At 34.7% G+C, this 72,089-nt stretch overlaps 2 protein-coding genes and 1 long non-coding RNA gene across 3 annotated transcripts; 1 reads left to right on the plus strand and 2 right to left on the minus strand.

Moving 5' to 3' along the window:
* Positions 1-13,244: 13,244 nt before the first annotated feature.
* Positions 13,245-13,801, plus strand: LOC123666855 (KRAB-A domain-containing protein 2-like). The gene is made up of 2 exons (XM_045600882.1): positions 13,245-13,543; positions 13,615-13,801. Exons 1-2 carry the CDS (start codon positions 13,245-13,247, stop codon positions 13,799-13,801), a joined length of 486 nt encoding a protein of 161 aa, XP_045456838.1.
* An 827-nt stretch (positions 13,802-14,628) lies between these two features.
* LOC123662803 (peroxiredoxin 1) lies at positions 14,629-43,897 on the minus strand. Its single transcript, XM_045597602.1, has 5 exons — positions 43,815-43,897; positions 30,388-30,528; positions 19,073-19,212; positions 17,512-17,680; positions 14,629-15,466 (listed from the first exon to the last, which is right to left on the minus strand). Exons 2-5 carry the CDS (start codon positions 30,516-30,518, stop codon positions 15,319-15,321), a joined length of 588 nt encoding a protein of 195 aa, XP_045453558.1. The 5' UTR covers positions 30,519-30,528; positions 43,815-43,897; the 3' UTR covers positions 14,629-15,318.
* A 10,333-nt stretch (positions 43,898-54,230) lies between these two features.
* On the minus strand, positions 54,231-54,363 carry LOC123659598. Its single transcript, XR_006744039.1, has 2 exons — positions 54,322-54,363; positions 54,231-54,290 (listed from the first exon to the last, which is right to left on the minus strand). It is a non-coding gene; the product is annotated as an uncharacterized LOC123659598 (long non-coding RNA).
* Between the last annotated feature and the right edge of the window lie 17,726 nt (positions 54,364-72,089).

Here is a 72,089-nt window from a genome sequence, read left to right on the forward strand (position 1 = left end):
TACCGGCGGCGGAGGCCAGCGGGCAGTACTTGAGCGTGTGCGCGCGGTCGCCGGCAGCGGTAGTACGACTGTGTGTTACCGGCGGCGGAGGCCAGCGGGCAGTACTTGAGCGTGTGCGCGCGGTCGCCGGCAGCGGTAGTACGACTGTGTGTTACCGGCGGCGGAGGCCAGCGGGCAGTACTTGAGCGTGTGCGCGCGGTCGCCGGCAGCGGTAGTACGACTGTGTGTTACCGGCGGCGGAGGCCAGCGGGCAGTACTTGAGCGTGTGCGCGCGGTCGCCGGCAGCGGTAGTACGACTGTGTGTTACCGGCGGCGGAGGCCAGCGGGCAGTACTTGAGCGTGTGCGCGCGGTCGCCGGCAGCGGTAGTACGACTGTGTGTTACCGGCGGCGGAGGCCAGCGGGCAGTACTTGAGCGTGTGCGCGCGGTCGCCGGCAGCGGTAGTACGACTGTGTGTTACCGGCGGCGGAGGCCAGCGGGCAGTACTTGAGCGTGTGCGCGCGGTCGCCGGCAGCGGTAGTACGACTGTGTGTTACCGGCGGCGGAGGCCAGCGGGCAGTACTTGAGCGTGTGCGCGCGGTCGCCGGCAGCGGTAGTACGACTGTGTGTTACCGGCGGCGGAGGCCAGCGGGCAGTACTTGAGCGTGTGCGCGCGGTCGCCGGCAGCGGTAGTACGACTGTGTGTTACCGGCGGCGGAGGCCAGCGGGCAGTACTTGAGCGTGTGCGCGCGGTCGCCGGCAGCGGTAGTACGACTGTGTGTTACCGGCGGCGGAGGCCAGCGGGCAGTACTTGAGCGTGTGCGCGCGGTCGCCGGCAGCGGTAGTACGACTGTGTGTTACCGGCGGCGGAGGCCAGCGGGCAGTACTTGAGCGTGTGCGCGCGGTCGCCGGCAGCGGTAGTACGACTGTGTGTTACCGGCGGCGGAGGCCAGCGGGCAGTACTTGAGCGTGTGCGCGCGGTCGCCGGCAGCGGTAGTACGACTGTGTGTTACCGGCGGCGGAGGCCAGCGGGCAGTACTTGAGCGTGTGCGCGCGGTCGCCGGCAGCGGTAGTACGACTGTGTGTTACCGGCGGCGGAGGCCAGCGGGCAGTACTTGAGCGTGTGCGCGCGGTCGCCGGCAGCGGTAGTACGACTGTGTGTTACCGGCGGCGGAGGCCAGCGGGCAGTACTTGAGCGTGTGCGCGCGGTCGCCGGCAGCGGTAGTACGACTGTGTGTTACCGGCGGCGGAGGCCAGCGGGCAGTACTTGAGCGTGTGCGCGCGGTCGCCGGCAGCGGTAGTACGACTGTGTGTTACCGGCGGCGGAGGCCAGCGGGCAGTACTTGAGCGTGTGCGCGCGGTCGCCGGCAGCGGTAGTACGACTGTGTGTTACCGGCGGCGGAGGCCAGCGGGCAGTACTTGAGCGTGTGCGCGCGGTCGCCGGCAGCGGTAGTACGACTGTGTGTTACCGGCGGCGGAGGCCAGCGGGCAGTACTTGAGCGTGTGCGCGCGGTCGCCGGCAGCGGTAGTACGACTGTGTGTTACCGGCGGCGGAGGCCAGCGGGCAGTACTTGAGCGTGTGCGCGCGGTCGCCGGCAGCGGTAGTACGACTGTGTGTTACCGGCGGCGGAGGCCAGCGGGCAGTACTTGAGCGTGTGCGCGCGGTCGCCGGCAGCGGTAGTACGACTGTGTGTTACCGGCGGCGGAGGCCAGCGGGCAGTACTTGAGCGTGTGCGCGCGGTCGCCGGCAGCGGTAGTACGACTGTGTGTTACCGGCGGCGGAGGCCAGCGGGCAGTACTTGAGCGTGTGCGCGCGGTCGCCGGCAGCGGTAGTACGACTGTGTGTTACCGGCGGCGGAGGCCAGCGGGCAGTACTTGAGCGTGTGCGCGCGGTCGCCGGCAGCGGTAGTACGACTGTGTGTTACCGGCGGCGGAGGCCAGCGGGCAGTACTTGAGCGTGTGCGCGCGGTCGCCGGCAGCGGTAGTACGACTGTGTGTTACCGGCGGCGGAGGCCAGCGGGCAGTACTTGAGCGTGTGCGCGCGGTCGCCGGCAGCGGTAGTACGACTGTGTGTTACCGGCGGCGGAGGCCAGCGGGCAGTACTTGAGCGTGTGCGCGCGGTCGCCGGCAGCGGTAGTACGACTGTGTGTTACCGGCGGCGGAGGCCAGCGGGCAGTACTTGAGCGTGTGCGCGCGGTCGCCGGCAGCGGTAGTACGACTGTGTGTTACCGGCGGCGGAGGCCAGCGGGCAGTACTTGAGCGTGTGCGCGCGGTCGCCGGCAGCGGTAGTACGACTGTGTGTTACCGGCGGCGGAGGCCAGCGGGCAGTACTTGAGCGTGTGCGCGCGGTCGCCGGCAGCGGTAGTACGACTGTGTGTTACCGGCGGCGGAGGCCAGCGGGCAGTACTTGAGCGTGTGCGCGCGGTCGCCGGCAGCGGTAGTACGACTGTGTGTTACCGGCGGCGGAGGCCAGCGGGCAGTACTTGAGCGTGTGCGCGCGGTCGCCGGCCGCGCCGCAGCGCCGGCAGCGGTAGTACGACTGTGTGTTACCGGCGGCGGAGGCCAGCGGGCAGTACTTGAGCGTGTGCGCGCGGTCGCCGGCAGCGGTAGTACGACTGTGTGTTACCGGCGGCGGAGGCCAGCGGGCAGTACTTGAGCGTGTGCGCGCGGTCGCCGGCAGCGGTAGTACGACTGTGTGTTACCGGCGGCGGAGGCCAGCGGGCAGTACTTGAGCGTGTGCGCGCGGTCGCCGGCAGCGGTAGTACGACTGTGTGTTACCGGCGGCGGAGGCCAGCGGGCAGTACTTGAGCGTGTGCGCGCGGTCGCCGGCAGCGGTAGTACGACTGTGTGTTACCGGCGGCGGAGGCCAGCGGGCAGTACTTGAGCGTGTGCGCGCGGTCGCCGGCAGCGGTAGTACGACTGTGTGTTACCGGCGGCGGAGGCCAGCGGGCAGTACTTGAGCGTGTGCGCGCGGTCGCCGGCAGCGGTAGTACGACTGTGTGTTACCGGCGGCGGAGGCCAGCGGGCAGTACTTGAGCGTGTGCGCGCGGTCGCCGGCCGCGCCGCAGCGCCGGCAGCGGTAGGCGCGCAGCACGGGGCACGCCACGCGCCCGTGCGCGCGCAGCCGGTGCGAGCGGTAGTACGACTCGCGCTCGCCGTTGTTCTTGCAGAAGCGACACTCCATCACCTGACGACCGCAAGCTGTTGGTGTTAAGCTTCCTTACCCACGCTCGACTCGGGGATTGAGCTATTCAATGCGTGACGAGAGCGTTACGAAAAATGTTATATGTTAGTGAAGATAGATCAAAATAAAGTACTACAGTACTGTACACCTTAAAAAGGTCTACAAAAAAGTTCTGGATGTCTATCTCTTAGGGATAACCCACTTTTTTATTCTTTACTTTATAAATGATTAAAAAAATGTTATTGTAAGCAATACAAAAACATTCTATAGTATATTTAGCGTAAGCATTGAACCCGTGTGAAGCCGGGGCGAATAGCTAGTTGAGAATAATTGAGATAATTTCTAATTGGGGATTATAAAAAATAATGTACATACCTCAGCCTTTTTTTTGCCATTAATTTCTTGAGCACGACTCTGCTCTAGCTCTTTCAACAGCGAGTAGAGGACGTTATTAGGTAGGGAGTTGAGAACTCGGAGCTGTTGCTCTGTAATCACATCCCCCATAACCACAGGTGCTGGAGCTGACGAAACTAGAAGAATGAGTAAATATGACTAAAAATATCAATAGTTTTCGACACCTCGACAAACCTAACTTATACTATGCTCGTTATTAATACAACGTATGCCCAACTTTGGTCACCTTACTGTTTGTGACCTTCTGCCAGAAAGAGGGACTTCCCCAATTGGGTAGCTTCATAGTTCGAGTTAAATATTTCCAATTGTATCCTCAAAATATACGTACCCTCAGCAGGTCTCACTGCTAGCATGATGTCCGCAGCACTAGGCGCGGACCGGACGGCTCTAGGTAGGCGTGTGCTTGGTGTTACGTCAGGGGCTGGCCAAGATTTCTGACGGAGATACATGCTCGATGGACCCATACCCGCAAGCGATGCTAACGCAAAATAAGTAATATAACGCTAAGATATTAATCAAGATATTTTTTTGTCGATTGAGAACTACATTATTCCCAATTTCTTTCACCAGTACAGGGCTAGAGACTACCTTACTTCTGAGTACCACAGCCTTGTTACATTTATTTTCGCAAAGTTTGAGACCTGGAATGTCTGTTTATCTCTGTTTGTGTATTCCTACCATGAACCTAAAAGAAAAAAAAACTTGACCACAATAGTTTCCATCAGTAGGAAAAAACTACTCTTTGTAAAATTTCCTTCTTTCCAAAAAGATAGGATTAGACAATTACAGATTCTACAAACAATCACTTTACTCACCTCTGTTGTTGACATTACACAAATTATTCGACGTATCCTCTTCAGGATCATACGGCGAATCTAAGCCGTTTAGCCTGAATTCTTCCATTGCAGCATCAATGGAGCAGTGTACTGAAACATAATTTTTTTGATGTTTCACTTTCAATTTTTTGATATGTTTTATACAAAAAGAAGGTGGCAAAGCGTACAATTCGCCTGATGGTTAGCGGATACCGTAGCCTGTAAACGCTTGCAATGCCAGAAACATTGCAAGCGTGTTGCCATCTCTAGCCCTGACCAGCTCTGACTACCCAACTCACCGCAGAATCATAACACTACTTGGGAACAGCATTAAGTTATATCCTCAATCGAGCTGTCTCAAATGTTGAGCAGGATATTTCATGCTGTGCCCGACCTCACTATAAGTATGGTATGTGTTCAGTTCTAAAATGAAATTTTAATATTGGTTGGACAGGTCCCCTAAGAAAACCTTGCTAAATTTTGGGATGATTTTAAGTTTTTTCAGTTCCATGTGTTAGCTTATAGTAGTGGAATCAAATTAAGCCAGGTTTTACGTATAATGTATATCTCCGTTCATCCATTCCGCCGTTTCACTAGAAATATCGGCGTGATGGCAAAATACTGAGTAACAGAAAAAAAAAAAGATTTCATTTCATTATCGATACTAAAACTTCCGGTTTATTTTTCAAAACATTGCCAACCATATGAAAAAATCTCATAAACCTCAAATAAGAATGGACAAAAGCAGTCTGCAGACCAAATTGTCATACAGAAATATGAAAGACTATGAAATCTATGAGAATGTTTTTGAAATGTTATGAGAACGTTGTATTAAGATGTTTTTAGGAAGTTGATGAAATTTCGGTTCGCTTAAACCGAATATAAAAATCATCATATCAAAAATTTCGATCTAGCGGGTACATCGTTCCATAGCTTAATTGGCTAGAGCGCCGACACGGTCAGTCGGAGAAGCGGGTTAGATCCCCGCTGGAACGGTCAATTTTTGATATGATATTCAAAAATGTTGATGAAATTTTTCCAAAGGAAATGTAGAGAATTGGTCCTATTTGTTTTATTATAAGCATAGATTGATAAAAAAAGTGCATGTGTCAGCTCCGACATACGATTGGAGTTTACTCCTTCAGATCGACTGTCTAAATAGGCACAAAAAAGGCTTACTAGTCTAAGAAAAAGATTATTATCATATAAATGGTAAATAAACGAATCAAATAACGCCATCTATCGATGATACGTTACGACGAAATGACGTTATTAGAAAACGTCGTTACGCCTTTACGCGATAGATGGCGTTACAAGAAACGTAACAAGATCATTCGATCAGTAGATTTTATTCCTCAAATTTTTTTCATACCAAAAATAACAAAAGTATTCATGTAGGTATTTATACCTACTCTTTTTTTTACTTACTCTCTGAAAAACTCGATAATCTTTGCCTTCTGGTGGTCTCCGATTCGCGTAATGGAGACTGATATTGTGTCCACGTATCTTGGTTGCCCCAGGGCGTATTCTATGGGAAATTAACCATATCTTAAGTTAAGATCTTCACTGACGATTTAACGACGCATTAGCGCAGCGGTCACAGTACTGGCGTATGTCAGTTGTCTTGGCGGTTGCTAATTTGCCATTCCCGTACATGGTATATATTGTATTGGCAGATGTTTGCCGAATTGAACCCTAGTGTGGGCCGTTGATTGTGAGATTTTTATTTATGTCTTCACTAATCTCAAATCTGCAGATAACCCTAGTCTACTTTTATCATGTGCGGATATCGAACCCGCCTCGCCTATATAGTACAATGCATCAGATGAGATCATATTTTACTCTAATTCCCCGACAATACAGGGTCGCACAAGGTATATGTATTTTTTACTTAAAGTTCTATTAAAATGGTGCAATATCTTATGATTTATTAACACAACTTGAATTTATAAAATTAAAAACGATTTATTATAAAAATTACGCAAAATAAACGTGACTGAACGACTATTGACCATCGCTGTCCACTTTTAAAAACAATCATCTGCTTTCCAAAATCAGTACAGATGTATGAGATGTATATATCTATACTAATATTATAAAGCTGAAGAGTTTGTTGGTTTGTTTGTTTGTTTGAACGCGCTAATCTCAGAAACTACTGGTCCGATTTGTAAAATTCTTTTACTGTTAGATAGCCCATTTATCGAGAAAGGTTATAGGCTATATACTAATATTATAAAGCTGAAGTTTGTTTTTTTGTTTGTTTGAACGCGCTAATCTCAGAAACTACTGGTCCGATTTAGAAAATTATTTTAGAGTTAGATAGCCCATTTATCGAGGAAGGTTATAGGCTATATATAATCACGCTAAGACCAATAGGAGCGGAGCACCAATGAAGAATGTTTCAAAATCGGGCGTTCTTTTTTTCCTTTTGAAAGCTTCCGCTGCGTGCGCTGTGAAATCAAATAAAGTTTCGCAAAAATCATGTATGACAGAATTGATCCTCTTTAAAAGTTCTAAAAAAAAATCCGCGACAGCATATCTTTTAAGGTTAGCTCACTATAACCTTTTTATGCTAACCAAGTTTGTTCTGAAATAATGCATTATTTGCGAAGATGTTTTTATAAACATGATATTAATCCTTATCTAAATAAATACGTTATTCATTACAAGTATTTAATTTAAAACAAAATAGCCTTTCACATAATTCGATTTCAATGAGTATCTCAGGAGATATCGCAGTTTTAAAATAACATCGCAGCAAAATAATGATCAAGTATTGCGCGCGCGCCTCCACGCGGACGAAGTCGCGCGCAGAAGCTAGTGTAGTATATGTTTAATTTTATGTATGTATATAGATGTATGTGTGTGTGTATGTTTATATATTTATGTATGTTTATGTATATATGTATATGTATATATAGTGTATTACTCGTCGATGTAATTTAAGTCGGTTTTTTTTCGTTTGCGATTCACATCCCTTGTAATATACATAGTTGCGCCGCCCCTTATACTCGGCGTCGCTCCTCCCAGAATGCCGCCTCGGGCCATGGCTCTTTTAACCATAGGGTAAATAATAATATAATGTTTACATAGGTATCTTTAAATCGTTATTTCAACCTAATTTAACTAAGTTTATACTGTATAGCGATTTTTTGAAAGTATAAAGTAGGTTCTATAAATTATGTGGTGTCATGGGACACCAGGTAGAAAGGAAGTACCTTCGGATAGTATAGAAGCAACAAAATTTAAAAAAAAATGTTGAATTTTATATACCTACATATATTTTCTAGTTCTTGATTTTTTTATAATTTTGTTGATTGGTTTTTAAATTAAGTACATAAAAGTGTTTAGGAAATTTAGTATTTTAGAAAATAACGAATTCCGTAAAATAAAATAAATCAAACACAATAATAATAATAATTCAAACTATTAAGTGAAATAAAAAAAAACATATAGGTACCTATCTTTATTTATTTTTATCGACAGAATAAAATTACATAAATAATTTAAAAAAAAAGTTTACTAATAATATTTTAGTTTTACAAACGTCATATTATACAGTCGTGTAGCTGATATTACATCACTTCCGTTATATATTTTTGTTACGGTTTCATTTTTTTCAATTCGGTCGCCCACCCAAATGTCAAGCCTGCCTTAAGGAACTTCTTTCCAAAAATCAAAATTTATTAAAATTCCGTATATGTAACATTTTAAGATCTGAGATTTTAAGCATATAATTTCTTATAGAAGTTTTTTTTTTAATGAAGTAGTAACAATAATATTAAAATAGCATTTTTATACTATAATAAAAAGCACAACACAAAACATACAAATTTGTGTCTTGTTAGTTAAAAAATATAAATATTAATCTAAATAGACGACTGTACGTAAAGAACTACTCAAATAAGCAACTATGATCTATATGTGTGCTGCTAAAAATTATTCAATTAATGTTACATACATCTTAATTTTCTAGTTTTGGTATAAATTGAATGTATTAAAATATAATCAGTTTTTCATTTATTTAAAAAAAAAAATTGACTATACTGGCATTTGTATTTTTTATAATTCAGTAACATTTTGAGTAGGTAGGTAGAATAAATTCAATAACAATGTTGATTAAATGTTCAAAATAAATAAAAATGCTTACTGATTCCGACGAAGAACCACTTCCGTAATCACTATAATTATTGAAACCCATATTTCTTAAAATTTATTAAAATATAATTTAATTATTAAAATATACTCGTCAGACGACTGCTTATTACTTTAGCCGATGCTCGACAAAAAACAAACGGCAATCCTGACCTCTTATTGGTCAATTATTTTTTCAAGCAACAATGGCGCCTGGCGGAATTGCTTAGATGAAATATTGTTTATTGTAAACAAAAGTACAAGTGTAGTAGTGTAAGACGTACTAAGTGATGTTTCGGATTGACTCGAAGATTTTATTTTTGAAACATTTGTTAATTATTTTTATAATCATTTTATTACTTGACTATTTATATTTGCTTACGGGTTTCTGCTTACATTATCATTTTATCATTTTATTTAATAGGTTGACAAAAATATCCGTAATATATATAAATATGAATGATAATAAAATACCGCCATAGTTATTACGATTCCATAGTCATTCATTACGATTTGTACTTTTTATTAAGTACCTATTATTATTTATTGATAACCAGGAAACCATCTTGGCTTCACACAAATTCTACTTAAGTATTTAGTATACGGGAGGTATACGGTATACCTATATACCTACTTAATAAAATTTATATATATAACTGCTTATACGCTTAGGAATTTTGTCGATTGTTAATATAAGTTTTTATTTATTTCAATTGACTTAAAAATACGTTACTTACTTATTTTATGTTTTTCCCTATATCAATTTCGAAAAATCATCATTTAGAGGAGTTCATCGTAGTAAAAACGAGGAAAAACAATAATTGGATAAAAGAAAGTAAGATAAGATTTACACAGTTCATTCATATTATACCTATCATTAATTTTTTTTCTAAATTTTAAAGCGTAATAATAATCTATTCTTTATTTTACACCAGAAAAAATAATTAAAATGTATTACAATTACAAAATAAGAAAAAGTACAAAATGCGGTATATCAATTATATTTTTCCACAATACCACTTACGAAGGACAAGTTACAAACTTAGTTTTGCATGTTCATTTTAAATCCTCAGTAAACGCATAATAATTATGCTTCTCTCGCTAGTAATAATAGTTCAATGGCTTCTCTATGAATTTGAAGCATACGAATTTTTTTTTATTTGTAGATGCTTCAGCCTATACTATCCCACTGCTGGACTGACCTCTTTCCCCATGTCTGCTCCAATGCGCCTTAGCGGATAAATTCCCTACTATGGATAACGATCACTATCAGGTGTACATGATAACAACCGGGACCGATGGCTTACCGCGCTCTCAGAGGCACGGTGGGGAGACCCCTTGAGGACTAAACACATAACCAGACCACGACAAACTTCCGTATGGCCAATACAAATGTTTGTCATGTGCGGGGATCGATCCCGCAACCGCCAGCAAAGCACCCACAAACTAGTGTTGTGATCGTTGCGCCAACGCGTTGTCAATTTGGTGATGAACATATCTCACCAAATTGACGACGCGTTGACTCATATAGGTACCTTCTTTCTGCACTTGGTAAAAAATTTCAATTAACATCTAGAAAAGGAGAATTTTCTAGATGTTTTATTACCTATATATTATTTATTTGTATAAGTACCTACCTACTTAAATAAAAAACGAGTGTGCTTTAAACTACACGACTCAAGTAAAAGTTACGAAACGTAACTCTCTTTCTATCTTCACTAACTTCTATCTCCCTCTCAACTTCCGTTCGCCTTGCTCGATCGCAGTTTTCGTAACGATCTCTTCATGCGTTCACCAGCTTACTGCCCAAGTCAAGTGTGCAGAAGTTTTACTTCAAAAATATTTAATCCGAACAAGAAACGAATTTGGAGTTGTCAGCTGTAATATAATGTCACTAACTGCATCGCTACACCAATGTCATGTTTCATTGGTGTAACTATTTATGTTTTGTTTTATTATTAGCTTTAAGCTTACAATCAAAGCAATAAATCTTAAGGTTTGTCAGTATGTTTATTTGAACTCGTGACGATTTACATATACCTAGTACTACAGTCGGTAATCTTAAAGTATTCGGCGTTTGAAAACTGATATTAAACAACGGACTTAGTAACGTTTCGGTTTAAAGATGTTATTGTCATCACCGTTATCACTTACATAAAAACAAAAAAAAAGTAATTGAGGAATGTTATTTTTAATTGGAACGAAGTTCCAGGTAGGCTTGACATTTGGCTGGGCGACCGAACTGAAAAAAATGTGATACTAAAACCATAAGAAAAATATTTAACGGAAGTGACGTTATATCAGTCACACGACTGTATAACATGACGTTTGTAAAACACATAATTTGTAAAAATATTACTAGTAAACTTTTTTTTTAAATTATTTTTGTAATTTTATACTGTCGACAAAAATAAATAAAGACATGTTTTATATTATCATTAGTTTAAATTATTATTTTGTTTATTTTATTTTACGGTATTTGTTATTTTCTAAAATACTAATTTCCTAAATACTTTTATGTACTTAATTAAAAACCAATCAACAAAATAAAAAAATAAAAAAATCAAGAACTAGAAAATATATAAAAAAATTCAACTTTTTTTTTCAAATTGTGTTGCTTCTATACTATCCAAAGGCACTTCGTTCCTACCTGGTGTCCCATGACACCACATAATTTTTTTGTTATTAATTTTCGCAATTTTATATCTGTAACTGTTCACTGTTAGGTTTTTACCACGCTTTTATTAGCTTCGGTTGTATGTATGTATGTAATGGAATCTTTGAGCATAATTTTCACCAATTTTCAGAAGTTTGATTAATTGAAACTATGCACACGTATCAATGACCGATGACAATGCAATAATTCAATAACAGTTTCCCAATATCCTTATTACGACCGCCAGGATTAATAAATTCTTTCGTGGATCCTCTGTAAGGAAGTAAGAGATAAAGCTAGCGCGCGATCTGGGCATGCCTGCAGTTTCTGACTTTTTCGCTCGGGCACTCGGCACAGCACAACGGGGGCAGTTACTTTTTCAAGCTAGTTTCATTTTTACCTTGTTTATTTATTTATTTATTTAACACCAACAAGATAGACACTGACAATAGACACATATAATCATAAACAAAGTTTGATTATTATTCCTTACTAGCCGTTTCCCGCCCGCTTCGCGTAGCGTAAGTTCGTGGCTTCACTCCACACTAACTATTCCTAGTTATTCTATTCGGATTGAAGAACTTGATTACCTACTCTAAGTTAACAAGGAAAAACCCTATGCAACAGTGAAGGTTTAGACGAAATAACTAGATTACGAAATAGTTCGTAAGGCATTTTAATACTATCACATTTCCGCAAATAATTAATTGAAAAATCGAACTAAAATAAATAAATTATAGTTTAAAATAATTGTGTTTGCTCGCAAAGGAAAAAAAAACCCGACTTCAATTACATCGACGAGTGATACAACGTAGATCGACGAAAATAGTCAAGTAACTACGCGTTATCAAAGATTACTCAAAAAGTAGTTATCAGATCTCAATAAAATTTATATGTGACCACATGACAAACATCAGCTTTCGATTAAATTAAAAATTATTAAAATCGGTACACCCAGTAAAAAGTTATTGCGGATTTTCAAGAGTTTCCCTCGATTTCTCTAAGATCCCATCATCAGATCCTGGTTTCCTTATCATGGTACTAAACTAGGGATATCTTCTTTCCAACAAAAAAAGAATTATCAAAATCGGTACACCCAGTAGAAAGTTATGCGGTATAATACAACGTAGGTCGACGAAAAAAGCGTCAAGTAAAAACGCATTATTATATTATGTAGCAGTCAAAACTCTTAACCAGTCAAAAGCACTATTGACTAGCAAAATCAGTCAAAAGTACTTTTGACCGTTTGGTTTAGTCAATAATACTTTTGACTAAAATAACAGTTAACAGTACTATTGCCCAATGGAGCTGGTTAAAAGTATTTTTGACTAAATGATTTCGTCAAAAGTGGTTTTGACTAGTTGTATCAGTCAACTCTTAAAATGTTAAGGTGGTCGATAAAAATAACGACAAACGCACATATATACTTTTATATTACTCATTATTAGTGGAGAACGTTCTGATATTAGAACAAAAATGAGTGACTACGAAAAGAAAAAAGGCTTTTTGCATAGAATTTTAGCGATGGAAGATATGAAAGATAGTAATTTCAATGTGATGACAAAAGAAACATTTGAAAAGTTTGCAATGGTTGTGGAAGACGCGAAATTTAATGAAAAGAAAACACCTTTACAGTACAGTAGACTACAACGCTTTAACATCATTGAAGTTTGTGGTATAAAAAAAAATTAGTTTCAAACAGAACCTGTCATTTATGACACACTGAAATGAACAACCGCGACCAAGTCGATCTGTTTGACATGCAGTCGCAAGAAGATCGCGGGCATAAATTTATTATGGTTTATCAAGATCATTTGACTAAATTTGTAATTTAGCGACCACTGACATCAAAAAGGGCTATTGAAGTTGCACATCAATTAATGGATATTTTATTGACCTTTGGAGCACCATGTATTTTGCACTCAGATAATAGTAGAGAGTTTGTTAACTCAGTTATATAAGAATTAACATCATATTGGCCGGAACTAAAACTAGTAACTGGGAAACCACGTCATAGCCAAAGTCAAGGTTCCGTGGAAAGGGCTAAACAAGATGTTGAAAATATGCTAGCTTCTTGGATGGAAGAGAATAAACCCACTAAGTGGTCGAATGGACTTAAATTTGTTCAATTCATGAAGAACAGACCATTTCAGTCAGCGATAAAGCAGTCTCCGTATCAAGCAATGTTTGGAACGGAACCTAAAGTAGGGCTAAGAACATCTAATCTACCTTTGGAAATTATAAGCGGATTACATAACGAACAAGACTTGAAAGTTGCAATGCCAGAAATGAATCAAAACTTCGATGATAATGAAGAGAACCAAGACAAACAAGAAAAAATTGAAACAAAAAAAAAAAATAGGTAAAGAACAAGAAGAAATCAAAGAACAAGGAGAAAAACAAAGAACAAGAAGAAATATTTGAACACAACAGAAACGAATCAATGATATTGGAAGCAAGAGAAAAATCTCATTTGAATTTAGTAAAACAAGCAAAGATAATAAAACTAGCAAGCGATCAATCTCATCCACCACTGAAAGTTGGAGACAATGTGACCATACCAATCCCAGATGTAGACAAAGGAAAGGCAGACCTTCGTAAGTTAATTGAAGTTGATTGATTTCAAATTTAATAAATATCTTTTTTATTCACATCTAACGAGTTAATAGTGCTTTTGACTGACGCTTTTTTGCAGTTAAAACTACTTTTGACGGAGAGCGTCATTCAAAAGTATTTTTAACCTCAAACTTGCAGTCAAAAGTACTAATAACCAATAATTTTCAGTCAAAACAACTTTTGACCAACCTGTTCAGTCAAAAGTACTTTTGACTGATTTCGCTTGTCAATAGTACTTTTGACTGGTTAAGAGTTGTGACTGCAACAGACATAACTCGAAAAGTAGTTGTTAGATCTCAAATAAATTTAAATGGGACCAATTGACACACACCACCTTTCGAGTAAAACAAAATTTGTCGAAATCGGTCCACACGGTCAAAAGTTCTGATGTAACATACGTAAAAAAAAAAAATACAGTCGAATTGAGAACCTCCTCCTTTTTTGGAAGTCGGTTAAAAACTAAGAAACCACGCTTTTATAGCTAATCGAACTAAAAAGTAGAAAATAATTTTTAATTACAGTTTATATTACAGTAGTAGACGATCGAACAACCAATCATAATTACTTCAAAATATAATTATAATAAAATTTAAATTATAAAGAGAAAATAATTCAATTCAGAGTTAAATGCGTGGAATGCTTGATATATTAAATGTAACATTTATTCTACTTGCAAGAATCTATGTGCGGAGAGTTATAAAAACATAGTAAAAAGTTATGAAAATATAGTAAAATGCACCCCACGTTTTTTACTCCTAATTGAATTATTCCCTTAATAACTTTTTTATTATGAAGTATTATTATTAGATAAAAGAAAAATAAAACCAACAATTTTCGTGACAGTATTTAATTACAGCCTCGATATATAGCTACATCATCACTGTCCAATACTGATAAGTTACTAAAGGCATTCATAACATTTACTATAAGTATGCAGTTCTGAGATTCGCATACATCTGCATATCGTATTAAAATATAATTTCAATCATTACATGTGATATAAATAACGTTCATACAATGTTGAAGTTTAAATTGATACAATTGATGGAGACAATGTTTTACGATGAATAATACTTGTAACAGTTTTTCTAACTGAGAGAGCATATTTTATTTTGTACCAGACATTCTCATTCAAGAAATTATTCTATTTTTTTTTTAAATAATAGGCAAAGGAACATTTCAAGTTTAGAAATGAAAAAAAAAAAAACACGAAATCCAGCGCTTTTATACTCAAAATGTAAATTTTTAACTGAACATTCAATTACGCTCATGTTTGATGGTAGATTAAATGGTATCGACAAGATGAAACATTGATTTTATGCCGTTTCTCTCATAATAGCTCTATTTTTAGGTTCTGTTACATCACTGTAAATTAACAGCAAATTTCTATACAATGGTTATATTAAATTTAACAAGACCAGCTTGTACCAAAGGTCATATAAACACATAGATTTCCTTTCATTTCAAGTAAAATTTTAAGCGCTGGATTCTACGGCTATTGTATAAAAAGCTACTGATAGCTTAGTTAGCATCTACAAAGTATTCCTGGGCTGCTTTGGTGTCAGGCTTGATGGTCTTAGATCCGGGTGTCCAGTTAGCCGGGCAGACTTCACCGTGTTTGTCTGTGTACTGGAACGCTTGGACTAGACGAAGGGTCTCTTCCACTGATCTGTAAATATGTATATTTTAAATTAGTTAATGCTTTGTATGTGTGCTGTGAAAATTATTTTTAATTGACATTTTACAGTAATATATTTCTTACGTATGTGTAAGTGTTCACACATTCGAAACTGGTATTTTTAAGTAAATCACAGTTTGTTTAGTTCATATTAAAGATTTTAATAACAAGCAATCATGTAATTTTCATAGCCTATAAAACTATTCTCATTTTGTGTCTGTTCAAACGAAAAAAAGTGTGTGTCAGCTCCGACGCACGGCTGGAGTTTACTCCTTTACATCGACTGTATAAATAGGCACAAAAAAAAGTCTAAGAAAAAGATAAATACTTATATCAAATGGTAAATAAACTAATCAAATAAAGGTAGATGGCGTTAGGCGATAGATGGCGTTACGAGAAACGTAACGAGGTTATACGTTCAGTAGATTTTACTTCACCTATTTTTTTTTTTTTTATACAGGAGGCCTTATATGAAAACCGATTCTTAAGGAGTAAACATCAAAAACACCCACTTCAATTACATCGACCAGTAACACAATGTAGGTAGACGAAAAATAGTCAATTAAATACGTGCTATTATAGATAAGATTAATAATACGTGGAAGATAATTATTTCGCAAAAATTGATACATTATAAAAAAAAAAACCTTGAAAACGATAAGAAAATTATCGTTACATGCGGATGCGTGATCCACGACAGACGGTCCTTATCTGATATCGCGTCTTTGACGCTTACTACATTATCTACTTATAAAAAAAAACTGTAACCGTCTGTCTGTACAAAAGAAACGTTCTGGAAACTCTTTATAAGGAATTTTATGATCGCACAATATAAGTCAAAACAATTTTTTTTAGAAGATAATATAATGTCAAAACAATAGGAAATATTTTCCGATTTCAAAAAAAGAAGGAAGGTTCTCTATATGACTGTATATTTTTAGCTCCATAAACTTTTAGTGCACCGATTTTAATAATACTTTTTTAACCGACTTCCAAAAAAGGAGGAGGTTCTCAATTCGACTGTATTTTTTTTTTGAGGAAATTGATGACTTGTCTTTAATATTAAAAACCTAGGAAGTAGGAACTAAAAACGAATAAATTTTTTTTATACTTTCGCAATGAACAAAAATGTTTGTGTATCTATAAATTAATTAATATACTAGCGGTCCGCCCCGGCTTCGCACGGGTGCAATGCTGATACTAAATATACTACAGAATGTCTTTATTTATAGTGTGCAGCTGGCTTATAGTAGGGTTATTAACATAATAACAACAACATTCAAATATGCGTCGTTAGATTACACGTTGTTACAGAATGCGTTGAAGAAATAAAAGTTCACTGCTCGTTCCCCGTAGGTGATAGCGTGATAATTTGTAGCCTATATGTTGACCCAACTTTTTAATAATATTCGTGCCACATTTGAAGAAAATCAGTGCAGTTCTTTTTGAGTTTATCCCGGACATACATACAGACAAACAGACAAAAATTCTAAAAACCATATTTTTGGCTTCGGTATCGATTGTAGATCACACCCCAAGTATTCTATACAAAAAAAAAAATTCAATGTACAGTTTTGACTTTGATACTATTTTATTATATGTATAGATAAGACAATATCGTAATTGATAAAAATAAGATTCAAATATATTTACAAAGTCTAAGGTAAAGGCTAATTGTATAATAATATAAGATGAGTAATCTTTGATAACGCGTATTTACTAGACTATTTTTTGTCTAGCGACGTTCTATTACTTAGTAATTGTAATTGAGGTAAGTTTTTTTTTTTTTTCGTTTGTGAGCAAACATAATTACTTTCTTTAAGTTTTCCTCTCATGTCAATCATATTATATCTCTCAATATTAACGAACTGTTAAACGGTTATGTTTTATCTACGCATGTCAGACTATTTACAAAAGAATTAGTATTATTTAGCTGTGATCATCTGTAAGGTCGACGGACTTCCCGAGTCAGGCTGCCAATATTTCCTGCTATCTGCCCTACCTTAGTTAGTAGTAGTTAATAAAATGTCTCTCACCGTCCCACAGGCAGGTCGTTGATGGTTATCTGACGAAGGTTCTGCTTATCATCGATGATGAAAAGCCCACGGAAGGGGATCCCGGTCTCTTCGTTGAGCACTCCATAGTCACGAGAGATGCTGTGAGACTTGTCGCTTATTATCGGGATGTTCATGGGACCAAGACCGCCTGAAATTATTTACAATTATATTAAACAGATGTATGGTTTTAAGTTCAATTTGGTGGAAAACACATTTCTAATAGGTACTTTGCTGAAGGTTCTTATGAATGAATATTTAAGCTTACAAGCATTTGACAATTATCATCATCATCATCATCATTTCAGCCTATTGCAGTCCACTGCTGGACATAGGCCTCCACAAGTTTACGCCAAAAATAACGTGAACTCATGTGTTTTGCCCATAGTCACCACGCTGGGCAGGCGGGTTGGTGACCGCAGGGCTGGCTTTGTCGTACCGAAGACGCTGCTGCCCGTCTTCGGCCTGTGTATTTCAAAGCCAGCAGTTGGATGGTTATCCCGCCATCGGTCGGCTTCTTAAGTTCCAAGGTGGTTGTGGAACTGTGTTATCCCTTAGTCGCCTTTTACGACACCCACGGGAAGAGAGGGGGTGGCTATATTCTTTGGTGCCGTAGCCACACAGCACGTTGACAATTATACATAATAATAAACACACACACAATGACCCGTTAGAATTTCTTCTACAGTGGGTAAAACCAGACATGATAAACAAGCACAAAAGTCAATACCACAACAAACTTCTGTATGGCCAAAATACAAATCTTGTTCGTGAGCGGGTATCGAACCAACTACCGTCAGTTGCAACAACTGTAACCTGTATGCCATTACTCCTACAATAAGGGCCGTCAATTAATTACCTGATGTCTTTAGCACCTTTTTAACCTTCTACCCACCCAAGTGATATGTGGTGAAGTTTTAAGTTCCCCGATACTGGACCATCCCACATTAGCAGCATTCAGCATATAACATCCCACTGTTGGGCATAGGCCCTCTTCTCCGTGTAGGAGAAGGATTGGAGCTTAATCGTCCATGCTGCTCTGTATTGATTGCTATCAGGTATTTATGATAACATCCGGGACCGACAGGTTAATATGCTCTTCGAGGGGCACAGTTGTTAGACCGACGAGAACAGACATCCAAACCGGAAATAAATATTTGTACAAATACAAATATCCATCCCGAGCGGGAATCAAACCCGCAAACCGTCGTTGTTTTAGGCGACTACTCGCAAGACTACACCGGACCGGATGTTATCATCATTACAGCCTATACAGTCCACTGCTGGACATAGGCCTCCACAAGTTTACGCCAAAAATAACGTGAACTCATGTGTTTTGCCCATAGTCACCACGCTGGGCAGGCGGGTTGGTGACCGCAGTACTGGCTTTGTCGCACCGAAGACGCTGCTGCCCGTCTTCGGCCGAAGCCGACGATAATATACGATAATAAGACGACGATAATAAGAAGCCGACCGATGGCGGGATAACCATCCAACTGCTGGCTTTGACCGGATGTTAACAAATTAGTAATTCAATAATGACCTTGTTTACGCGGCGTGTTGATCCATGCGAGATGAGTGAAGTGAGAGTCTGTGGAGGCGGCGATCACTTCGCAACCGATCTTGCGGAAATCGTCCGCCCTCTCGGAGAATGCGATAATCTCAGTCGGGCAGACGAATGTACTGTAATCATAAAATATTTAAATTAATAATAATAATTGTGTTTGCAGACAAACGAAAAAAAGACTTCAATTACATCGACAAGTAATACAACGTAGATCGACGAAAAAATAGTCAAGCAACTACGCGTTATCAAAGATTACTCAAAAAGTAGTTATCAGATCTCGATAAAATTTAAATGTGACCACATGATAAACATCAACTTTTGATTAAATTAAAAATTATCAAAATCGGTACATCCAGTAAAAAGTTATGTGGATTTTCGAGAGTTTCCCTCGATTTCTCTGGGATCCCATCATTAAATCCTGGTTTCCTTATCATGGTACTAAACTAGGGATATCCCCTTTCCAACAAAAAAAGAATTATCAAAATCGGTACATCCAGTAGAAAGTTATGCGGTATAATACAACGTAGGTCGACGAAAAAAGCGTCAAGTAAAAACGCATTATTAGATATAACTCGAAAAGTAGTTGTTAGATCTCAAATAAATTTAAATGGGACCAATTGGCACACACCACCTTTCGATTAAAAAAAAAATTGTCGAAATCGGTCCACCCGGTCAAAAGTTCAGATGTAAAAAAAAAAACAGTCGAATTGAGAACCTCCTCCTTTTTTGGAAGTCGGTTAAAAAAACGGTTATGCAAACGAGATGCGTAAATCACATTTGTATGTATATTCCTAAGCTTACAACATAATTAGTTGGACAAAAGCAGTACATTTAAAACCAAACAGATGTTAATAATAGGTTATATTTGGTAAAATCAAGCTCAATCAATTATGTTTTAAAAGCATTTGTCGAATCCTAAAATAGTATTAGTATACTGTTACTGTACTATACATAATTCTTCTATAATATAAAAATGAGTCGCTGAATGTGTTGCTAAGCGCAAAACTCGAGAACGGTTGGACCAATTTCGCTAATTCTTTTTTTAAAATATTCCTTGAAGTACAAGGATGGTTCTTACGGAGAGAAAAATTCCAAAAAAAAAAAAAAATTTAAATTTCCTGAAAAAGTCTAAAAACAACACTTTTCTATACTCCCATACAAAAGATTTGTGATAATACTTAAAAGTCAATTTGAACTTTAATACCATACGATAAAGTTTGTGTTAGGCGATACGAAGTTCGCCGGGTCAGCTAGTTTTATATAAAAGAAAAATCGCGAATGGAGTAATGTATCGAAGAAGAGATAAAATTGAAAAGTAAATTTTTCTAAAGCCCATTTACGGCCGAACCCAATATTCAATCTAAAGATAGAGATAGGTAGTTATCATCGACCGCTAATAACTAACTATCTATCCTTTGTAGTTGTCCCAATAATTCGCATAGGGGACTACTATCTCCAGTTAGCTGTAGATAGACCGGCTACCTGAGCTCTTCCTTACATTCCAGTATACGCAGCGTCACAGACGGCCTCAGTTATGTTACACAGATGTTTTGTAGTATTTAAATTTGTCATACAAATTTTATTCATATTAAAGTAATCTTGTTTTATAAAAATATGGACAAATTAATTTTTACATAGACTTTTTAATTTATAATAAATGATATTATTTTAATATGGAATCCATGGTAAATCTAGTAACGGAACGTTTTAACACGACACGAAAAGACGCTACGACGCCATTACGCTTTATTGAATCGTCGTTTCGTTTGTATTTTTTTTTTTTACAAATCAAAATTCAAATTATACAAATCATTGCAAATTATACAATCATTCACCAAATTTTTTGTTTTATTCACAAGATGAGTAAAGTAAGTATTATTTCACAAGAAACTTATTATTTTTATTCAATTAATTGTTGCAAAAGAGCAATATCACTTGAACTGCTACTTGAACTTGAGTCTGCCATTATTTTTCACTCGAAATTAATTTTATTTTAAACAAAGAAAACACTTTTTCAATTAATAAATCTTAGTTATCCCCCGAAAACTATAGATCGGATATTGTTGTTACTAAAGATAACCAACGCTACTGACAGATAGAACTCTATTATTATTGGGACGCTTACACTGTCATTTTCATACGAACTGTTATCTCTGGTAAGCTATCCTCCCTCTCGTCGATAGACAGCTTTGAAGGATAGGATTGCCTATCGTCGACAAGTTTATTGGGTCAGTAAAATGAATGATAGATAGATATTTCTGTCTCTAGTAGGACATAACCAGAGATAGATTGAATATTGGGTTCGGCCGTTAGACAAGAATAACCATGACATCGCACTAGTCAAGAACAATTAGCAATTGAATATGAATTGGTTCGGTGTGTAATTGAACATTTCCTTGTCTCGATTTTTATAGCAGTTATCACATAAATTCAATTGTTTGTATTATTGTTTGTGTTAATATAAAAAGTAAACTAAACATGTTAAATGTGATGAAAAATTCTTAATTTCAATTTACAACATTTGTTCTGTCCGGACTTTATAAACACAAACACCTGGACGGAGACAAAAATAGACTGTAGGAAATCTGTTAATAGCGCGACTCAAACCGCTGACCAATAGCGCAGTAACCATACACAACGACTAATCCTTCATCAAAAAAGGCCAAAAAATCAATTTTTAAAATTCAATAATATCAAATGCGTGTCGGTGAAGACACAGGCATTGCTAATATCAAAACATTTCACACATACACGGTACATTCGTAAACGTATTCAGTGAAATTAGAAGCATATGCTCGAGTTAGCGACAGCTTAGACAATTCAGCGTAAATATATGCCAACGATCTCTAAACTTAAACCGGTTTGAACCGGAATGTGGGTAACGAAAAAAAAAAAATCGGCTTCGTCGACAAGTAATACAATATCGATATAGTCGATTAAGTATATAATAAGATACGCATTAATAAGAATAAATTTAAAAGTTCTTATCCTATCTGGATCAAATTTAAATGGGAGCACAGGACTTTATTTAAAAAGTACCAGCTTACGATTTAAAAAAAAAAATCATCAAAATCGGTACTCATTAAAAAGTTATGAGGTAATTACAAATAATTACACAAAATCGAATACTCTTTTTTGTAGTCGGCTGAACACTAGCTTATTTCTCATTGAAACCATCGATGTGATAACAAATCGATAGTGATTTCCTTGACGACTTACGGCCGAACCCAATATTCAATCTAAAGATAGAGATAGGTAGTTATCATCGACTGCTAATAACTAACTATCTATCCTTTGTAGTTGTCCCAATAATTCGCATAGGGGACTACTATCTCCAGTTAGCTGTAGATAGACCGGCTACCTGAGCTCTTCCTTACATTCCAGTATACGCAGCGTCACAGACGGCCTCAGTTATGTTACACAGATGTTTTGTAGTATTTAAATTTGTCATACAAATTTTATTCATATTAAAGTAATCTTGTTTTATAAAAATATGGACAAATTAATTTTTACATAGACTTTTTAATTTATAATAAATGATATTATTTTAATATGGAATCCATGGTAAATCTAGTAACGGAACGTTTTAACACGACACGAAAAGACGCTACGACGCCATTACGCTTTATTGAATCGTCGTTTCGTTTGTATTTTTTTTTTTTACAAATCAAAATTCAAATTATACAAATCATTGCAAATTATACAATCATTCACCAAATTTTTTGTTTTATTCACAAGATGAGTAAAGTAAGTATTATTTCACAAGAAACTTATTATTTTTATTCAATTAATTGTTGCAAAAGAGCAATATCACTTGAACTGCTACTTGAACTTGAGTCTGCCATTACTTTTCACTCGAAATTAATTTTATTTTAAACAAAGAAAATACTTTTTCAATAAATAAATCTTAGTTATCCCCCGAAAACTATAGATCGGATATTGTTGTTACTAAAGATAACCAACGCTACTGACAGATAGAACTCTATTATTATTGGGACGTTTACACTGTCATTTTCATACGAACTGTTATCTCTGGTAAGCTATCCTCCCTCTCGTCGATAGACAGCTTTGAAGGATAGGATTGCCTATCGTCGACAAGTTTATTGGGTCAGTAAAATGAATGATAGATAGATATTTCTGTCTCTAGTAGGACATAACCAGAGATAGATTGAATATTGGGTTCGGCCGTTAACGGCCGAACCCAATATTCAATCTAAAGATAGAGATAGGTAGTTATCATCGACCGCTAATAACTAACTATCTATCCTTTGTAGTTGTCCCAATAATTCGCATAGGGGACTACTATCTCCAGTTAGCTGTAGATAGACCGGCTACCTGAGCTCTTCCTTACATTCCAGTATACGCAGCGTCACAGACGGCCTCAGTTATGTTACACAGATGTTTTGTAGTATTTAAATTTGTCATACAAATTTTATTCATATTAAAGTAATCTTGTTTTATAAAAATATGGACAAATTAATTTTTACATAGACTTTTTAATTTATAATAAATGATATTATTTTAATATGGAATCCATGGTAAATCTAGTAACGGAACGTTTTAACACGACACGAAAAGACGCTACGACGCCATTACGCTTTATTGAATCGTCGTTTCGTTTGTATTTTTTTTTTTTACAAATCAAAATTCAAATTATACAAATCATTGCAAATTATACAATCATTCACCAAATTTTTTGTTTTATTCACAAGATGAGTAAAGTAAGTATTATTTCACAAGAAACTTATTATTTTTATTCAATTAATTGTTGCAAAAGAGCAATATCACTTGAACTGCTACTTGAACTTGAGTCGGCCATTATTTTTCACTCGAAATTAATTTTATTTTAAACAAAGAAAACACTTTTTCAATTAATAAATCTTAGTTATCCCCCGAAAACTATAGATCGGATATTGTTGTTACTAAAGATAACCAACGCTACTGACAGATAGAACTCTATTATTATTGGGACGCTTACACTGTCATTTTCATACGAACTGTTATCTCTGGTAAGCTATCCTCCCTCTCGTCGATAGACAGCTTTGAAGGATAGGATTGCCTATCGTCGACAAGTTTATTGGGTCAGTAAAATGAATGATAGATAGATATTTCTGTCTCTAGTAGGACATAACCAGAGATAGATTGAATATTGGGTTCGGCCGTTAGACAAGAATAACCATGACATCGCACTAGTCAAGAACAATTAGCAATTGAATATGAATTGGTTCGGTGTGTAATTGAACATTTCCTTGTCTCGATTTTTATAGCAGTTATCACATAAATTCAATTGTTTGTATTATTGTTTGTGTTAATATAAAAAGTAAACTAAACATGTTAAATGTGATGAAAAATTCTTAATTTCAATTTACAACATTTGTTCTGTCCGGACTTTATAAACACAAACACCTGGACGGAGACAAAAATAGACTGTAGGAAATCTGTTAATAGCGCGACTCAAACCGCTGACCAATAGCGCAGTAACCATACACAACGACTAATCCTTCATCAAAAAAGGCCAAAAAATCAATTTTTAAAATTCAATAATATCAAATGCGTGTCGGTGAAGACACAGGCATTGCTAATATCAAAACATTTCACACATACACGGTACATTCGTAAACGTATTCAGTGAAATTAGAAGCATATGCTCGAGTTAGCGACAGCTTAGACAATTCAGCGTAAATATATGCCAACGATCTCTAAACTTAAACCGGTTTGAACCGGAATGTGGGTAACGAAAAAAAAAAAATCGGCTTCGTCGACAAGTAATACAATATCGATATAGTCGATTAAGTATATAATAAGATACGCATTAATAAGAATAAATTTAAAAGTTCTTATCCTATCTGGATCAAATTTAAATGGGAGCACAGGACTTTATTTAAAAAGTACCAGCTTACGATTTAAAAAAAAAAATCATCAAAATCGGTACTCATTAAAAAGTTATGAGGTAATTACAAATAATTACACAAAATCGAATACTCTTTTTTGTAGTCGGCTGAACACTAGCTTATTTCTCATTGAAACCATCGATGTGATAACAAATCGATAGTGATTTCCTTGACGACTTACGGCCGAACCCAATATTCAATCTAAAGATAGAGATAGGTAGTTATCATCGACTGCTAATAACTAACTATCTATCCTTTGTAGTTGTCCCAATAATTCGCATAGGGGACTACTATCTCCAGTTAGCTGTAGATAGACCGGCTACCTGAGCTCTTCCTTACATTCCAGTATACGCAGCGTCACAGACGGCCTCAGTTATGTTACACAGATGTTTTGTAGTATTTAAATTTGTCATACAAATTTTATTCATATTAAAGTAATCTTGTTTTATAAAAATATGGACAAATTAATTTTTACATAGACTTTTTAATTTATAATAAATGATATTATTTTAATATGGAATCCATGGTAAATCTAGTAACGGAACGTTTTAACACGACACGAAAAGACGCTACGACGCCATTACGCTTTATTGAATCGTCGTTTCGTTTGTATTTTTTTTTTTTACAAATCAAAATTCAAATTATACAAATCATTGCAAATTATACAATCATTCACCAAATTTTTTGTTTTATTCACAAGATGAGTAAAGTAAGTATTATTTCACAAGAAACTTATTATTTTTATTCAATTAATTGTTGCAAAAGAGCAATATCACTTGAACTGCTACTTGAACTTGAGTCTGCCATTACTTTTCACTCGAAATTAATTTTATTTTAAACAAAGAAAATACTTTTTCAATAAATAAATCTTAGTTATCCCCCGAAAACTATAGATCGGATATTGTTGTTACTAAAGATAACCAACGCTACTGACAGATAGAACTCTATTATTATTGGGACGTTTACACTGTCATTTTCATACGAACTGTTATCTCTGGTAAGCTATCCTCCCTCTCGTCGATAGACAGCTTTGAAGGATAGGATTGCCTATCGTCGACAAGTTTATTGGGTCAGTAAAATGAATGATAGATAGATATTTCTGTCTCTAGTAGGACATAACCAGAGATAGATTGAATATTGGGTTCGGCCGTTAGGGGCGAAGGTCTCGAACCAAAGAAATCAATAATAAAATATGTTTTACGCCATGTATTTTTATCTTATACTATTAAACGAGCAATTCTTGTATATATATATCTATATAATCTGAATCTCGGAAACGGCTCCAACGATTTTCATGAAATTTAGTATGCAGGGGATTACGGGGGAGATAAATAAATCTAGCTAGGATTCATTTTTAGAAAATGTCGTTTTATCCCTGTTTTTAGGCAATGAAAAAATGGCTACAATATCGTTAGAATAAGAAGGTAAATTTCGCATCTGTCAGTAAAGTTGTAATAGCTCAGGGGAAATCGGTCGATCGCGCTCGGCCGAAAAGATCATGGTTCGAATCCTTAAGTTTTCCAGATCGATTATCGTTTTTTTTTTCTTTTTTTTTTCTAAAAAAAATAAAATCGAAAAATATTATTCATATTTTATCAATATGTAATTCAAAAAACACCATTTACTAAAAATACCGAGCTATGCTCGGTCACCCAGGTCCTATACGATTATACGATTAGTACTTTGAAGACGATATATGGAGCAGCCCGACTGGGGCAGTACCTCGACATTACAGAAGACCACAGCTAAATAATACTGTTTTCAAGCAGTATTGTGTTCCTGTTGGTGAGTAAGGTGACCAGAGGTCCTGGGGGGATTAGGGATTGGGTCGGCAACGCGTTTGCGATGCTTCTGGTGTTACAGATATAAGCTACGGTAATCGCTTACCACCAGATGAGCCGTACGCTTTTTTGCCGACCTCAAAACAAAAGCCGTTGAATTTCGTTATGTAAAAAAAAATGTAATTAAGTAAATGTGGACTTAAGGCGCTACCCTGACCAAATAACCTTGAGCATTCGTTCCCTCTTTGCCGCACCCCACCTCTACAATACTTCGTAAAACACTACTAGCGCTATTTGGTAAACAACTTACGAATACGCGTAAAAAATATAGATCATGGAGTCCGTAGACATGGCATTCATTAAAAAAAAAATTTTTTTAAAGAAAGAAAGAAATATTAATTGGTAAGTAAATTAATTTTGGTAATGAATTCAGTGACTACACCTACGTTAATATATATGTACTACAAATATATTTTATTTAATATTAATATAATATATAATATATTTGTTGTGTACAATAAAAAGTAAATTAATTTTATTTAATTGGTGCATAAATAATTTTGGTAATGAATTCAGTCACTACACTTACGTTCATAATGAATACTTACAACTTTTATTCTATTACTAGCGACTCGCCCCGGCGTCGCACGGGTGCAATGCTGATACTAAATATAAAATATATATAGATGAAAAGATACTAATATATAAAAAATATATTGTATTACATTATAATGTATATATTATATATTAGTACATTATTATATTACCGTTGCGTAGGTTTAAAGATCTTAGCATACAGACTGCGGAAAGCGACTTTGTTTTATACTATGTAGTGAAGTGTAAGTATATTCATGATACTCGTTTGGTGTTGACTTTTTGGATTGAAGGCGAGTTATCTATAATAATAATAATAATATACTTTATTGCACATGTAAATAAAGAACAAAATTTACATAATAAGCAATTATAGTAATAAATTGTTCAACCAGGCGATCTTATTGCTAATAATTGTATTTGCTCGCAAACGAAAATTCAATTACATCAACAAGTAATACAACGTAGATCGACCAAAAAAATAGTCAAGTAACTACGCGTTATCAAAGATTACTCAAAAAGTAGTTATCAGATCTCGATAAAATTTAAATATGATGATATTAAATGTCATGATAAACATCAGCTTTCGATTAAATAAAAAATTATCAAAATCGGTACACCCAGAAAAAAGTTATGCGGATTTTCGAGAGTTTCCCTCGATTTATCTGAGATCCCATCATCAAATCCTGGTTTTCTTATCATGGTACAAAACTAGGGATATCTCCTTTCCAACAAAAAAAGAATAATCAAAATCAGTACATCCAGTAGAAAGTTATGCGTTATAATATAACGTAGGTCGACGAAAAAAGCGTCAAGTAAAAACGCATTATTAGATCTAACTCGAAAAGTAGTTGTTATGACACACACCACATTTCGACTAAATTTTTTTTGTCGAAATCGGTCCACCCAGTTAAAAGTTCTGATGTCCACATACATAAAAAATACAGTCGAATTGAGAACCTCCTCCTTTTTTGGAAGTCGGTTAAAACAAAATACAATCGAATTGAGAACCTCCTCCTTTTTTGGAAGTCGGTTAAAAAGCAATCTATCTTTATTATTCAGACAGTGTAAGTAGAAAAATATTTATTTTTAACAAACAACTTTTTTTTTTATTTAAAACAAAGTAAATTTTATTATCATAATCATCAGGGTGTCATAGATAAAAACTAATCAAAATAAACTTCAACAATAAATGCTAACAAGATGCTAATAAATTTATTATTGTTAATTGATATTGTGAATTGAGCGTGCGCTAGCCGACACGGTGACAAACAACACAAGCTTCTCCCTCCAAACCTTGCGGCAGACTGAATTCCGATACCCTGTGCTTGAGTTACAGTAGTGAATACGCCCAGATTTTAGAAAAAAATCTATAAAAATTCAAATTTGGGTCTTTTGAAAAAAAAAATTTTTACGTATTGTTCAGTATTAAATTGTCAATCCATTGGTGTCGGTTGCAAAATAAAATAATGTTTACTTTACGAGGAGATGCATATTATCAATCACTATTTCTCATTTTTGTGGTATCGTTGTAAGGAGATTATTTAACATCTATTCCTTCAAAAAAAAAAAAAAAAAAATCTACCATTATATAATTAAAATTATGCAGAATTTAACTGTGTTTTTATTAGTTTGATTCTTCTTTCCATTAACAAGTAGATAGCTCCAAAAAAGTGCACAAAAAACGGCTAGCGCGGCGTTTTGGTCAGGGAGGCGCCTTCAAATCTACAATCATTTTTATTTATTTTTCACGATTGCATGAAACTATAATTTATCTCAATTTAAATTTAATTTAGCATTTTTATATAATACATTTTAAAAAATTCTTTATAGAATCATTTACTTTAAATATTGTTAGGTATTATATAACTGTTGATACGAGACATGTATTTAGTCTTAATTTCATATACGAATGATTCACTGCGATTTTTTTTTTAATGGAAACATATACTGTATATAATAATTTTTATAAAAAGCATACATTTGGAAAATCATCACCAGAAAGAACAGTTTCCAATGACTAATAATACATAATAAGTACGTGGCGTAGAAACCAAGCAAACTTGAGTCAATGATTTTAGAGTGTGAAATTATTTTAATTTACAGATTACATTAAGAATATAATAAACTAGCTGACCCGGCGAACTTCGTATCGCCTAACACAAACTTTATCGTATGGTATTAAAGTTCAAATTGACTTTTAAGTATTATCACAAATCTTTTGTATGGGAGTATAGAAAAGTGTTGTTTTTAGACTTTTTCAGGAAATTTAAACTTTTTTTTTTAGAATTTTTCTCTCCGTAAGAACCATCCTCGTACTTCAAGGAATATTTAAAAAAAAGAATTAGCGAAATCGGTCCAACCGTTCTTGAGTTTTGCGCTTAGCAACACATTCAGCATCTCATTTTTATATTATAGATAAAACAATTGTATCGATCAATACGAATGTTAACTAAAATTTAAATTTTAAATTAAAAATGTTAAAACAGTGATAGTAATAATTTATATTTCAAGTACGATTACCCTTAGATAAAATATTTTTAATATGAGAATTAAATTTGGTCAATGAAAGATTAAATATATCCCACTGCTGGGCACAGGCTTCTTTCCCCACGTAGAAGGATTGTAGCTTGATTCCACCACGCTGCTCCACTGCGGGTTGACGGATATATTCCTTACTATGAGTAACGATTGCTATCAGGTGTATTTGATAACAACCGGGACCGACGCTTCACGTGCTCTCCGAGGCACGGTGGGTTGCCAACAAGGACATACAATCAAAACCGGTCGTCATCGACTAAATTAGCATAAATTAACATTTTTAAATTTTCGTTTTTCCAACGAACTATAACTTGGGTATCTTTAAATCAAGAGTGAATAGGCATCTTCTAGGCAAGCGCGCACCACCTTAGGCTGCATCTTCACTTGACTTCAGGTGAGATCGCAGTCAAGCGCTAGTCTATATATTAAAAAAAAAAAAAAAAAAAAAAAACAATAAATTACATTATAATAATATAATACTCACAAATCAAGCGGGTAGAAGAAAAGAACAACGTATTTTCCTTTGTAGTCGGAAAGCGCGACGTCCTTGAACTCACCGTTCACGACCGCGGTAGTTTTGAACTGGGGCGCGGGTTTGGTCAGCTGGAGTGGCATCTTGTTGAAACTGTGACAGAAGTTGGATTCATTATGTACTGCTGTTACAAATTGGCAGGTGTTACAGAAACAGGCTGTATTATGTATGGTTGTAATTTTGCTAGTTACGAAAAATTCTCATATAAGCGGGGGACCGTTGTGTGACAACGACACGTTACAATTTAATTTGTATTATAAAGTACACTTTATGATGAGCGTTGACTTGAATAATACTCTCCAAGCTTTTCGTCAGAGTTATTGAAAACTTTAGATAAAAACCTTATTATAACGGAAAACGAACTAAAAATCGGAATTGAAGACGGTACTTTTATATATTTTTTTCTATTAAAATTTCAACGATTTGTTGCCAAGTGAGTTATAGAGTAGTTATGTAAGTCTATGGGCGTTTTTAGTCAGTTTTTCGAATACCGGTTTCACTAGCAACACTTAATTAACCCATTATTTGTGAAAAAAGACGGTCGAGTTAGAGGCCGTAACCCACAAGAGAACGGGGGACAGGTATCTCATTTAGCGTGACAATTTTTTTAAGCAGATAAGTAAAAATGTGTTTAATTAAATGTGACGCAGTAAAGGGATGTAAACTTATACATTTTAAAAAATTGGTTGTCTGTAAAGTTGGTTTACGGACGATAGTTAAACGTGACAACGTCATAACAAAACATCTCCTCGGACGCCAGTCGAGTGAAAGTCTGATAGATGCGGCACAAGCGTACAATGAGCGGAAACGGGACGATGAGTCATCATTTTTCGTGCATGCCAGCCGGCGTTAATCGATTTTTTATACAAATATTAATATTTATCATAGATTAATATATTAATATTTACTATAGAGATCATTGTCACGTCAAAACTATAGATAATCTACTTGGCGTTATATATTCTACTAGCTGACCCCGCAAACGTAGTTCTGCCATGTTATTAACCCCCTTAACTCCCACCCCCTTATAACTTAGGGGTATGAAAAATAGATGTCGGACGATTCTCAGATCTATCCAATACGTACACAAAACTTCATAAAAATCGCTCCAGCCGTTTCGGAGGAGTATGGTAACTAACATTGTGACACGAGAATTTTATATATATAAGATTCTTCCCTGAATTTTTTGTTCAGTCACAATAAAATATTGCCTATGACACTCCCGAATAGTGTAGCTTTCTGTTAGTGAAAGAATTTTCTCTGCAGAATCAACATTTCGAATCGGTGGTAGCGTAAAATGATAATCACTTAAATTGTAATTTATAAAATGACAATTCGGAAATTGCTTTTGAAAACTATTTGAATAAAGTTGATTTTGATTTCCATAAATATAAGAACAATATCTTGACACTACGACAATAATTTATCTCATGACCTTCTATCGTAAATTCTTTTATCTAACTATGTATATACGTCATTTATAACTAGAATATTCCAATCACAGCTAACATTACATAACAATGTGTGTCTCGAGTTATTAATGATACAACATACCATGCTATGTATATGATTAAAAAACTTCATATTAAAAATATAGGCAACTTGGGTTATTTTAAACGTGATTTTTTAAGTGGTTTTGGTCGTTATCATTTCATTATACTTTAATAGGTAGCTAAAGCATATTACTGGGTTTAAAATTATGTTAATAATAAAGAGATGTATGTATATGTTATAATGGTTTTTTTTTTTTATAATTGTTGATAGTTTTTTTTTAGTAGTGAATTTTGTTGAGTTTACTAATCGACTCCAAAAAAGAGGTCCTCAATTCGACAGAATTTTTTCGAAAGAACTTGTTACTGGATGGAACGAAAGATGGCGTTTGTCATGGCGTCTTAGGTAAAAATTATTGAGATTATCTCGAATAACGCGTATTTACTTGACTATTTTTTCGTCTTCCTACTTTGTATTACTTGTTGGTGTCATCGAAGTCGGTTTTTTTTCGTTTGCGAGCAAACACAATTATTATCTTATTTTTATTATAATAACAAGACCAGCGTTAAAATGCGAAAACGACTGCTTGTGTTATCGACACCACCCAGACATAATTGTAAATAATTATCATATTAATTGCATGTTTACATTTGCAAATTAATTTTTAATTGCAGTTTCAAAAATAATAAGCACACGCTGTTTTGGCTTCATTGTCATAATACTTAAGTATAAATTAATTTTAATAAAATGAAAAATTAATATGGTTGGTTACTAAGCTGTAAGAAAATAAGCATGATTTTTTAAGTCGTTTAATTTTTTTTAAGTATTTTTTTTTTAATTAGTCGTTTTTTTAACTGACTTCCAAAAAAGGAAGAGGTTCTCAATTCGACTGTATTTTTTTTAATGTATGTTACATCAGAACTTTTGACCGTGTGGACCGATTTCGACAAATGTTTTTTTAATCGAAAGGTGGTGTGTGTGTGAGCAAACACAATTATTTTTGTTTTACATTTGCAAGCAATCACAATTATTAGAAGTCTGTTGAAACTAAGATAACGATTTTATATGTCCTATCTTCGAGTAGTATCGAGGTTATCAGCAGGATAAGTTAAATTCCATATGTATATTTTTACTTTAATATAAACCACAACAAATTGTGTTAAATTGAGCCGTAATAAAATAAAACAACGTAGCTTCTAGTAATATTATCTCTATTCAGAAGCCTCTAGACTACAGTTACAAATTCTATGGTATAAGATTATTATTTATTTATTTTAGATAATAATCATCTCATCTGTTACCATCGGTCAGTTTCCAGTACTACGAGTTATAATCTTTGTAGTTCTATGAAGTTGACCACACGAATGACGCGTGACGTTACAAACCAAGGTCACTTCATACTGTTTGATCGCGCATGCGTTACAATTTTTAGTGTTGCGTCCATATTTTGTATTAGACAAACGGTTTTTAAAAAAAAATGCGAAAAAAGAATCCGACGTCAAATGACCTTTACCATGACGATAAAAATGTCATACTATTTTTTTTTTCATAACTAATGAGTGAGTTAGGCAGATTAGTGGGTATATCAAAAATTTCCTATTATGGTTGTTTTCAATCGCCAAATCATCTTATTTCAACAATTTACCATCGTATTTAAATATATTTTTTTCTAATAGGTACAATGATTGAAAAAAAAATTAAAGCCGTGGTCTGACTGTGGTAAAACTAGCGTTATGTTGCACAAGATTAAATCAAAGACAAATCATACGTCGACAGTGATTACTCATAATTCGCGCACATGATCAAACACTACAGTATTACGATTATATAGAAATGACAAGAATTTTTACGTCACAAGCCACCTGCGATTCACGTGTAAAGAGAAAAGCACATTAATTGCATACTATACAGACACACACATACATAATACCTGTGTTACGTGCACGCATCAAACATGAATATAGGTACAATTTCCTCTAGAATCAACATACACGTGTGTCTTTACATGCAGGGTATTGTTTTTTATAAAGTGGCCTTTATTATTATTATTTTTTATATTAATTATGGACGTGTGTACTATTTTAACGTATTTACTTAACTATTTTTCCGTCGACCTACATTGTACCTATTATACTAACTTTTTACTAGGTGTACCGATTTAAGATGTTTCTTGTTCAAATCGAAAGATGCTTGTGTTATAGGCTTATTTAAAATTGATCGAAATCTGAGGACCACTTTTTAGAGTATTTTTTGATAACGCCTATTTACTTGACTGTTTTTTCGTCTACCTACGTTTTTTTTTTTCGTATGCGGGCAGTGTTCTTTACCATGATAATTTTAAAATCACGAAATTTTAATTTAACGATAATTAAGAGTCATTCACAAAATATGTTGTAAGCTAACGCGTGACAGAAACGTGACTATCATAAATAGTATCAGCACATCTTTACACCAATATTATAAAAGGAGACTTTTGGGCCAAAATGAAATGAGTAGAGATACTGTTTAAAAAATTGGTTATATTTTTTTATTTTAAAATATAAAATATCAGCTCAATTCTGAATCTAGAAGCGGAGAAAATTGAGAAAGATAGTTTTCATCAAATTATTTGGGTATCGATTCCACTATAATCGATTACAGAATTCAAAAAGAAAATGTTTGCACTAGTTAATTAACTCAAGATATTTAGATACATAATTAAGGCTGTAAATAATAACGTGTATTTAAATAAAGTTACATTAATATCGAAAATATCAATTAATATTTGATAAACCAAAATGATTATCGATTTCGTATCGATTTAAAATAAATCATATTTTTAATGACAGCTTTGACAGCTTACTAACAGTAATACTGTGTCCGTCACTCGTTTCGTGTTTACTGTTTTCCGATGCATTCTGAGTCCATTCCTGATATTTATTTATGGTTTCAAGTGTATATCAATATTTGTAATGAGTTTTCAAACAGTCTTTACTAAATATAACAAACATTAATGCTACAAGAACTTAGTGATCGGGTTTTTTATAGACATTGTAACATAACCTCACTTTTACAAAAAGTCTAATATCTCCACTCTCAGATAGCCAAAATATAGATAATTTTCAGCGAGGGATCAATAAGCCTAAATGCATTAATTTATACCATTTTCATTTCATTACATTTTGGCCCAAGAATGTATGGAATCGTATCCATCTCCTTTGTTCACTGTACTTCTAATTTATTTGACGTTTTTGTCAGTGGCAAATACACCTACCCCCATTGGAGCAGGGTGTTGGATTAATCTACATTCTCCTGCATGGAGAAAGCGGCTTATGCCCAGGAGTGGTATGTTACAGGCTGAATCACCAAGTCGCAGGTGGGGCATAGTTTAAAAAATCAAACTGATAAAAAACAAACACATTACTCATCTAACAAAACGAACGATACGACACGATAAGAAGATTATGAATGATATTCGACAGACAAAATAAACTACAGCGATACGCCTTGTTCAATTACGAAATGTTAACGCTTTCCACGCTGTATCCTAACCTTTTACTCTAAACTTTGAACCGATTCACTTTTTGTGTGTAAGCAATATAAAAACTTTTTTATTGACCTACTTAGTTTTCTACCAATACGTCTATATTAATTAATTTATCCATTTATTGATTTCTAACGTGTTGAGCCAGGACGTGCCCCGTCACGTACAATATAAAGAATTGATCTGTATCCGTATTGACTTGTACCGTATTCGTCGTGTTCCGAACTAGACGTACATACTCCAGATTTTTCGTAACCAAGATTCGTCGTAAAACGTCAAGAAAGTGGTGTCATTGGTTTAAAAATCTCTACTTAATTAGGGTTCCGTACCCAAATGGTGCTCAACGGGACCCTATTAACGTGCCTCCGCTAGCTGACACAGGACTGTAGGTACTATACTGTTTTGAACGGTAAAGAGGTAGATATTTTCTTTTATTTTCATAAAATAGTTGAAATTTGTTCATTAAATTAAGTTAAAATTTGCATTTGGTTTTTTTTAAATTAATATGATGTCGACTATATTTCGACGAATCTCGATTACAAATCTGAAGTAGGTCGAATTCGGAACATGACGAATACGGAAGAAACGATATTAAAAAGTTTAGTTGGGGCTCTAGTTTATATTTTGCCCCAGGCAGGGCCTTTGGTTACCTAGCTACGCCACTGCTTGTAATACAATTAAATATATAACAAATAAATATATTTACATACTTATATACACAACATTACAAGAACTACATTATATAACATCGAATAATTTCTAACAAATCGACGAACCCAACATTACCAAGGTCTTCACAAGATCTCAGCGAGTGAACAATATGTCCGTTCCTTCCCGTATACTTCCAAAGTTCGCGTAGCAACTTTCCATTCCCATTGTAAATGTAATCGGTTAAAATCCCACGGTTAAGCATGTTAGTTAGGATAACCTCGAGGTTACTGACCCTGGGAACATTAAATCTTAATTTCCATAGTGATAGAAGACGTTACTTAATACAATAAGTAATTAAATACGGTATTTATTGAAATGTATGTGACTTTATTTTTGTTATTTTATATTCAAATTAAACTTTTCTATTCAAATAGGTCTTTTCAAGTACTTTCGAATTGTCATTTAACACACGTTTTTGTTTTTTATGGTACGGTACCCAAAAACTGCTAACGGGACCTAATTACAACGTGACCGTTGTCTGGGGTTGGATTTTTTTTTTTTTTGGAATAATGTAATCGCTATCATAACTTAAACACTAATAAAAAAAAACAAACATTATTGTAAAAAAGAAAAACTCAAAAAATAAACATAATTGTGTCATTGACGTTACAAAAAGCTAGACCGTCATCTTCAAAAGTCCGCCATCTTGGATTTAGCGTGACGTCACTTTATTTTTAGTATTACTCTCAACATAAGCCCTTTATTTTGATGCCTTTATTGTAGGAATACAATAAAAATAATTCCGTCATCTTGAGTGTTCCGCCATGCTGGATTAAAAATGACGTCATATAGTATACCACAATTTCAGACCAATCGGTTTAAGACATGCTTCAAAATTGATTTGCAAGATTCCACCCTAACATACATACATTAAAAACAAACATACATTGAAAGTTAAATACAAATAATTCGCATCTAAATCATAACTAATCCGACGCAATCAATGTTACACTACGCTATAATAAATCTTATCATTATTTTACAAGAACTTATAAGATTTCTATAAATCCTCGTGGCGACGATATTATCTAATCTCTAATCTCCTATACAAGTTGAGTATGAAATTAATATTGTATTGCATATGGCTTCCTTGGAACCAACATTTTTGTATTAAGATCAAATTTAATAGAAGTATAGGCACTTCCATCACTATTAAACATCTTTAGGGGGTAATAATAATAAAATAATACTTAATTAATAAAAAAAGTTGAGCCAGATTTCTAAAATGAAATAACATCTTTAACTGACTACAGTGTAATATGAAAGTCTTGTTCGAGGTCTGTCCGTTTTATGTTTATTTAATAAATACTTTTTTGATAAATTAGAAGTAATCAAAAACATAAATAAATATATTCCAGGCCCTACATTTTTTTTAAACATTAATTAGCTGTGGGTAATTGAAGTACAGTAAGTTTTAACTTTTAATTAATACTTGAAACAAAACAAAACAAATATTTAATCAACGAATAAAACCAACAATATTTTATTTCCAGCATAAAAAAATCACCCAACTAAACGAACAAATGATGTAAACAAACCTTACAAGTAAATGGAAGATTCCAAGATCTCTTTACTTCAACATTAAAAACACCTGCATTTATAAAATAATTATTATTATTTAAGTTCTGTCACACATTTATATACTAATATTATAAAGCTGACGAGTTTCTTTGTTTGTTTAAACGCGCCTATGTCAGGATCTACTGGCTCAAATTAAAAAAATTGTTGGATAGTCCATTCACCGGGAAAGGCTATAGGCTATATAATAAAGAGGGTAAAACCGCGGGGCACAACTAGTGTTCATAAAACGAAATAACGTCATCAACGTAATTTGTATGTTAAAACTCTGTAAATAGCGTTTGAAAAAAAAATATTGATGAAAATGGCTTTTAACGTCTTAGTAGAAATTTTGGCCGGGTAAAGGCATCCCTCTTTAAATAAAAGAAGATTGAAGCTTAATACGCCATACTGCTCCTCTCAGCAATTATTGCTATTATATAATGAACGAGCAGGAACAATTATGGTGTACGGAAATTTCAAGTAACTATTAGATTGTTTTCAAAGGTAATACGGATTCCGACATTCTCATAAAAATACTGCACGTTAAATCTTTAATTACTCTTTTATTTTGTCTAAATTCCGTACACGTACTGATACGCAAGAACCCGCACAGATACGCACGCAAACGCAAGGTTGCGTACACACGGGCACGGATATGCCCGCAAACGCTTGTAACGCACTAGGCAGCCACGTCATATCAAGATTTAAATATAGGTTATTGAACTGTACATTTGTGACACATTTAAGAGATAAGATAACGAAAACATTCATAACTTTATAGTTTTTCTTTTTTAATTTTATTCTAAATTCAAACAATTTAATGCAATCGCTAAGTGAATACGCATAAAATAAAAAAAAAAAAAAAAAAAAAACAATGGAATCAATATTACGCAACATTATGCAATCAATAAGGTCAATGTGTTTCTAAGAATTATGTATGTTAAATATCGCTTACATTTACATACTAAATAATGTTTACTTGGCGTCAATAACCCAATTTTTCAACTATTTAAATAAAAGAAATGTATACTTTTTAAATATTTTTTTTTACATTAGGTTGGCAAACGAGCATACGGTCCACCTGACGGTAAGCCGTTACCACAGCGTTGCTGACCTCTACTTGCTCACCTCAGGAACATAACCCTGGTCGAAAGCAGTGTTATTTAGTTGTAATCTTCTGTAAGGTGCTTCCACGATTTTGAGCAGAATATATCCTATTGTATCTCAGTAAAAAATAATATATGAATTGGAATTCATTAGAGGTGAACAAGCGAAACGAAAGCCCTATGACGTATCAAGTAACAGTCATATTGGTGTCAAGTGGGATTAGCATAGATTCCAGCAATGGGTTGTTAGCTTGACGTTATTACACCTATTACGTAACAGTATCGTTTAGAAAAGAGGCCAAGATTTTTATAAATCGAACTTTTTTTAAATCACTAAAAATTAAAAAGAAATAATTGATGAAATAAATAAACTAATAATATAAATAGAAAAACGTGACATATAAATACTCACTCAAACGTGAATTTTTCCATACTACAATTTTTTTTTTTTTTATTTAAAGGTTGCTTTATTATTTATCTTTGCAATTATTTCTAAAACTATTAAGTTGGACAGTATATAAAAATATATCTGTAAAAATTATAATGTGAAGTCAAGGAAGTGTGAAGTGGTGGCCTTGCTTTTTATACGTTATAAGCATAAATGTATTTATATTTATAAAGTTAATATGCGATATAAGAATATATAATAAAAAATTTCTTTGATTAAGAACACAAGTTTAAAGTAAAAAAAAAAATTCATCATCTTAGTCATCGATAAGAATAGTTTGTCGGATATCAAGAATAATATTTTAAGTTTCGAAAAACAGGTAAATTGCAAAATGTTAAGTTTTAAAACTATTGTTTGGAAAACTAGTTTTCATAAAAAAAAAGTCTAAATTCTTTAAATAATAATTGTACATCCTTATTTATGAAATTTTGATTACACTTTTTATACTATACCTTGCTCAAAAAATAGTTATTTTAGAAAGTTATAAGTTGATTATGTCTAAATAAATAACAACTATTAAAGCTATCAATTGTATACTGCTAAATTTTGTAATTATATCAATCTGTCAGCACTAATCCATTACCCAACTAACTACAATTTTATCTATTCATTAGATAAATCTACATTTACTCAACCTTTACATTATTTCTAATTAATATATTACGAGATAAAAACCTCATTGAAAACGGTCTCATCATAGGTAATAGATGCTCGGGCTTATTGAGTTCCAGGCTATCGACTTCATCGCCACGACAGAGACATTTATGGTCCATAGACATGTTTCGAGACTTGACGATTTATCTGGTACATATTAGATATTGGTTATTATATATTACTACCGCTATTTTAGGGAAGATATGATTAATTTTATAATAAATTTCAGCTCCGGGTGTCATTATTTCATTATATTTTAATGACCTTCTATCGTAATACTCTTATCTATGTATATACGTCATTTACAACTAGAATATTCCAGTCACAATTAACAATACATAACATTGTTTATCTCAAGTTATAAAAATAGGTAAAAAAACTTTTTAAGTTAAACGGTTTTATGTTAAACATACATTGCAATGTTTAAGATAAATGTACTAAAAACCAAAAAATAATAAAATAGATACAGTCGTGGGAATTATAAAAATATGCATAGACTAGACTAAAATAAAACCGTGGGGCACGTCAATTGTCTACAATCGTTGATTAAAATGTTTGTTTTGTAATGTTACACTATAATTAGGCAGTTGTTCAACCGACAACGATGGACGTGTGATAAGTAGGGCTAGAATGTGGAAACAAGCTAGCAAGCTCGATTATAAGCGAGTTTTAGGGTTTCATAGTGGTGAGCGAGTAGTACTTTTATCATATGTTTTGTCGATTAAAGACAAACTACGAGCAGTGAAACGATTCCTCGCCAGCCAGCAGTGTGAATGTCCAACGATAAACTAGTTGAAACATCTCTTTTATTTACATGGAGTGTATAACTATTGGAATTTCCATGAGCAAGAAAATAGTAAGTAATTTCCTCACCGTCTGCGGGCCAACTGCCTATTTTAACGACGAATTAAACGATTCTTCTATCGCACATTAAGTCGATAATTTGTAGACAATTGACGTGCCCCACGGTTTTATTTTAGTCTAGTCTATGCATATTTTTATAATTCCCACGACTGTATCTATTTTATTATTTTTTGGTTTTTAGTACATTTATCTTAAACATTGCAATGTATGTTTAACATAAAACCGTTTAACTTAAAAAGTTTTTTTACCTATTTTTATTTTCTAGTTTTTAGTTTTTATTTCGCATTCTGTTTAATTCATTTAGTGCTTCATTATTGCAAGGCCCATCTTAAATATTGAGGTTGTATAGTGCACTGTATTCTTCTTGTCAAGCCCTTTTATTTGATACCCATATTGGTGGGATTGATAAAAAATTGTTATCAGACATTTGGTAGCGGCGGCCAGCTTAGATTTCAATTTTGCATAGTAAATTGTATTCTACTTGTTGAGACCTTTCATTTGATACAAATGTTGATGGGATTGATAAAACCTAAGTTATCCGCCATTTTGTAGAGGCCGCCATCTTGGATTTTAATTTTATATAGTACATTGATTATACTGGTTGAGCACTTTCATTTGATACCCATATTGATGGGATCGATAAAACCTACCTTATCCGCCATTTTGTAGTGGCCGTCATCTTTTATTTCAATTTTTTATAGTATATTGTATTCTGCTTGTTGAGCCCTTTCATTTGATACCCATATTGATGGAATCGATAAAACCTACGTTATCCGCCATTTTGTAGCGGCCGCCATCTTAGATTTCAATTTTTTAAAGTATATTGTATTCTGCTTGTTGAGCCCTTTCATTTGATACCCGTATTGATGGGATTAATAAAACATAAATTATCCGCCATTTTGTAGCGGCGGCCATCTTGAATTTATAATGATAATGAATAAACATAATTGTATTGTCACCAAAATCCAAAGTGTATACAAAATTTCAGATTAATCGGTTGACAGGAAGAGGGTGAAATTTGAATTACTAAATTTGACCCAAGAATAAATAAAGAAAAAATAAAAAAACAAACGGGGTGAGCTAAATAAAACCGTTTAATTAATGATATAACAAATGTGTTAATTTATTTATATATAAAAATCCTTGTACATCTTGGTTAATGTTACACATGCTTTTTAAAGTGATTTTGGGTGTCATAACTTCATTGTACTTTAATAGCTAAAGGATATTTGTATTGAGATGTATATGAAAGATAGATTTATCAAAAGAGTAACTACAAAGTTTCTTGAAGATTCATCTCTGCAGTTTTTTCTCTACGAAGAGTAATATCTTCACTTGAACTATAATTAAGTAAAAACAAAGAAACGCATTTTACTAGATTTTATAACAAATCTAGAATGAATTATTTCTAGTAGACACAAAAAGCTATTGATTATTATATTTTGTTATACACTTTGCATCTAGAATGCTAGCATATAGCTATATAATATATAAAAACTAAAACTTCATTGCAACAGATTAATAAATATTTTATTAATCTGGTAAGCAGTATGATTTACTGTAAATTTAAATTAGGTATAAATAAATGTCTTTACCGAGGATAATGTAACGGTTTTGAAACATTAAGATTGTGAGAAGATATATTGTTAAATATACTCATTTTTTTATCTAAATCTGTTTAAAAATTATCTTTCGAAACGCTGGTAATGCCAGTACCTGGCTAATGGGTATATTTTAAACTTAATTAAGGAAACTTCTAGTCATTGAATCACTCATCGGAATATTCTAGAAGAGCTATGAACGCCTTTTAGTTATGATTTTTGGATATCATACTATAGATCCATACGCAACAGTATTGTATAAATATTGTGTTATGGCAATTTTTTTTGGACAATAATTAAAGATAATCATTACGATACAAGTAGTAGCTTCTTTTTTTAATTTAACTGTACACACTTATAACTTGTTCGACTATAATTATAAGCATAATAAAGATACCTACAATTAAAAGGCAATTCAGACAGGATCATGCCAGTTGGTTCACATGCATGTAAATTATAAAATAACTATTACAAGCCAGCTTATGTGGGTATATTGAAAATTATTGTATTACCCTACATTGATAAAATGCACTATAATATATATATTTTAGCTTCAGTTACATATTATCCTATAAATAAATTCACATACTAGAATATCTAGCAAATAATTACATATCCCTTCACCATAATTATATCATCCTATTTTTTTTTTTTTTGCTAAATTATCAACAGATCTAAGTATATTTATTTAAAATTAACTAGTTAAGGAAAATGGAGAATATGTCATTGTAGATTCATTGTAGATTATATTTATAAATTATTGAATTTTTTTGGTATGTAGATTTAGATCTGTTAATCATTATATCTTATAAAAAAAATTAAAAACATTTAATACTCTGTATTAATGTCGGTATAATAATAATAAAAATTTAATGTATTTTTAAGAGACCTCGTATATTTCATTACAAGCTGTAAACTGTAACCTTGGAAATCCCTCCATGCATTTCCATACAATCACTGACTAACCTCTCTATAAGAACTTTTTTTGCGAGACTCCCTTTCACCTCATTGGACGACTCAGTGCGTTCTCTTTTCCTACTCGACAGCTCTTTCATGGCTAACCTTTGACCCTAAACCAATGTACCAATTTCACCATGGATTAACGGAAAACGTAACTAGTTTTGACTTATTTAGCAAACACAAAAATGTAGGTAGGTAAATTATTCTTTTCCAGTCTACCTCTTGCGCAACGTTTTAAAATGTCATACTTCAACTAACGGTAGTTATTCTTGTAAGATACAAGAACTGTACCAATTGTTCGCCGTTCCCCGAGTACGTCCGTTCAAGAATCTGCTTTGTCTTAGAGGAATATGAAACATTGCGAAAAAAGTATCTAATACGTTGCAGTTTAAAAACTATAATACACTTATATATTACATACAGGAAGTATGACAAATAAATAAATTTATTAATATACTTACATTAAATAAGTGAGGTCGTTTAAAATTTACACAACGCACTTAGACGGCGTGAAAATGACAAATGAATGCCGGCCGGAACAACTCTATAATATAAGTTATTCTAACCACAGATAAGATAAACGTAATATTTAAAAAAACTACAATAACATTTAATCATAAATACAATTTAATTTATTGTTTGTATTTTTATCGTTTTGATTCAAGTTTATCATGCATTAAAATTAGTAAAAAAATGATTAAATATCTTATAAGACGGAAATAAGCGTCTTGAGCATATTTTTTTATCATAGTACATGATATTCTTGGAAGATGGCGCTGTAGGAACATTTACGAAAGTATATAGTGTTACTTGAATTCTTATCGAGATACTTATATACAACTAGCTATGCCTGCGACTTCGTCCACGTGGAATTTAACAAAAAAGTTATTTATTGTTCAATTTTCAGAGTTATCAAATAAATAAATTTCTAAAATAAAATTAGTCTAAGTTACTCCTTATTACATCAGCCGTTTCAGAGATTAGCCGGAACAAACAGACAGACAGACAGATAGACAGACAAAACATTGTAAAAAATGTTATTTTGGTATATGTACCGTGTATACATCCATATACATTTATTAAAAAGTGGTTATTTTAATATTACAAGCAGATACCTACTTCAATTTTATTTATTTGTATATAGACTAGCTGCCCCCGCAAACGTTGTTTTGCCATATATGTTATTAACCCCCTTATAACTTAGACGTATGAAAAATAAATGTTGGCCGATTCTCAGACCTTTCCGATATGAACACAAAATTTCATAAAAATCGGTCAAGCCGTTTCGATGGAGTATTGTACAATTACAATATTAGTACATTGTGACACGATAATTTTATATATAAGTTTGTATTCATTATTATTGTAATCAAATACAACAGAATTATTAATTTGACTATCTAAATATATCTTGTACCTAGTTAGAGTAAAAATGATGAATATTACTTTAAACGTCCAATCCATACTTGATATTTGAAACAGATCTTAATTATGCCCCAGCATACAAAAAAGTTTATTTTTGACCGACTTCCAAAAAGGAGAATTCTCAATACGACTGTATTTTTTTAAATGTATGTTACCTCAGAACTTTTTCTGGGTGGATCGATTTCGATGATTTTTATTTTAATCGAAAGGTGGTGTGTGTCATGTGGTTCCATTTAAATTTGATCGAGATAACTATTTTGTAATTGAAGTCGGTTTTTTTTTCGTTTGCGAACAAAAACAAACAATTATTACCATGAATATTTATTTACTAAACAAAGAATGTTGCTATGTACAAAAAACTAATTAATAAAGCTGTCCACTAGAGATAAATTAGTCGGTCAAGTTCGCAAACACATCAGTCTTCCCTTGTAAACAGAGTAAGTGGCTGCCATGCATCCGTCTTGTTGGAAATTATATTAAAAGTTTGTATAGTTTCCCGACGTAAATATAATAGGACGAGGAGTTTTATGATAAATATAATTTACTAGATGACCCGGTGAACTTCGTACCATATTTTTCACAAATATAATTATGAAGGTTACTTAATTATATTTGTGAAAAATATGGTCAACACTTTTTCTACTGGAGGACAGTGGCAGTTTATTGTTCATAAATAATTTTGATGATTCTTGTTTTATAATATAATAATAATAATAATAATTACATTTAATCAAAAGCTGGTATTTGCCATCCCTCCCATTTAAATTTCATTAAAATCTAAAGTGTACTTTTTGAGTTATTTAATAGTCCATGTTTAATTGAATATTTTTTGACTACTTACTTTGTATTACTTGAAAATTGAAGTTGTTTTTATTTTGTTTGCGAACAAATAAAATGATTATTGATTAGTTTACCTATATTATTTCGAAATTGTTTTATTTACAACAGGGTCGTAGCGAACATAACTTGGCCCAGGGGCACAATACCTTTTTAGCCCATTCAAAAGCCATATAATATGTCCAGCAATTTTTTGTTTTGCGGACTATTTAGCGCCCTTTTGTGAGTAACACAAAAACTATATGTATACGGTCGAATTGAGAAAACTCCTCTTTCTTTGAAGTCGGTTAAAAATTAATAAAATTAGTGAAATGAATAAATTAATGCTATATCCATTTGAATTGCACAAAAATGAAGAAATTTTGATTTAACAAAAGCTTAGGTTACCCACATAAAGAAAATACAATTCAATTGAAATTAATTATTCTATAAAAGTACACAGAAATACAATTTTCGAGTGTTTCCAGGGAATGCAAATCCCGATAAGTGTTAATTGGTTAGCTAACGAGAAAAATAGGAATGAAATAATTATAAAATGAACTGGGAATAAAACCTGTAACTGTAAGCTAGACCGCTTCTATTCATTTGCTAAAAACCGATAACCATAGAACGGTTTTCTCTTTTTAGTAGAAATTAAATTATTATTTTTTACTGTTCCATCTGAAATTACTTTTAATTATTAATTGTTAAAATATGAAGACTTGAAAAAAAAGTTTTTTTAATTTCATTATACATAATTGTGTTTGCTCGCAAACAAAAAAAAAAACCGACTTCAATTACATCGACGAGTAATACAACGTAAATCGATGAAAAAATAGTCAAGTAACTACGCGTTATCAAAGATTACTCAAAAAGTAGTTATCAGATCTCGATAAAATTTATATGTGACCACATGATAAACACCAGCTTTCGATTAAATTAAAAATTATCAAAATCGGTACACCCAGTAAAAAGTTATTGCGGATTTTCGAGAGTTTCCCTCGATTTCTCTGGGATCCCTTCATCAGATCCTGGTTTCCTTATCATGGTACTAAACTAAAGATATCTCTTTTTTAACAAAAAAAGAATTATTAAAATCGGTACATCCAGTAGAAAGTTATGCGGTATAATACAATGTAGGTCGACGATAAAAGCGTCAAGTAAAAACGCATTATTAGATATAACTCGAAAAGTAGTTGTTAGGTCTCAAATAAATTTAAATGGGACCAATTGGCACACACCACCTTTCGATTAAAGAAAAATTTGTCGAAATCGGTCCACACGGTCAAAAGTTCTGATGTAACATACATAAAAAAAAAAAAAAAAAAAAATACAGTCGAATTGAGAACCTCCTCCTTTTTTGGAAGTCGGTTAAAAAGTACTGTAACCGAAAACTCAAATATATCCTATTAAATATCTCCTGATTCCTCTCGCCTGATTACAATTTTCGTAACGCTCTCGTCACACATTCACCAGCTTACTCCCCAAGTCAACCGTGCGTAAAAAAAATTTAATTCAAAAATTAGAATAACATCAAATAGTGTTCCCCAAAATCTTTAGCATGTACCTATTATATTTAAAAAATTTCTTTTTTAGCCCTACAATTTTCTTTTTGCAATTTCCTCAAGAGCTATATTCAAAACTTAACGGTTTCTAGTCTTAGGACGGTATTAGAGTGCCAGAGTCGACGACCTTCAATTGTTTGCTACACTTTCAACACAATTGCTTAGAATTAATTCTTTTGTTTTGATTTAGAACAATTAGTGACTTCAAAAAAGGAGGTGGATCCAATTCGATTGTGTCCTTAAGTGTAGTTCTTTCTTAAGTCTTACAATTTTTTAATGGGTGTACCGATTTTAATCATTCTCAACCGAATCCCAAAATAGGAAGAGGTTCTCGATTCGATTGTATTTTTTTTTATGTATGTTACTTCAGAAATTTTGACTGGTAAGGACGATTTTGATGATTTTTTTTTTAAATTGAAAGGTGTTGCGTGTTGTGTTGTACTTTTTGAGTAATCTTTGATAACGCGTATTTGTAAGACGGTGCGTACTTTGTTGCAACGCCATCTATCTGAATTAGGTAAAACTACTTCAGTGAACATCGATCAAAGTATGTTACGTATATTAGCTAGGGTAGCAGTTTATTCTTTATAAATAATTTTGATGATTCTTGCTTAAATTTCAAGTGGATGCTTATTTTGTGGCGACATTTAAATTTAATCGAGATCTGATGACTACTTATTGAGTAATCTTTGATAGCGCGTATTTACTTGACTATTTTTTTGTCTACTTACGTTGTATTACTTGTCTTGAGTAACTATCCCTAAACTAATCCGTTAAATTTGAAGTCAGCTTTTTTTTCTTTGAGAACAAATTGTTTACAATGAAATTATCAAACCCTTGACAAGGAAATTCACAAGATCTCAAACCAACGAAGCACGCTACCAACCTTTATCAATTATTATTAATCGTTTACGCAGTTGTCACCTTCGAAGCGTTCTTGTGGAAAATTATAGGAGAAAATGGCCGACCTCATATCGACTAGCTCGGGGCTCATTTAATTTGACGCGTTTGCTAAACGATTCTCTCGCCCGATATAACGCCCCGTTTGGCATTTTTATGGCTCTGATAACTTTATCTGGATAAGGATGGATTGAGTATCTCGAGATAAATTTAAGGTGTTTATTGGGAATCGATTTTAATTTAAAGTTATTAAAAAATAGATCTCAAAACACATATCCTGATAGAGAAATACATGTTTATAAGACGCCATCTTGAAAAAAATGTATTGAAAAAACAGTGAAGGCAATACAAGCGCGTCAGAAGTGAATCTTCTGAAAAGTAGCGAGAGTGAGATGGATATGTGTTTGTTTCTTTAAAGTGACGCATTTTCGTTTTATCGAGTTTTAAATCACAACGATTCTAAAGAGGTTTCACTTCAAAAAAAAAAAAAAACCTCAATGTGTTTATAGCCCTATATGTATATTTTTATTGGTTTATTCCTAGATTAAATTGTTTAACTGGAGCAACCCGACTGGGGAAGCTCCTTGACCTTACAGAAGATCACAGCACCTTTCAAACAGTGTTTTGTTCCTGTGGTGAGTAAGGTGTACAGAGCTCGGGGAGGGGGGGGAGTTTGGTAACGCGCTTGCAAAGCTTCTGGTTTTACAGAATTCTATAAGCTAGTCTTAGATGTATAAAAAAAGACTTCATTTATTATTTATTGTACTGTTTTGTTTCCCTAGTAAAAAAAAATATACGCTCTTACGCACTTTTGTTGCCTGTGACGACAGACTTTTACAGTGCTGTCATTCATGTTGTCAGACATTTTACAGTGATTGGAATTCTATATTAATTATAACGAAACAACTTTTCCGGATTTTATGACGCAACCATTGGGAGTCTTACCGTGACCATGGTTGCTGTAAAGTATCCGAAATGTCGCGCATTTAAAAAACTTTATAAACCACGCTAAAAGCCGAAAAAATTGCCGAAGAAATTCGCGTAAGCATAAGAATACAATTTTCTACTTCTTCTTTGCCTGGCTCTTTCCCATTTCATTTGGGGTCGGCCCTCCGTATCATGTGCTTCCAGACAACACGGTCCTGGGTCTTCTCTTTGGTGACTTGGGCTTGTTTGAGGTTCTTATTTACTACAGCGATCCATGTGATTCGGGGTCTTCCTCGTCCTCGGGGCTTAGTTTTAACATCCAGTTTACATTAATTTTAAAATAATATCAGATATAAAAACAGTACAATACAAAATTGTACTTTGTTTAGGATATATCCTCATTATAATACCATATACAAAACAATTATTATTTTAAGGACATTTCTTGCAACAACTATTGTACAACCCGCTAAGCCATAGAACAAAACGATAGCGCAAATTATATGCATACAACGACATCTATTGTCGAGTAGCAATATTACGTTAAACAGTTTCAATATTATTTAATATATATAAAATAACAAAACATGCTACATTTTATTACAGTACTGAACAACTATAACTTAAGCAGTTTTGTTGATACATCACGTTAACGTCAGAAAGTTTAGTAACATCCACAAAAGTGTAACTTCCTCGAGGGAATTTCAAATTTAACTCCGTTTAGACTAAATAGTTAAATATGCGTAGTTTATTTTGACGATGTCACGAAAGTGGTGATAGTTTATAGGAAGTTACCCTTACCATTGTTTTGCTTAAACTTTGAATTTAATCTGGCATTTGTGGAATCGTTACATCATCATCATCATCATTACAGCCTATACAGTCCACTGCTGGACATAGGCCTCCACAAGTTTACGCCAAAAATAGCGTGAGCTCATGTGTTTTGCCCATAGTCACCACGCTGGGCAGGTGGGTTGGTGACCGCAGTACTAGCTTTGTCGCACCGAAGACGCTGCTGCCCGTCTACGGCCTGTGTATTTCAAAGCCAGCAGTTGGATGGTTATCCCGCCACCACTTGTGCAAGTAGAGTTGATTAACTTTTTGGTTTATTTGTATATCATAGATGACTCGGATCGAATTTCATTTTCATTGTCTTTGAGAAGCGACGGGGATATGTTGGAGTCATTTATTGGCAATGTTAACAGCTAACTATCGTCGGGTTCTCGGGCTGTCATGGTTGCGACTTTGTATATACACTTCAACACGTCGATGTAACGGTAGTCGATCTGTCTTTGCTGAACATTGTTTTTCTTGATGTTGTATGTTGCCGGGTGCAGATGTCGTTTGATTCTATGATAGCCGAATCTCTGCCGGAGATTTTTAGCACCCCTGCCCGCCGTAATCATGGCCACTGTCGTAGCCAGGAATAGCGGGGCGGCCGGGTTCTGGAGGCGGGATGTATTTGTGCCTATCCTTAAGGGGGTTTTGCCATAGTCACCGCGCATGGCACTACGAGTTGGTGACCGCAGTAGATGTTATGATATTCAGAAATCCCTGTTGCCCGTCTCCTGGATTCTTTTCTAGATCGCTTCTTACGACTCCCACGAAAAGAATCGGAGTGGTGCTAGATTTTAACGCCGGATACCACACGACGACCCAAATGTCATTAATAGTAGTGGATATGTCAGCTTCATCGGTAGCAGCAGTTAAAACTAATTGCAACTATAAATGATATTGAAAATTTTCACGGATGAATTAATTTATCTATTAATATAAATTATTAAAATAATAATAATAATATTCTGTTTGTGGTTTTATTCGTAGAATTGGACTAAAATCAATACATTATTATTTTTGTTATAGGTTTCATATTGTACGAGATCCCACTGCAAATTAGTTCATACATCGAGGTTTTGCTAAAAACCAAATATTTATGTATATTTATGACTAGCCGACCCGTGCCCACTTCGTTTGGGGGTTAATTATTATTATATTAACCAAATAACATACTTTAAAGAACAAATGTTGCTCCAACGCCATCTATCAAAAATCGAGAAAACGTCGTCGATATACTAAAATAAGACTAAATTAATATTAAAAAAAAAATGTTTTCTAATAACGATAGATGGCGCTAGTTTATTTACCATTTGAAAAATATAGCCTATGTCACTTCTGAATAGTGTAGCTTTCTGTTAGTGAAAGAATTATCATGATCGAATCAGTATTTGCGAAGATTACCCCCTATATACAAACAGAGTTATAAACTTTACCTCTATAGAATATTGGTATAGATGAGGTAAATTTTTTGTTATTTGATTTTTGTTAATAAATTCCGTTCACTGTTTTTTTTTAAATAAAATATCGTCTACATCATGGCAATATATATAAATATTCTGAAAATTACGGTTGCCGTTGTGCACCTGGCCGCACCTCTTCGCAGCCAGGTGTAAACAGGTATAATTTCGATGCGTTATAATAATATATACGTTCATAGCGGACATTTGTGATTTATAAATGACATTAAAGCTGATTTTGTTCTATTTATTATTATATATGCCTGGCTGCCTAATTAAATCTGGCCGCAAATAAGCGTTTCCGGCTGTTGAAAATGGTAAATATTTAAGCGCGTATTTAGTTTATGTAACGGTGCGTACGCGTCGTTATCATAACGAGAGATGGCGTTATTTTCGCTTCGAATTATCGTATAACGTAGTGAGCTACCTATATTATCCACTAGAAGGCAGTGGCAATTTATTGTTCATAAATAATTTTGATGATTATTGTTTTAATCGAAAGCTGATTAAATTTGACCGAGATCTGATAACTACTTTTGTAATTGAAGACGGCTTATTTTCGTTTGCGAGCAATCATAATTGTAAGCAAAAAAATCTATATTATTTATTATATTATATATGTTACGCTTAAAGATCGAAAACGCTCATTGAGCGGAAAAATAGCACACAACGCGATGTGGTCACAGTAAAACATCCACATAGCGAAATTCGTGTTATGGCTCTAATGAAAACGCGCACGACGCACGCGCAGCGAAATTCGTGTCGTGGCTTACATGCTATTCGATCTCAACGCGTTGTGGCAATGAAGAAAAGCCATGACGCGTATGGAATACTATTTGATTACAACGCACACTACTTTCCGATATAGATCCTACTAGGCCTAGGCTGGAAACGTTTTGGTAGATGTCCTTAAGAAATATTTTTCATTTTATAAAATCACGGCATAACGTGTTTCTCATTATCAAATATATAAAGTATATAATTATATAAATTAAAATGAAACGATATTTATTATTTATTGAGATTACTTTATATTTAAAAAAATCAATGTAGGGGAACACCGGGCAAGACGGGGTGGTGGGCAAGACGGGGCATCAGGCTTTTCAGGTGATTTAAATTGATCAATCTCATTCGCTCTGCCATCTCGCTACTAGCCGCCACGACAGCTCTTAGTCACACGAGTACTAACACGGTGGCTATTCATTTGTTTTAGTTATCGTCGAAAAGTAGATTTCGTTTGTTCGTATTAAAATTTCTTATATATACGTTTCGTAGTACATGAAACTTGTATTTAGTGAATTTTAAGTGGCACCTCGGTTAATCCTATTTAAAGTACATTGCAGTAACAGGTAATAACTTGTTTTGTTATGAAACATTATTCAATTTTTTTTGTTTGAATATTAATGTTGAAACGAATCAACGGGCAAGATGGGGTATTTGATGCCCCATCTACCCTGACACGATTTTGATTATTTATATTTTTTTACATATTGTTTTAGGATGGTTTATATTTTAAAAAAGTCATATATGTTTATAAAATAAACTCAGGAAGATGAAAACGGTCAAGGGAAGCACTGAATAAGGCGATAGAAGTTGTTTTGAAGCGAGAAATGAGATATATGTTGGTTGCAAAAATTTTCTTAGTCCCACAAACTACATTGGAATGAAAGATAAAAAAGGCAAAAAAGAATGTAAAGGTACCTTTGGGTACCAGTATTCTCGCAAAAAGAAGAAGAAGAGGATGGGCTCTATGGATTATTTATTAGACATAGAAATCGTTTTTTTTTTACTGTAGATACTGTGGCAGCACCTCTTACAACAACGAGCACTGCAGTTGTTGTTACAGATCCTGCTACTTCAACAGTTGTAACAACTAGTACAACTGAAATTAACACATATTTAAATTTGAGTCCTTCCCCTAGATTTTCTTATTAGCCTAATTTAGTGCATTAGCCAGCCCAAAGCAACTATTGCCTCTTCTAGTGACCAAGAAGACATTAAAAGTGGCGAAAAAACGCGGTAAAACTACTATCATAACCTCTTCACCCTATAAACAGAAGTTGTTAAGTTAGAAGAATGAAAAAAAAAATGTGACAGAAAAGTTAAAAAAGCAAAACAAGGAAATCAGACAGAGAAAAAAGGAGCGAAAACAGAAAAAGGAAGAGTAACAAAACCATTTCAAGGCTAAAGCCACAAAGAAATATAATCCAAAGAAACGTATTAGACAGTCGTCTTCTGAAAAGAGTGATGTTGAAACCGAAAACACTCCATGCCTACATTCTACAGGGTTATATTTCGGCTCCAAGAAAGGTTGGATTGCTTATTCTTCTTGTGGTAAATGGTTACATTATGGCTGCGCAGGAGTGGATGATAATGATGCCGAAGCAACATTCATTTGCGAGTTCTGCACTCCTGAATAGTCGAGAGAATGGCTATACCCCATCTTGCCCATTAGGCCCACCCCATCTTACCCGACCTATCGGGCATGATGGGGTGATATGTCATATTTTACATTTTGTTATATTATTAACAATTCTGTGGTGCTGTGGTCCTGATTTCAATTTAATATGTAAGATTGATAACTACAAGCCTGATTAAGAATAAATATGATTATGAAACCATGAACCCCTACGATTTCTGGAGCTTTAAACCTTAACTACCCCATCTTGCCCGGTGTTCCCCTATTAAGTAATAAATCACTGAACACACAATATTCATATCATTTGTAAATTACTCATAATTCACATAAAATGATAAGTGTTTTAATTTTTTCATGACAATTAAAATTCTTTCAAGAAATAAAAATATTTAACACAAATGTTTATTGATCACCAATAAACAACAACATTGTACCTATATTAGAAATAGCTATAATTGTAAAAAATAAGTATTTGATTGCTATTTATTTTTACATGACTACTGTGGCATTTTGAGTTGCATTTTATATTCCTGGAGCGACACTTGCACTTTTTATCAATACAGTATCTTTTGCAGTGGCACATTATAAACCCTTGCTTACTTCCAGACGATAACATAGATACCGAGCGAAGTGTTAACGATGAAGTTGAGGGCACATCACAAATCGCCCATGACTATTAAAAACGTCGGATGTGAAAAACAGCAACTTTACAGGAGAGCGATTCAAAGTGTAAAAGGCGTGTATCTTTTTACTCATTTTAAGCAGGATCATGAAATTTTAGAGTAATGCTGTACAGGCTATTTATATTTTGGATAATATTATTACTAGCCGGTATTTAATGTGTAAATATGAGAAAAGTCACTTGTTACATTTTTAACGGGTTAAGACTAATACTGATTTGTCAGAAGTAGCGCAACCGACATTGTTGCTTGTACGAAATTGATGATTGCTTGTCGGAAATGCCATTTACTTCATTGTTCATCGTTAGTATTTATAACAAATGTATGTCGTATGTAAATATTACTAAAAAACAAACACCAAAAATTTTAAAAAGTGAATATATTTATTGAGGAATAACAAAGAAAAGTTTGTTGAATAAAGGCAATTGTCAAAATAAATACACATGTTTCTTTTGACTTAAATAACTCAACCACCCTCTCACCCTAGCTCTTTTCCCGGGGGTGTCGTAAGAGGCGACTAAGGGATAACACAGTTCCACTACTACTTTGGAACTAACAAAGCCGAGCGATGGCGGGATAACCATCCAACTGCTGGCTTTGAAATACACAGGCCGAAGACGGGCAGCAGCGTATTCGGTACGACAAAGCCAGCCCTGCGGTCACCAACTCCCTGCCCACCATGGTGACTATGGGCAAAACACACGAGTTCACGCCATTTTTGGCGTGAACTTATGGAAGCCTATGTCCAACAGTGGACTGTGATCGGCTGAGATGATGAAATAACTCAACAAATAATTACAGCTTTTGTTTTTTTTAAACTAATATTCAGATTAACTAAATCAAATCAATCTTCTTATTGACAATCAACAATTGGTGGCATAACTAAAATCTACTAAACAAAACACAAAATCTTCTATAATAATTATCTAGATTTAATAAGACACTTGAGTAGTAATCTAAGATTTGGATAAATCTAAGACTTATATTAATATGTTTTAGATTAATCAATGAAAATCAGTCTTCTTCATCCAAGAAGATTCCTTCCGATACATTATAGAATTCTAATAAAAATTGTGATATCTCTTGGGGATTAGTCACTTAAATGCGTCCTAAAAATTATATTCATATTAAATTTTGTCAAAACTCTGTCATAACTGTTACATATTTCATATGTGTCCAATGTAATTAATATAATTCAAAGCAAGGATTTAAAATCCAATATTTCTGGAGTTGTCATCACTTTAACTTTATAAGGTTCACCTCCAGCTTTGGCCTAGCGAACGAGGCAGCACCATTCCTCTGGTATATAATATAACATCTTGCGTTCACTACGCGCTCGATGATTGAATGCACACTATCCCCTTCATTTTGAATATGACCCTTCTCCATGAAACAGTGAGTAATCGTGACTACAAATTCTTTTACTGCAAGCAAGTATAGAGAAAAAACCTTCCTTCCGTTCCTGTTCTGACCCGGGCTATAGTCGGACCAAAATTTCTGCCTAGACTATATGCGTTTTCTTATATATATATTGATGAAGTCAACCTGAACCTTCATTTGCACAACGTTTTGCAATAGCTTCGTGGCACATAAAACATGTAGCTATTTTGTTAGACAAATTATAGAACGTAAAGTTTAAGGTAGACAATTTCATTTTGTAGTAAAACACGCTTACATATATATGTGGTGTTATCAAAACTTTTTCAAAATCAAAAGTAGCTGCTAATACTTCTTCATTCGACTTAGCTTCATCTTTATCTACTGATTACTTTTCATTTGTAGGTAATTCTTTACTTTCGTATATGTGTGACAAGTATCATAGAGATCTTTTTTAGGCTTATGAAAGCCAATATTAAAATTTGCGTTAAGTATATTCCTATTTATTTGCTTTGTCACTATATTTTTTTAGAATCAAACCATTCCGTGTATATGCTATACATTCGAGAAGCACTATCCACATCTTCTAAATATAGTTTCTTTGAATTTTTGCTGACACAATATGATACTATCAATGAAAACGATTTGAAATCATCACACACACTTCTCGTAATCTCTTTATCTATAATTCAGTTCTTGTGCTAATATTTGCCACGTTGATCTACTAAAACTGAAATTCGTTCCTCAAATTTTTTCCATTACGTAGTGAGATGATGCGCTTACCTGCAGATATTGTAGTTAAGAACATTGCACACTATAACTTTTTATGGTCTAGATGGAAATAATAAAATTTTATGACCATACTTAGTAGTTATTGAGGTAGGGCACAGCAAGAATCCTGCTCAAAATATGGAGCAGTGCGACTGGGGTAGTACCTCGACCTTACAGAAGAACAAAGCTAAATAACGCTGCTTTCAAGCAGTTTTGTGTTCCTGTTAGTGAGTAGGTTGCAGACGTCTTTAAGCTACGGTAATCGCTTACCACCAAGTGAGCCTTACGCTTGTTGGGTGATCTAGTTATATATAAAAAAAATTGAGTTCACTCATCTTAAAAAGTTCTCGGTATTAGAAACTCAATAGGAAATAATAAAAAAAAAAACAGTTAAAATTAACTATTTTATATGTTTGGGTGTTATATTTATAATAATAATAATAATTTCTTTATTTCAGGTAACAATTGACCCATAAAACAATTCCTCTTAAACAATTCTTATAACAACTAGAAAAATTAATAAATGTCACGACAATTTGTAAAATACAATAATAAAATAATAAAATCACATTAATAATAAACAATACCTAATATTTGTATTAAAATAATTTTAACAATAATTCCATTATATTAAAACTAAAACAACTAATTACAACAACACAATGTCAAATATCAATATATTTGGTACTAAAGACATTTTAAGTCATCTGCATAACCTCAAAGAACTTCAAATGTAATATATCCGACATTTAATTAATTAAAAAAAAAAAAACGTTGAAAACGTCGGATATGGTACTACCGACATTGAATCCATTTGATAAACTAATAAACAACGTCAGATGTGGTACTAATGACATTTAACTCATATTGAAAACCGATTAACAACGTCGGATATGGTACTAACGACATTTAACTCCTTTCAAAAACCAGTTAACAAAGTTGGATGAGGTACATCCTACAATTTTAAATTACTTACTGTAAATGGCTTCTGTGATTTCTATTATCTATTATTAAATTTGCAATAGTATTAAACTATGAATTTTATTGTTAGAAATCGTAAAAGTAATATAATAAGTAAAAATTAATACCTGTTTCTCACTAGGTTTTGCTTTGCTCAAAATGTTTTCATCGGCATTTTTACTTCTATTACTATGTTTTTCTTTACCACGTCCAGTAGCTAGTTTGATTAAACGTGCTTATCTACTATACATTGTGAACGGTGTTATAAAGTAAAGGATTGACAATAAAATGTCCTAAAAACAACTGTCAAAGCAACATCAGTTAATCCCGCTAACATAGTCTGAAGTGGGAGATCGTGCGCATTCACCCGCTCCTGCGCACCGCTAACAACGTTGGTAGTTATCATCTGACATTGTTAGCGGGCTAGCCAGGTAATATTCGACATTTTTAAATTAAGTAATTCATAAACTATGCATAAAATAAAAAAATTCTCTTCAGCTGATGATAGACTTGGTCATTTGGGAACGTTTTATGAAATAAATAAAAAAACGCGATTTTGCAGTTCCGACTATGTTAATAGTCACTAGCGAAATGTTAATAAAGTTGGTTTCAGAAAGTGTAAATTCATTACGTGAATAAAATCTATCGAGTGTACCTTCCTTGTTTCCTAACTGGTAGAGACCCGATGGATTAATGCTCATAACAACACACATAACATTCCTGGGTGCTGCACGTCCTCTATCAACTTCAGGAACTCTAACTAAAACGTTAGTACCAATTTCAACACAGGGAAATTTCAAATTAGACAATGAAACCATTTTGTTTGCCTGTTCCTGTAGACCTAATTTAGCACATTCTCTTTCAACGTTTATGCTATTCTTTCTGAAACAGAGCTTACAAGTTACATTTGCTCTCTACTTTTTCTGTAGTCATAATAAAACTGCGATCAGTGCTTGTTTCCACAAACTCACGTAATTTATCGTAAACAATTCTTTTTTATTCGTCATAATTAGCGCTGACATTAAAATTCACTCTCATAAACAGAAAAGAAATGAATAAAACTGAGGTTTCAATGCGTCTTTGCACCCGAGCCGACACCGAAAAGTTACAACCTATCCGTCGTGATATGGTTAACACAATGAATGCTCAGAACGCGTCATGGCTTTTCTTCATTGCCACAACGCGTTGAGATCGAATAGCATGTAAGCCACGACACGAATTTCGCTATTTGGTCTTTCTTTGATTGCCACAACGCGTCGTGCGCGTTTTCATTAGAACCATAACACGAATTTCGCTATGTGGATGTTTTACTGTGACCACATCGCGTTGTGAGCTATTTTTCCGCTCAATGAGCGTTTTCGATCTTTGAGCGTAACATATATTCAAAATTGTTTTTCTTTTAAGCATAAATATAAGAAATATCTTTAAATAAATACTAATTTGTACAGCTTTTAATTATAATTGTTACTAGATCAACACGATTTCAATAATTGTGTTTGCTTGCTAACAAAAAAAAAAAAACGATTTCAATTACACCGACAAGTAATAAACGAAGGTAGACGTAAAAATAGTCAAGTAGTACCCGTCTGATCTTGAACAAACTTAAACGTGAAAAAAAAAACCAAACCAAAATTCAGCTCATTCAAAAATGCTCCATTTCCTAATTAAACTATCCAGTAAAATCTGTATGTTGTAGGCTGCATATCCCTTTATCACATTCAAGAAATCTCTCCGAGGCTTCAGCATCTTAATACGCGTAAGAGGTTCATTAGTTACTGCGACAGCACTCGTAAACTCCATCAGACCACTTTTGCGACCATTACAACGCCTTTGTTGAATGTTTAAAAGAAATCGCTGTGATATTTTAGACGTGAAATCTTTCTCCGTGGATATATTTACTGTTGTGAGACTAAGTAGTGTAAGATATTTTTTAACCGACTTCAAAAAAGAAGGAGGTTATTCAATTCGACCGTATACATTTTTTTATGTATGTTCGGGGATAACTTCGTCGTTTAAGAAACGATTTTGATAATTCTTTTTTTTTTGTTGGAAAGGAGATATCCCTGGTGTGGTAGCATGATAAGGAAACCAGGATCTGATGATGGGATCCCAGAGAAATCGAGGGAAATTCGAAAAGTTGATAATTTTTAATTTAATCGAAAGCCGATGTTTATCTAGTGGTCACATCTCAAGTTCATCGAGATCTGATTACAACTTTAAGAGTAATCTTTGATAATGCGTAAATACTTGACTATTTTTTCGTCTACCAACGTTGTATTACTTGTCGATGTAATTGAAGTCGGTTTTTTTTCGTTTGCCAGCAAACCCAATTACTATCGATAAAAAAAATCACAAAAAAATGTATATCCGAATAATTAATTTCTTTAGACCTTAAATAGAACTTGAAATTAATATTTTATAATAAGGGACTTCATTCCCATTTGGTGTCCCATAACACCATACGGTTTTTTGTTTATTTTACGCAACTTATTTAACGATTTATTTTAGAAATGCATTTATATTCAAGTCTCTACAACCAAACGATATTCGTTTGGTTGTAGAGATTGTTTGGATTGTAATAACAATATTCTTAAGTTTTAGAGATTAAGTTTTTTTTTTAATTTACTGATTTCCTTTTTTTATCTTCAAGGATTTTTATTATATAGTTCTCAACTGAATCAGTTATGGTCTTTTTTCATTTTGTTCTTCTAGGAGAATAGTAAAGGCTTTATCTATCACAACTGTTGGCAAACATATTCCCTATTATATGTGATGTTATCAGATGAACGCTGATCCCGGTTGCTGTCAAACACTGTTTGACATTCATTCTAAAGTGAACATTATCTGATCTGATCACTACTTTTGTTGTCAGTTAGTTGATGACATGTAACATTTAGTTCACAAATAACGAAACGGTTGGAGAACATAGGTTAATATATATAATATAGGAACATAGGATTCCTTCAGTTTGTTTAAAACGGGCTCGAAACGGATGAAAGAGTTTTTCTCTTCAACGTTTTTTTTGGCTTTTTGTAAAGTCGGTTAAGCGTTCTGCAAGCGATACAGCTTTACAAGGTCTGGTTCGATAAAGCTGATTTCGAGTGTTCAGTGATCGGCCGCAAGCGCCTTTCGGTTTGGCTATCCATTTTTAAACCGAGCCGAGTTTGCTTCCCAAGTGGCAGTTGTTTTGTAGATACGAAACTCGAACGAAAATTACAGTTTTATTTCGAAAAACTTTCAAAAAAATATATACAGTATTATACAATACGACTTTATTCGATTCGCAATGCAAACCTTAAAAAAACGATTACTAAATTAATAGGGAACTTGTGGAATAATTTACGGCTGCATGAATAGAAGTCACGGCTGCCTATAGCTGACAACATTTTTCCGATAAATTGTAGTCGCTCCAATTCTGTGGAAAACAACTAATCCATATATTATAGGTATATTTTCAGACGTCATTTTTCGATTTACGTTTTCGTTAATTACGCTGCGCTTCAGCCTGTAATATCCCACAGTTGGGCATAGGTCTCTTTTCCCGTGTAGGAAAAAGATCAGGGCTTAATTCACCACGCTGTTCTAATGCGGGTTGTCGGATATATTCCCTACTATGAGTAAATATCGCTATCAGGTGTACATGATAATAATCGGGACCGACGCCGACGGCATAATGTGCTCTCCGAGGCACAGTGAGGAGACCCACAAGAACTGCAAAAACACCCAGACCACGGCAAATATCTGTATGGCCAATACAAATGTTTGTCGTGTGCGGGGATCGAACCCGCAACCGCCAGCGCAACAGCCACAAACCAGTATTGTGACCGTTGCGCCAACATATCGCGTTTTCATTAATTATTATTTTGTAATTACAAGAAAATTTATTATTTCTTTCCTCAAACCGTTCGAGCCAAAAATGGCGTGAACTCATGTGTTTTGCCCATACGCTGGGCAAGCGTGTTGGTGACCAGGGCTGGCATTGTCGCACCGAAGACCCCTCTTAATTCCTATTAAAATAGAGTCGAAATTAAATTTTCAATAAATATAATGGCTATGTTAAATATTTAGACAATAATGTCCTCAAATAAACAGACCTCATGTAGAGAGGAAGCGATTATTTCTGCCTCGCGGCAGGCGGTGTATGAAGGGGGCGAAAAATTTTAATAGCGCATAGGTACTCTGCCACGCTCTACAAACCGCGCATAGCCAGTATAATCGGTATATATATTATAAAAGTCATTAAAATACGCCCTTTACTAAGTGTTTTCAGTAATCTTAAAGGGTAGAATAGTAATACATGCAGTTTCTCGTGGCTTTTCCTGGGTTTAAACAATTTTTTTTCGGATTGTTCCGCTTTGTCTTTTGTTTGCTTCTCAGCTAAAAGTAAGTTTTAAAATTTAAAATCGCCTTTCGTATTCCTATTTAGTGATGTAGTTTGTTGTTTTGCCATATATTTTATTATCCCCCCTTAATCCCCCCCCTTACAACTTAGGAGTATGAAAAATAGATGTTGTTCGATTCTCAGACCTACCCGATATGCACACGAAATTTCATGAGAATCGGTCAAGCCGTTTCGGAGGTGTTTAACTACAAACACCGCGACACGAGAATTTTATATATTAGAAGATATAAAGAGAAATACATTTTCAAAGCTACAATACTCATAAATTTCCAAACGTAACAAAACAAAATTAATTGTAGCACTCGTATCTCTGTCACAAAGTAGTCAATATACGTATTTATGTCACAAAGTGATAACAAGAAAGGACTTCTTTTAGAATTTTAAACACCACTTAAATGAGAGTGTTTGTCAACCTTTATTGACTTCCAACAAAGGAAATGCATTTGCGAGAACTCTCCAGGACCCAACGTTGTCCGTCTTACATTGTTTGTTCTTCCACCGAGACATTGTTAACCGTTTCTGCTATTTATATCATATTTCTTATCTTTGAAATACTATTGAAACTTACTTAAATTAATAAGTTTTTAAATTGATTACACTTCATATTTTGTTATGTTTAGTTTTCAAAAGTTCGTTTCGACGACGCGTTGGCGCAACGGTCACAACACTGGTTTATGGCTGTTGCGCTGGCGGTTGTGGGTTCGATCCCCGCACATGAAAAACATTTGTATTGGCCATACAAATGTTTGTCGTGGTCTGGGTGTTTGTGCAGTTCTTGTGGGTCTCCCCACCGTGCCTCAGAGAGCATGTTAAGCCCTCGGTCCCGATTGTTATCATGTACACCTGATGGCGATCGTAGCTCATAGTAGTTAATATATCCAACTACCCGCATTGGAGCAGCCTTCTACATGGGGAAAGAGGCCTATGCCCAGCCGTGGGATATTACAGGCTGAAGCGAAGCGAAAGTTCTTTTATGATGAAAATTGTCTTAAGAGCCATTTCACAATTTTACGCTCTGCAAGTTTAGGTAAATTTGGTCGCATCGCGCGAATCGTACGAGCCGCGCGATCTTTGTGCTAGTACGTATAGTGTGACAACCAAAAGACCATCGTGATCATTTTCTGATGTATAATAAAAATTATAACTATGGTATAAAATGTTTTTTACATAATTAATTTGTTAAAAATTTCAAGTATGTTATATAACAACAGTCAATAAATTTAAAATAAAATTAAAAAAATCAATTTTATGAAACAATTTCTTTAAATTGATTTAGTTTTTTCAGTTTACGAATGAATCTAATATTTACGATATGAATAAAAAAGCATTTAATGACATCGACACCGACAAACATATTAATTAACAAATAACAAGACAAACAGATTGAAATGCCTATTTGTATTGATAGTGTGAGAAAAGAAAATTAAATTATACATTTGTTTACAGAAATTATCATTATATTATTTTACAGTCATTTTCGTAATATGTTTATTTTATTTATATTTTATTATGAAAGTATCAAATGCGTTTTATCCGCTATAACAACAGGCGCTTGGCGCGTGTGAGCGAAAGAGACGGCTGCGCAGAATTTGGCGTGGATCTTACCTCTAAGAGCGCTAGCGCTCGACTGATTTACCGGGCTTGATGCGTGGCAATATATACTATCTTTTTATTATTTAATATAAAATGTATTAAAAATAATTACATCTTTTAATTATTTTTTTTGTATTCCTTAATGATGTAAGTTTACTTTGATGAAGATAGTTCGTTAAAATTTCTTAGTTTTCTAAGAGAAATATCGCTTTTAAAATTGCACTTATTTGGAAAATATTCGTAACTTTAAATTTTTTTATCGTTTAATAGAGATACAAATGGAATAAAAATCTATGATATTGGACAACAAAATTATATTCCACATATTATGATATTTTTTTAAAATGGTTTCAACGTAGAGGTTATTGAAAAGTAGGACTTCAAAGTATACATTGCGACCGTTTACCCAGGGAGGAGGCTGATGAAAAGGTTAATAATTTTATACACATAATATAAATCAAAATTCTGATCTGACTATGGACTACAACAAAGGTTGCTCTATTATATTTCAAGAATATAAATTACATTATTGCATCCAACACTGAGATTAACGACGTCAAAATATTACAATTTCGCGGATTGTTACCGATTTTTGTGAAATGGCTCTTAATCGTTTCAATATTAATGTTACTTAAATATTGAATTTTAAATAACGTAATGTTTTATAAAAAATGTTTCATAATAAAAAACGTATCCATCAAGCTCCATTGTTCAATATTTTATTTTTATTATTAAAATATTCACGATAACTTTTATTGTTTATTCTGCCACTAGAGGTGAAATATTATCTTCAACTTTCAATAGTAAAATATTAATGGTATGAATTGATTTGTATAACTTATATTTAAAATGGTTATTAATAAACATCGGCTAACACGCTGTACGCTGTGTGGTTACGGCAGTAAAGAATACAGCGTGCCCCTCTCTTCCCGTGGGTGTCGTAAGAGGCGACTATGGGATAACACAGTTCCACTACCACCTTTGAACTTAAAAAGCCGACCGACGATGGCGGTATAACCATCCAACTGCTGGCTTTGAAATACACAGGCCGAAAACGGGCAGTAGCGTCTTCGGTACGACAAAGCCAGCCCTGCGGTCAACAACCCGCCTGCCCAGCGTGGTGACTATGGGCAAAACACATAAGTTCACGCCATTTTTGGCGCGAAAATATAGATATAACGACAAGTTTTGCTGTATAAAGCGAATTTATTAAGATATTATAGGCTATGAAACATTTTGATATAACTCATAGGAGTTTGATGTTTTTAATACTGATGTTACATGCGTATAAGAAAGCGCATTATCCAAAGTAAAAAATAAGTAGAGACATGCTAAAAAGGGAATCCTTTCGCAAAAAAGGTTAACTCCAAATAGGTGTTTCAAAATTTAAATTGCCGCTTTAAAATAAACCAATTAAGCGTATTACACGCGAGTAGTTTTTTGAACGCGAGTCGAGATAGCGTATCTTTTGATGGAACCATCTCGTAATTCAGACGCGGTAATCCCTGATTCACTTTGAGCAACGCTTCAATATAAAACCGTGTTGATCTTGTTTGCGCTCTCGTGAAATAATTATTTTAACAAGACTTTCGCTTTGCGAGTTATCTTTTTCATTTAGTTCATTTAAATTATGAATGGATTGCAGAAAGCCGCGAATAATTAGCCCCAGAAGCGGATTTAGTGTACGATGGGGAAATATTCTGGTACTCGGTAACCAGGGACCTCATCTGCTTTGCTCTTTGCTTATTTGTGCTAAAGCATACAGGCTTTGTTCCTTCTTCACTTAAGCGTATCGCAGTCCACTGCTAGACATAGACCCAATTTGTGACGCTGGTGAATGGGTGAGGCTAAAAATCGGCGTTGGAGTTTTGATTCTCCAACAAATGCCGAGCGTCATCCATTTCAATGCTCCCATCAGTACATCGCTATACAGATTGCCGCTTTTTTTTATATACATTTTGCATATTTTTCATTTTTTTTTTTTTGCTTTTTATTTGTTATTGTTGATTTTGTGTGGGTAGTTACCTATTATTATTGTTTTTTAATTTCATTGTCTTTTATTTCGGTTGTATATTGTGTTCATTGTCTCCAATTTAGCTATTTGTCATAATATCTATATAGTTATATTGTAATAGAATTGTTATATTGTGATTTCTATTTTTTTGTCTTTACTGTATATCGATGTATGTGTGTGAGTATGAATAAATGTTTATTATTATTATTATTATTATTAATTTCGCGCCAGACATCGCGGTTTTCCGCAATCCTCATCCAGCCTAGATCGTCGGTCCAGTCAGTTGTTATATATATATATATATACATGTATATATAAGTTTACCTATAAAAATAATTGAATAAAAGAAATCAGCGTACTGTAGGATATAAATGATAATTTTCCGTGAAATGAAGCTTGAATGATAGTGGAGATAATTAAGGTTAATTCTCACGATCGAGATATTAGTTCTTTTGTATGATACCTTCTTAAGTAAGTTCATATACTACTTTTATTAAAGGTTGCCTGGAAGAGATCGCTATAAGCTATAACGTCGCCTTTGCATACATTGTTTTTGAATCTAATCGTTCTAAAATGTATCTTCTTTTTGTGTGTGCAATAAAGTCTAATAAATAAAAATAAGTATTCATTGAGAAATATGTCATATATAAGCTATCAAAACCAAAAATAACTTTATTTCAAATAGGAATCAAAAGAACCTTGGTATCGTCATTTTATAAATGAAATTATTAATTACGGTTAAAATTTAAGCCAACACCGATTCGGTGTTGCTTACCTCTGCAGTTACCCTTTTTAAAAAGAGTGTAAAAATATCAATATGCTCAGTAACGAAGAGTAACCTAAACTATGCCTAGATATAGTTTTGGGTGTATGCGTGTACTTGCTAACACACGACGTTGGTTTTCATGACAATGACGCGTATAGCCGTATTCCGAGCAATATGTCGCTTGAATAAAATATAGGATTGTATATGATACTAGATGTACCCCGTGGCAAAAAAGATGTACTAAAATATTAGCCTTCGTCGATAATACGCTATCTAACATTGAAAGAATTTTTCGAATCGGACAAGTAGTTCCTGAGATTAGCGCGTTCAAGCAAACAAACAAACTCTTCAGCTTTTAATGAAATATTTTTTACAACGTTAAAATTTTGCAATCTAAATCTGGCGTAATTATTTTTACTAGTGGCCGCCCAGTTCCAATTCGACCACAATTAAAATATTAAATAAAAAAAAAATGAAAATAAAGAACCTTTTTTTAAAAATTTCAACTTGACTACAGACTTTAACAATAAACAAAAGAATGTATATACGTGTATGTGTCAAATACATGGTTAGTGTGCGTAATTTTTTTTTTTTAATTAATTTATCTTTATGGATAAATTAAAAAAATATTAGCATTCTGCACTTCTCGATATTAAAATAAGTAATATTATTTATTCACAACTTATATTATATTACTAACAATATATAATGTATATTTAAACAAATGATATTATAATAAATAAATTATAATTATATTTAGTAACACATAAAGATGTCGGATGGAGGTAGATCTCTCTCGCTCGTCTTCTCAGAGTACTCGGTCTACTGTGGGCTTCAGTGGTTAATGTTGGCACAAGTAAACACTATTTATGATATCGCCAATTTATTATGACACAGGAATCACTTAACAGAAGGGTAACGCAGCACGGAACGCGCGGTGAGCGGGACAAACTTCTTAGCATTCAATGGATTCACCGTACTGTTGCCGGGTCCATCGTGTGGCAGAGGAAGTAACTAAGAGTAGTGCCTAGGACTTGTGACCTAGGTGTAGGTTTAAGGAGATCCCCGTTTGAGATGTACATTAACTCTCACCTTCACTGCTCGAGTTGTCCGCCCTAATATTCCACTTCAGCCTATCGCAGTCCACTGCTGGACATAGGCCTCCCCAAGTTCGCGCCACACATCCCGGTCTTCCGCAATCCTCATCCAGCCTACACCGGCAATCTTACGTAGATCGTCGGTCCAACGGGCCGGAGGACGTCCCACACTGCGTTTGCCAAGACGCGGTCTCCACTCTAGGACCCGTCTACTCCAACGGCCATCGGTCCTGCGACACAGATGACCAGCCCACTGCCACTTCAACTTGCTAATTCTGTGGGCTATGTCGGTTACTTTCGTTCTCTCGCGGATAGTCTCATTTCTAATCCTGTCTTTGAGAGAGACCCCAAGCATAGCCCGTTCCATTGCACGTTGAGCGACTTTAAACTTGTGGACCAGTCCCTTGGTCAGTGTCCACGTCTCGGCTCCGTATGTTAACACAGGCAGGACGCATTGCTCGAAAACTTTTGTCTTCAAGCATTGCGGAATCTTCGAAGTGAAGACTCGACGGAGTCTGCCAAACGCCGCCCAGCCCAACCGAATCCTCCTATCGGCCTCCTTCTCGAAGTTGTTGCGGCCTAGTTGGATAGTATGGCCTAGGTAAATATAATCCTGAACAACTTCGAGAAGGGTACCATCGACCGATACCGGTATCGGTATGACTTGGTTGTTAAACATAACTTTCGTCTTATCCAAGTTCATACAGAGACCGACACGTCGGGAGGACTCGTTTAGGCCGGCCAGCATTTGGCCTAACTCATCCAGCGTCTCCGCAAAGATGACAATATCGTCGGCGAAACGAAGGTGAGAGATGAATTCACCGTTGACGTTGATGCCCCGTTCCCCCCAATCCAAGGTCTTAAAAACATCCTCTAGCGCAGTGGTAAACAGTTTCGGTGATACTACATCCCCCTGTCTTACCGCCCTAATATGTAACAATTAATTCGTTTACACAAATTAATTATTAAAAGAGTCTAGGTTAAGCTACTAGCAGGATACAACAAGTGCATCGTGCCAAGCCAGAGCCAAGACTGCCTTAACCAAGATTGCAGTTTGCACTGTTTATTTTATATTCGTCAAAATAACTCGAGTAATATAATGAGTGAGGGTAGGTGACTATCGTACGATCTGCTAGGTGGCATGATCGGTGCATCCGTTGTTTATAAATTCCATTCTAATTGCCTACGACAGCGCAAATGCCGATATAGGTATGTGTTACAAAATTTTATGCTCCTCCGTCCGCGCAATTTTCGTAAAAAGGCGTACAAAGTTTGTGCTTCACGTTTTAATATATAAATTACATAAAATAACTAAAAATAAACACCAAGTACTCATATATTTAAAATCAATTATAAGAAATATTATTTTATACATCTTAACATTAGTGTACTTTAACAATTAAATATTTATACATTTAGGTTCAAGACGAAATTTAGCGATGTGTGTAAGTGTATATTCATTAAGTTCACCTAACGTTAGTTAGAGGCTCACATTGAAATGTTACTTCTTAATTAGTTGGCGGATTTACCCGAATACTCTCGAAATACTATTATTAAATTATTCGAAAACTTATACCATCGTTTTAAAGCATATTAAGATTTGCCTCATAGGTTATACTCGTAGTAATTTTGTTGAAAAATAATTTTGTTTGTTTGCTAACGAAAATTAACAAATATTTGTGTATTATTAACGGTAACGCGAGATAAGTTTTCGTCGGATTTCGATATTAATGACACAAGTCAAGCACCACCTTTATTTAAAAAAAAAATCAAAATCGCTACAACCAGTAAAAAGTTATGACCACAGATAATAGTTGTACTTGCTCATAAACTTAAAAACAATTTCGGGCGTACAAAATAAGCATGTCAGAATTGAAACTTCTTTGGCCTGTTGGAAGCCATTAATCTGAATGAATGAATGAATGAAACTTCTTTGGCAAACTAATTTTTAAGTCTCGTTTATATTTTTTATACAAATCTAAAGCTTTAGATTTCTGTTTCAGCGCCATCTAGTGAGTTTAGTATGTAACACTATCGATATTAATTTCCCAACCTTTGTAGTTTCTATAGTACGCGCTAGGTAGCTCTGTTGTCAGACAAAACGATGGACATCTTCGTGAACCTAATATTATTATTATTATTGCGTTTCATCCGTAAAAATTTTACCTAGTTTCATTTCAAAAAAATAACTTCCATTTAAGTTGACGAGTAATTTAACGCAATGAAAACAAAAATAAATAGTCATTTTAATATGCATTAGATTTAGAGATAATTCAAAAAGTGGTTGTTATATCTTAATTTAAGTGAAAGGGGACTACTACACTATTACCAGATTTCGAATAAACAAAATAATATTAATATGATATTAATTCCAAATTACATCTTTGTGCCGTTAGCAGTCGAAACACTTGACCTTGAAGTAGCAGTGCTAAAAAATTTATAGGAGATAACTTCTCGTCTTGACTCCACCGGTGAAAGCGTTCTGGTGCTTTTTTTGCCCAGAGAATCGGCATAGCGATTCAACGGGGTAATGCTTCCAGCATTCTTGGGACAATTCCACGCGGACAGGATTTAAATATTTAGTTCATAAGTTGTGAATTGTAAATATGTATAAAGTTTTTTTTTTTATTAGTACACTCAGTAAATAGTTACGAGGTAACATACAAAAAATACAGTCGAAATAAGAGCCTCCCCCTTTTTCAAAGTCGATTAATCTAAATGTTTATGTCCGTAACATTACGAATGACATCTACTATCTAACGTAATTAACAAGAGTAATGGCATCTAACTTACTCGACTGGAAAGCGGAAGACATTTTTGGTACCATTTTAATTAGGAATATGTTTCATATAGTGAAATGGTTGTATAATTATGTTGCCTGGTTGTTTATATGCCGTGTGGTGTCGGTCGAGTGGAATAGCACCACCCCCTTTCTTCCCGTGGGGGTCGTAAAAGGCGACCGAGGGATAAACCTGGCTCCAAATCATCAGGGTCCTGGCGAAGGAAAACTTCATTTGAAACTCGGAATGGGGTCTCCATCAAGCATTCGGGGCATAGTTCTAAAATGTGAAAGACTCCTACTTACTGTTTGTCAGTAATTTTAGTATGGCTTTCAGTTGAACTGAGGTAGGGCACAGCAGGAATTTCCTGCTCAAAATATGGAGCAGCCCAACTGGGGTAGTACCTCGATCTTACAGAAGAGCACAGCAAAATAATAATGTTTTCAAGCAGTATTGTGTTCCTGTTGGTGAGTAAGGTGACCAGAGCTCCTGGGGGGATTGGGGATTGGGTCGGCAACGCGCTTGCGATGCTTCTGGTGTTGCAGGCGTCTATAAGCTACGGTAATCGCTACCTCACCATCAGGTGAGCCGTATGTTTGTTTGCCTACCTAGTGACATAAAAAAAAGTTACCCAACTTGAAGCTTTATTTCCTCGCAGAAACTTACAATATTTTAACTACACTAATTTATAATATTACTTTATAACAAATTACCTTTTTCTATATAAAATGTTAATTCAGTTAATGGATTTAAGTCTCAACTCTTAAAATATATTTTGGAGAATAGCCATTTTTACAGCGATTAAAATATATATCACGACTTAATTATATTCCATTAACTTAATACTTAATTATAAGGCGACTTTTATTGTTACATTCATTATGGTGTTCTAATTTAGGCGAATCTGTCTTTTTTAAAGGGTAAATTCTTAAAACTAATTTAATCTGAACGCATATATATAAGGTAACTGTTTAAAAACCTCATCTGTTAGATCTCGCTGATTCTCAAGACGCTGCAAGCGGCCGCGCTAAACTATGTACATAAGTTATTCCGACAGTGAACCCGGAAGCCAGTCTTCGCTTAGTCTTATTAAAACATTTTAATGTTAAAATGAAAAGATTTAAACAGTTCGGTTAGCGTATCGCTGGCGCGTTGCCTACCGTCTGTCTTCAATGCATGGGTATAATTAAATTTTTTCATTTGAGCTTTAATTTTATTTTTTATTACTGCGACGGTATGCACTTACAAAATTATGTTTAATTAAATTAAATAATACACAATTTTGTAAATTAATATTACAAAGGTGCATTCGACGACACCTTCAAAAAGAAAAATTTTATTTTGATTAAAAATTTTCGATACTTATACAGAAATGTATATTACAACTACTTTTCCTTTACAAAAAATTAATGTGCATACATATTTAGACATTTTTATTTATTTAGAGAAAATCTTAGAACTCGAGAATTGTTAATTTTAAAAGTAAGCAGTTTCGAATACGTAAAACGTAAAATTTATAATGAAATTCATAAATACAAAAGTAGCAAACAAATAAATAAATTATAAAAATGATAGCGCACAAACATAAAACAAATGAAAATAAATCACATAGTACTTTTCATTATTATTTCAACGATGAACAACGATAGGCATGACCTCGAACCAAATTTTTCCGCAACACCAAGACGAATAACAGCGTGTACCGTGAACCGTGCTTCATATGTCAGCCGGGCCCATCCATCATGCCGGCACCGAGCGAAAACTCGTTTTGTCCAGAAATAACGATTTGTTGTTCGCGAAATGTACATGAAATTTTGTGTCGACTCAACCCTGTTTTGCAACATAAATCTTTTTCAATGTTCTTGGCTTTGCTACCTCGTTCCCCCGACATTGTCTTGTCGTTTCGAATTACATGCAACAATAATTACGATTACACAAAGGAGTGTAAAA

The sequence above is a fragment of the Melitaea cinxia genome, chromosome 2 (assembly GCF_905220565.1).
Source record: "Melitaea cinxia chromosome 2, ilMelCinx1.1, whole genome shotgun sequence".
In the NCBI taxonomy this organism is placed as follows: domain Eukaryota; kingdom Metazoa; phylum Arthropoda; class Insecta; order Lepidoptera; family Nymphalidae; genus Melitaea; species Melitaea cinxia.

Excerpts from the sequence above, each read along its gene's own strand:
- LOC123666855 (XM_045600882.1), top strand. The coding sequence starts at position 13,245 with ATGCTAGCTTCTTGGATGGAAGAGAATAAACCCACTAAGTGGTCGAAT. Across the intron at positions 13,544-13,614 it reads GAAACAAAAAAAAAAAATAG|AAACGAATCAATGATATTGG; the intron begins GTAAAGAACAAG and ends TGAACACAACAG.
- LOC123662803 (XM_045597602.1), bottom strand. The coding sequence starts at position 30,518 with ATGCCACTCCAGCTGACCAAACCCGCGCCCCAGTTCAAAACTACCGCG. Across the intron at positions 19,213-30,387 it reads TTCTTCTACCCGCTTGATTT|TACATTCGTCTGCCCGACTG; the intron begins GTGAGTATTATA and ends TTATGATTACAG. Across the intron at positions 17,681-19,072 it reads CAACACGCCGCGTAAACAAG|GCGGTCTTGGTCCCATGAAC; the intron begins GTCATTATTGAA and ends AAATAATTTCAG.